Source organism: Thunnus albacares, chromosome 2 (assembly GCF_914725855.1).
Source record: "Thunnus albacares chromosome 2, fThuAlb1.1, whole genome shotgun sequence".
NCBI classification, from domain to species: domain Eukaryota; kingdom Metazoa; phylum Chordata; class Actinopteri; order Scombriformes; family Scombridae; genus Thunnus; species Thunnus albacares.
Window position 1 is genome coordinate 4,249,773 of NC_058107.1, and position 60,948 is coordinate 4,310,720.

Sequence of the window (60,948 nt, forward strand, 5' to 3'; positions counted from 1 at the left end):
TGGCATTACTTGTCAAAAGAGAATAAAATACACACTCCAACAACAACAACAACAACAACAACAACTGACAGGTCTGGGCAGAGACAACACAACCATCCAGAGAGAAATATAAAATATAGATCTCCGTCTGACAGCCTATGAAAATTATCTGAAATAAAGAAAAAGGGAGAAGTTCAATTGTGATGAAGAGTTGTCATGTCTGCCCATGGACTATAGAAATGTAAGTATCTCACACCCAAGCCGATTCAAACCCCAGGCCCAGTAATTCTGCTTCAATCTCTGCTGATTTCAAAGACCATACAGGTGGTCCAAGTAATTCCAGTTTGACAATCCATAAGTGCAGGAACAGAAACAACTCATTTAAATTTAAGAAGACCACAGGAAAAGAGGAGGGAGAATTATGATGAATGTCAGAGACACTCATCAGACAACAGAATGATTGAGGAAATAAATAGAAAGATTGTAAATTAGCAACCATGATTAGCTTTATGAACAACTGGCACCATGGATCTTGGGACCTGAGGGATTTTTGAGCAGAGAGGAATTGTGTTGAATGTATGTGGAATATGCTGAAGATGACCAGCGGCCTAATTATTGGAGAGAAGAGAGACTTTAGCTATGCCTTTTAGAAACTATTTTATTTTAGGGTTACAAAAAAAGACTAGGAAAACTTGTGTCATTGCATCTGGCATTGAACTGAATGCCAGCAACTAGACTGGGTGTATATGGGGCCTTTAAGTTTTTTACATCTTTGCAGGGATAAATGAAAGCACAAACAGTTGAAATGAGGATGAGATGAAGTGGCATGCTGCCTTTCAGTCAGCATGCCACTCCCCCCCCCCCCCCCCCCTTTCTCTCTCAAGGCACTCTCAAGGCAGATGGCTGCTTCTGCTAAAGGTATCTTCCCGTTAAAGGGGAGTTTTTCCTTACCACTGTCACCAAGTGCTTGTTCACGGGGGAACTGTTTGGTCTCTGTAAATTGAAGAGTATGGTCTAGACCTGCTCTATGTGAAAAGTGCCCTGAGATGACTTTTGTTGTGATTTGGTTCTATTTAAATAAAATTGAATTGAATTGAATTGAATTAATATGCCAACCAGCTGGGAAGCATGCCCACTGATTTCATAGGTGACAGTGGCTGAGCAATCAGACACACACACCCTAAACCATACACAACTCAATGCCAAGAATACAATTTCACCTGTAAGTGGCACTACAAAATTTGAAAAAATTGCTGCTGGAGCAGAAACTAGTGGTGGCAGAGTCAGTAGCAGCAACTGGCAGCAGCTGTCAGCAGCAGTGGCAGCATCTTGCAGTTTGCAGCTCTTACACACAATTTCTTTAGAAATTGCAGGATTTTCTAGTTGTGTTGGAGCTGCGAAGCAGCTCACATACTATGTTATCCTCGCTCTTTATTAGGGCCCGAGCACCGACAGTGCGAAGGCCCTATTGGAATTCAAGGAATTATAAGGGCCCGAGCACTGAACAGTGCAAAGGCCCCCTTGTAATTGAAGGAATTATTATTCTCTATTATTATTAGAGCCTGAGCACCCTATTGTATCTGGAGGATTTTTTTATGGCACCACCTAGTGGCAACAGGAAGTTACAGGTGTTGTACGTTTATGACCTGTGCCTAGCAGGTTGAATACATTTCCTTCAAATTTGGTTTGAAAAGCCTTAAGACCTTGATGATGTTATATGATGAATATTGTGAGTTTTCGATGTTTCGCCATTGCAAAACAAACTGTTGTAACTTGACTCCACATGGTCAGATCTTTTCTAAATTTCACATTTCATAAGAGTCCTGGTCTGAACACATGAACAAGCTAATTTTGAATCATAATGATAGTGCCACCTACTGGCAACAGAAAGTAGTAGGCCTCATTCTTTTAATAAATACACCTAGCAGGTTAACCAGATCCACGTAAAATTTGATCAGCTTTGTTGTAAGATGCTGATGATGCTAAATGGCGAAGTTTTTGAGTTTTCATCAAAAGCTGTTGACATGGCAACACATTAAATACATTATTTACATTATTATATATACCCTCAGTCAGCCATTTTGAATTTACTTTGCAATTTTAGCACAGTTTTTGCAGTTTGCAGCCATTGTATTTTAATAATCTCCTCCTAGAAATTGAACTTGACTGACTTCAAATTTGGTCAGTGTCATTAAAGACCTTTATGATGAAAAATTATCAAAATCTTGAGTTTTCATTGAACTTCGTTTCCGTGGTGATGCATTAAACTTCGATGCTTCACGCTGAGGCAGAAAGTTGTTGTAACTTGAATGTACATCGTCCAACCTGCACCAAATTTCTCATGCTTTATAAGAGTCCAGGCCTGAACACATCTAAATGTCAATATTGAGTCATAATCATAGCGCCACCTACTGACAACAGGAAGTCAGCCTTATATGACAAACATCATCCGATTTACATGAAATTAGTAGTAGTAGTAGTAGTAGTAGTATTCCCAAAGCATTTTGGGGGCTAAAGGTGCTAGAAAACTTATGAAACTTTGCATGTTCAGAAGTGGTGAAAAATGTAATATTTTATGGGTCTTGGACATGTGTGTGGCAAAATGGCTCCATAGTGCCATCTACAAAATTTCAAATTGAAGCCCCTCCTTCAAAATCAACTTAGATGAATGAAATTTGGTAAGGCACATGTATCTTCTCCAGACACACAAAAAAGCCTCTTGGAGCCATACCCTAAATTCAGGAATCAGGAAGTCAGTCATTTTTAATTTAATTTCAATTTTTGCACAGATTTTGCCACTTCCAGGCGTTGTATTTTAATGAACTCCTCCTAGAGATTTAACCCCACTAACTTCAAATTTGGTCAGTGTCATCTAAAGAGCTTTGTGAGACTGTGGGAATGTTGTACATAGAGCCACACTCCACAAGTGTGTAACATTTGATATAAATCTACCCACAGGGGGCACTACTGTAAACAAATATAATATATATATATATAATATAGATTGATATTTTTACAATTCTGGTGTCTTTAATGAAAGGAAACTTGGTACACAAGTTCTCCTTGTCAATGTGCACAACATATTGAAACATGGCACCGATAGCCCCACCTTGTGGCAATCAGTGAAACACCACCATACTTACTTTTTAGTTCCATATCTCTTAAATATGATATTCCATGGTATTCCATAAGGAGATATATGCCATTATTTTTCTTTAATGTAACATGTTTCAGTAATTTTATATATTTTTTTAAAGTATTAAAATTTATAATGGATAGTCTATGGGAGAAATGTTTGAAAGTTAATATTATCTCAAAAAGTAGAAGTGCTGAAGTGTTCAACCTTCATAGAAAGGTTTCCCATTTAGAAATGCTTAACATTAAACATGGGGCCAACAGTGCGACCATGTGGTCAGTTTTTACATGATTTATGTTTTGGCTAATAACTCTTGAACCATGAGGTCTATCCAAGTAATATTTGCATAGTTTATTCATTGCATGATGTCAAGTAGACTGATATAGGCCACGCCCATTTCTGCCTAAAGAAATTTCCACCATTTTGAATTTTTTTTATAAACGCATTTTTTGCTTCTTTTGGCACATTTTTCATCCAATCTTAACAGAATTTGGTAAATATCATATTGAGATAATCCTGAACAAAGCTTTTCTGTTCGTTTTTTGGTATCACTTACTGTTTGTCTGTAATTGATTACCAAACTTTTGAAGGTGTGGCCTGATGCACTTAATGGGCCATAACTCTTCAATACTGAGATGGATTGCAACAAAGTTTGGGAATGTTGTACATAAAGTCACACTGCACAAGTGTGTCACATTTGATACAATTCTTATCACAGGGGGCGTTACTGTAATATTATAAATTGATATTTCTGCAATTCTGGCGTATTTAATGAAATGAAACCTCGTACACCAGTTCTCCATGTCAATGTGCATGACATATTGAAACACCCCACCCCACCTCACCCCACCTTGTGGCCATTAGTGAAACACCACCATACTACTTGTTAAGTTCCATTTCTCTTAAATATAATATTCCATGGTGACCAAATCCAGCAAAGTTGCACAGATGGGGATGCTGAACAAGTCTGTGGTATTTGATACAATTTCACATGTAGGCGGCGCTGCAAAGTTTTTAAAAAATTTCTGCCTGAGAAGAAATTGCCATGGCATTAGCAGTAGCAGCAGTTGGCAGTAGTAGGCAGCAGCAGCTTGCAGCTCTCACAATTACTTCAGAAATTGTAGAATTTTCTCGTTATACATTATTAATATTTCACCGTCTTTTGGCATCTAACTACTTCTTTGTAATTTGTCGTATTAACTTCATTTATATATGAAAACGTACATCTCCTTATCTAATATCAGTACTGTATTCAATATTTTTATTTTCTACTTTGTATTACAACTTTACAACATTACAAGTCAGTCATGTGTGCACCTGTCAGTGTGTCTACTGGACAGGAGGATATGGAACATTTAATATGCAAATATGCTAAAAGCACAGTAAGAGGCAGCAGGGGCCAGATATTGATGAATGTCTCTGCTGCTAAACTGATGACAGCCTAACAAACACAGCTGTGGGTCTGTTTTGCCTGACAAATAAATGGAGGGAGTCTGGTCATGGTCGCTGCCCATCCACAACACAACAAGAGACACAATGAGAATGGACAAGCAGTCCTCTTAATCTCTGTCAGTCTCTCTGCTGTGTCTGGGGTCCACTGTAGTAACTCAGACCCAACACAATCTAAACAGACATCAGGCATTAACAACTCCAGTCATTTGTGCCATGTAACCAGTGACCAGAACACATATGGACATGGTGACTGAACTGACACTGCTGATTGGTGACGAAGCTGGAGAGCAGTGTCGCAATGAACTCCTCTGGAAGAAACTTTCAAGTCTGTTGCCCATGATGGGTGTGATCACTTAACAGTGAGGTCATAGTGTACGGACACACCCTGAATACACTTTTACATCACTCAAGTATGATGGATGACAACTTCAACCACAGAAGGTCAGCAAAAACTAGATTTTTAGATGTTAGGTTATTCTTTAAACACTGCATTCATCGTTTCTTTCGCCACTTAGGGGCAGTGCAACAACTTGTAAACATAACCTTGTCCACCTTTACTCTCCTTTAGCTCTAGTTTGGTCTCTACAACAATTTGATGCATTGTTAATATAAAATGTATATTTGTGCAGCTTTAAAGTAACAGTCCTTTCCATTTTGATTTTGCATTTGCATTTCTGGTGTAGTAGCTTGTGTGTTTGCTGTCCCCAGTAGTTGATAGAATTGTTATTTCAAATGGATCTCTGGGAGCAACAGAGGACATTTTACAACTGTCTTAACAGATTGAGTTGTACTAACCATTACTAAACTGACATAATGTATACTTGTAAAAGTGGAGTTCTCCTTCAACAGCAGCTACCTCATGAGATTTTTTTGTTCAAAATTTAATTTAAATGACCAAAAACAGTATCTAATGTTATCAAAGCTAACCCACAATCTATAATTGAGGTGATGCCTTATAACTTATATCAAAGTAATGTAAATCTGCATCTTCCTAAACTTTTGGTGAATGCACATGGTCTAACTTATCTAAATTTGCCCAACACCACAATCTGGAAAGCCTTTATCAAGGAATTATATCCATTTTCATCTAAGAGAAACTCAATTTTACAATATTTTTCCAAAGATGAAGTTGAGAAATTAAGAACAAAATTTTTGAAGTTTCCAATTGCACCAAAATTGAAGGAAGTCCACTTTAAAACTCTTAATGGAACATATGCCTCTGGAGAATTTTTAAGACATCGATTTGGTCTAGATCACAACAACTGCTCATTTTGTGATTAGCACATTGAAACAACATTTATTTTATGAATGTAAATTTGCCAGTGTCTTTTAGAAAGGTTCGCATTACTGGTTATTTCCTAAAGTTGCCAATTTCTCTGAATTAAAAAAAGAAAATGTGATTTTTGACATGTTTATGAAAGATGAAACATATGACTTAGCAATTAACATAATTATTATTGGAAATTATTATTCTTGGAAAATTCTTTTTACATGAGAATAGATTTCTGAAAACGCAACTATCTATATATTTCTATATATTATATATATATATCTATATAATCTATATATTTCACAAGAAACTGTATCAATATTTATTATCACTTAAATTAATGAAAAAGAAGAATGCTTTGAAACTCTGTAACTTAACAGAGGAACTTCAACTTGCAGAGAACCCCTAGGACTCCTCTCCCTTTTTCTTTTCTTTTCTTTTCTTTTCCCTCTTTTGTTTTATATGTTATTGTTATATGATGCTTGTCTGCTGTCTGAAAAGAAGTGTTTAATATTATACCATGCCATTTATGTTTGTAAAGAACATTTCAATAAAGCATAGAATTAAAAACTATGTACAGTCCAGTGGCATCTGGTGACTCAAAAAATTGGGGAGGACAGGAGGAAAACCACCATAGATCTTACAATATCTTACAATAAACCGTATCATACTACATCATTGTCCCCACCCGATGAAATCGGAGGGGTGGGGAAGTTCGAGTCGGCTGTTTCAATCAATGGGATGACAATCAAGTGTGAGTCTGGGAGGCCCTGCCTTATTTAAAGAGAGAAATCTGGGCCTTCACTATCAGAGTCTGAGCTTCACAACACAGGTTTGTGGAATTGTGTCATGGCTCAAACAAAGGAGATTTCTGACAACCTTAGAGGAAGAGTTGTTGATGCTTGCCAGGCTGGAAAGGGTTACAGAACCATTATTAAAGATGGATGACTGTCAGGCAGTTTGTGTACAAATTGAAGACATCCAACACCATTGTTACCCTCCCCAAGAGTGGTCGAACAACAAAAATCACACCAAGAGCAGGCATGTAATACACCAGAAGGCCACAAGAAACCCCAGGGTAACATCTAGGAAACTAAAGGCCTCCTCTTGCAGTGGCTACAGTCAATGTTCATGAGTCCACCATCAGGAGAACATTGAACATCAATGATGTGCAAGGAAAAAAGCCACACTCCAGAAAGAACAATTGTGCCATCTATGTTCGCTCAAGACCATGTGGATAAGCCAGAAGGTGATTGGAAAAATGTTCTGTGGATGGATGAGACCAAAATTGAACTTTTTGGCTTGAATGAGAAGCGTTATCTTTGGCAATGAGCAAACACTGCATTCCAGCATAAGAACCTTAACCCTTCCGTGAAACATGGTGGTGGTAGTATCATGGTTTGGACTGCTTTGCTGCCTCTGAACCAGGACAGCTTGCAATCACTGAAGGAGCTATTAGTTCTGAGTTGTACCAGCACATTCTGTAGGAAAATGTCAAGGTATCCATCTGTGAACTGAAGTTCAACAGAAAGTGTGTCATGCAGTAAGACAACAACACTAAACGCACAAGTCATTCTATCAAAGAATGGTTAGAGCAGAAGAAAGATAATGTTTTGGAATGGCCAAGTCAAAGTCCTGACCTTAATGCTATAGAAATGCTGTGGAAGGACCTGAAGCAGGCAGTTCATGAAAAGAAGCCCACCAACATCCCTGAATTGAGACTGTTCTGTAAGGAGGAATGGGCCAAAATTCCTCAAAGCTGATGTGCAGGGCTGATAAACAGTTACTGGAAATGTTTGGTTGAAGTTATTGCTGCAGAAGGGTGTCACACCAGTTACTGAAAGCAAGGGTTCACATACTTTTGCCTCCCACAAATATGTAAGATTGGATTATTTTCCTCAAGAAATAAATGAAAAAGTTTAGTTTTTTGTCTCATTTGAGAGCCCAGTATTTGTATTTGTATCTGTTTTTGTTGAGGCAGCAAAATTATTTGTATTTGTACTCAAATAAAAGTGGAAAGAGGCTTAAAAATCCTGTTTTTGTTTTTATTAAGCTTTTAATTTTAGAAAATTAAAGTGTTACAATAAGTGTCCATGAATAAACTACCTTAAAAAGGAGGTCCCCATCACAGGGGATTAAATTATAACTTTTAGTTATTCGTTCTGGTTTGTTAGTAAATATCAGATTACTTTGTGTACTGGAGCATTTTGCAATCCTAGTTGGGCCTTTTACTAGTTGTTTCAGTTGGAATTTATCTGTGATCATTTTTAGCTTTTTCCTAAGATTTATCCTCCCAGTTCACATTAAAATCACCCATAAGTAATGATTCTTTCCTTCTACACTTTTTCAAGACTTCTGTGAGTTGATGATAGAAAGTGCCATCTGCAGAAGGGGGCATAGAGACACCTATGATATTAAAAGACATTTGTTGGGATAACATTATTTTTATCCCAACATATTGTAAAGTGTTACCCACACTGTAAACCACACATTGACATTTGATGTTGTCTCCACATAAAAAAGCACCCCTCCTCCTCTTCCATCAGGTCTGTCTCTTCTGAAACATTGGTATCCGGGCACCATGAACACACTCGGAGTTGTTTATTTCAACCATGTTTTAGTCAGACAGAGAAAATCCAGATTTGAGTCAGACAGAAGATGAGTTAGCTGATTGCTCTTTGAAGCAATGCTTCTGATGTCAAAATGTCCACCAAATAGCCCCTTTGGTTTCAGCTTGGGTTCCCATAAGACTTTTGCATGATTGACAGTTTGGAAGGTTTTGAGTAACCCCTGCGTCCTCACAGCAGGGTTTATTGAAATCATCATGACTGGTGTTAACAAAGTTTAGTTTGTTAAGGGGGAAGCCAGGCTCAGAAAGTTGGTGCTCATTCATCACCTGCACTGGAGGAGTCTCAGACACACTTGGGTGCAAATCAGCACCAAAGTTCTGCAGCGCTCCAGGGTTCAATGGTCCAGGATTTAGCTGAGCATCTCCAAAGAGCAGGAGCAGCATGAAGAGTAGAGCTGCTATTCTCCAAAACGGGGTGGCAGATGACCAGTCCACTGGATCAGTGATTCACTCTAGTACCTGGGCTCGTCCGTGCTGCAGGACAGAGGAATAGATTGCAAAATATCCCAGTTAATTGTGATGAAAACTCACTGTAGGAGCTTCATCTGGCCGTGAGCCAGCGTTTGTCCCGCATCCAATTGCTAGGAGTGTGCAGTGGCCCAGCTTAATTGCTCTGGCTAGACAGACACATACAGGCAATGCAGCAGTGAGTATCAACAGTAGTCCAAAAAGCATTCCATGAAACACAGCCAGGCCTTTTTTGCTGATGACAAACTGCTTTGAACTGGACACAGTTTTTGACAGGCATGCTCTGTGGTATGATAAATGGCCTCACGTAACAGTCCTAGGCAGCAATCCCATCCAGGATCCCAGTGGCCTGTAGGTAGAAGCTCATCTTAAGCCCCTCAGCACCAGCCCAGTGCACCCGGAACCTCCTCTTGACCACAGGCCGCCATCCAGGCGGTTAGGATCCCCCAAAGATCCATGTAGCTAGGACCACAGCCGGTGTTAAATCCCTCCATGTTTGCCCTGGTGTTTCCTTCGATGTTGAGGTGCATGTTGAGGTAGTCTTGCTTGTCCATGTGGTTGGGATCTCTGCTGGTGTTTATCCTCCTTTTCCTCGATGTTTACTTTGATGTTTACATTTGAAAACCTCAACCGGCCAGGTAGCAGAGTCGACAGGAGGGTGAGCTGACCATTTCCCTCTCCTGATGAGTGACTCATACTCATATGTTATCACTGTCTAATAAATGTCCAATATTATTCATAAAAAGTTCACAGAAATGCACAAATTTAGCGGAGCTGAAAGAGAGGCAACTGGATAGATCTGTGCCTTCTAGAGTCCAGGGTGCATAGAGAGGCTCCAGCATGCGTTGGTTACATTACCGGCAAGGATCCTATTAGTTTTCTTCTGGTTTTCATAAAATAACTCTTCTGTTAGCTTCTTTAGTGCTGTTTCTCCTTTGGAATATTGGTAACAGCAGGTAGCAGTTAGCAATTGACAGCTAGCTAGTTGTTTTGATTTGAAAAATATATCCAAAGATGATATTATTTCTTCTGTTCTTGCTGATCAATGCTATGACCTCTTCTTTAGAGTCCTTTCTGAAAATTATTGAAGGTTATTATGCAAAATGTTCTACCTTTTTAGGGCCAAGATTGAGATCATTCCCGACTCATTATAAAAAAGCTGTAGTCGAGCGAGCTGGAGAGTGAATGAAGAGAGGGAGAGCTGGTAGCAAGAAAGCCAGTGAATCAGATCAATAAAATGTTATTTTATAATTGTTTCACAGCAGTTACGTTCTAGAGCACAAATAAACATGCCCACCACCCCCCAGCACACCTCCGCTCAAACCTGCGGTGGTGGGACACACAGCCTGATTTGGTCTGAATACGGCCTTAGTCTTGTCACTATACATCAGGAGTCGCGCAGCATAGTAGTGCTCAGAATTTGCTGCCAGAGAGAGTGTAACTCCAGCACATCCTCCGGATCCAGGATTCTGTCGATGCAGTCAGCTGTCACTAACCAGCGGGTAGCACTTGTTGAAAGCATTTTCAGCAGATAGTGAGTAACGGGACTCACCAATGTCCTCTCTGAGCCCCTGCCTGCAATGCAGAACCAGTACTGATTTGATTACATTTATACACTTAGTTATGTGCATTTTAAATGCTCTGGTTTCATCTTGCAGTATATCCGATAAGTCAGTCACAGCATTAATTGAAGTGTGTCAAGCGACATATGTTGCTCTCCTGAGTTCACAGCGTCTCTGCTCGTCATTGGCATGGCAAAAGTCTTGATACTAGGCAAGCAGCAAGACTTGCGCTGTGATTCGTCAAGTCTTTGTGATGGGCCCTCATGTCAGTATTGCAAAATTTGCAATGTGCCTTGGACTCCTCTGTAGCTGGCATTATCCATGCTTTTAGATCAGTGTCCTTTTCCCATTCTTTATGGTAGGTTTTTGTGTAGTTTCCACATTTTGTCATCTTGCAAAAGTAAGTAAGTAAATCACACAAGATACACAATCACACAAAACACACAGTCAGCTAGCTAGGTAACTTATTACCGCCACGGTACACGTCGCCTCAAATGTGTGTGTCCGATACACACACACAAGCTTTTTGCAACATCAACGTAAGCCGTAGGTGGGTGGGCATTTTAATAATGGTAACATCTCCTCTCACCAGAATGAATAAAAAATTATGTAATATCAGATTTGTGCTGAGTGACTGGATGTGGAAAAAATTATTTAGTTGAATTTTTGAATATATATATTTTTTAATATATTATCATTTGTGTAATATAATTAAAAACTCGCCCAACTCATGGAAAACCAGTCCAAATTCTGTATGCTCGACCAAACTCAGTTTTTTCCCACACAATACAATCCAAAATCACCTAATTGGGCGGAAAAAAGTCAGCATATGAAACAGCAGGTGCCACATTCAGTCTCAGCTGAGTATCACACAGCAGCATGTGATGAAGATACTGTGATAAAATTTAATCTTTTTACAGCTTGTATGTGTTGCCTTTTCCATTTGGATTCAGACACAACAAGCCATGTGAAATGTGTTTGTTAGTCTGTATTGTTTACAGTAGTGTTGGTAGGCTACATGTGATATTTTGTTTGCTCAGTCTTGCTGTACAGAGCCATAAATTCAAGTCAGCACACCACCTGATATTAAACTGTTCTTTAAAGGAATATGTGAAGCTGCAGGTGCTAATGTTATTTTTACCAAAATTCCATAGTGCTAGACAAATCCAGCTGTATGGTCTCTTCCATTTTTGCCTAAACACATAACTATTTTTTCACTGAATCTTAATTGGTAACTGGTGCTTTTATAATACAATTTCAGGTTTTTAGTTTTCCTTAATTAGCTTAAAACAATTTCTCTATAAAAGTTTGTTTGTATACTGCAAACACAACAGTTTCAAATAGTCAGGAGTGATTTCCTCTGTTGGATTCTCAGTCAGAATCAGAGTCTGAATTGATTCTTGTAATAGACACTGGCCTACAAACTGTGTGAGTAATGCAATTACAGCTCAGAGCAATACACAGTACACACAAAACACAAAGCAAAACCAAAATTAAAAATATGTACAAAAAGTACAACTACGCCAAAACCCTACACAAATAAAGTAATGAATATAACGTACTGGTTCTTTCCATAATTGTTCATTTAGCAGGAGTGTGTTGAGGACAGGCTGATGGGGTAACAAGACTCCCAGACAGATGTGAGAGCAAAGCTCCCAGAGGACAAGCTCCTCCAGCAGCTGAACACCTAACAAGCCTCCCAGCCACGTCACTGAGAGCAACAGCTGCTGGTTTATTTGACCAATAATTGGGATCTTGCCTCTGTTTGCCATCCACTGCCAGTCAGAACCACGCCACACTTAATAAAGGCTGCCTGTTCCTGCATGTGGTCGTGTGTAAGTTCTGCTTCTTCTATCTTTGTGAGGACATATTTGAGTTGTGCAGAGGCTTTTTTTCTAATTAAAGCCACTAGTGCTGTGCCCATTCAAAACGTGCCTGTTGGAACAGGCTGATTGCTTGGCCTCTGGCAACTACTTCTACACATAGAAAAATAAAACAGTTGATGTGAGGTGTGAATCAGTATATACACTAACAACATGAAAGTATTATACACAGATGTTATAAATAATAAGTACTCTCATAGTAAATAAATGTTTTTTTTCTCATTTCAAGTAAAATAAGGGCTGCATTGAAAAATAAAATAATGTACATCCTAAAATAAAGTGAATTGATCATATTGGACTCTTAGATCATTTCTATTTTCTGTGCCTTCAGTTCGGATTTGAGTGGGTATGTTTGCTCCAAAGATTTGTGCTTTGTCTGTAATGGCGCTTCACAATCACCACGGTCTCGGAGCATATGAGACAAACTGGCTTTGAACAGCCCGTGGAAGTATTTGTTCCACTTTAAGTGTGTACAGTCATTATGTATTGGGCTCTGAGCACTTCCAAAACCTGAACACCTGAACATCCCCTGTATAGTCATATGCTGCTGCTGATCTGCTAAATGTATTGCTAACACTTTCTGTCTAGACACAGGGTAAGAGTGTCCATTCATGATTAAAAGCTCTGTTTTTGCTGTCTATTTTTCTCTTTTTACAGCACTTTTCTCTGACTCTTGTCACGCCTCATCTCTGGTCTCTCCCTGACATGCTGGAGTCAGTTGGCAGAGCCCTGAAGCTCCGCCGTGCCCCTGCACAGAGGAGAGTGGCTTGCTGATCACTGGTTTATTCAAAGTTTATTAATATTAAACATATATTATGTCCAAATTGCACCAAGTTCAACACTACACTCCCTTGGGTCCCCAGCCATACACCCATCAAGTGTGGAGTTGATCGGATGAACAGGTCAAGATGAACAGGTCAGTGGAGAGAGACTTCAAGGCATGATTACATGGACACAGCTACACGGCCATCCTACTTTCTCTCTTCTATAACAAACAACAAACTCCCCCCTTAAAATCACCCTCGAATCTTTTCCATATCAAAATCATATTTCTCTCAGGGGTTTTTCAGTTTTCAACACCCATAACAGGTAACAAATCAAAGAAATACTAAACAAAAAACTTTTAACTCAATACAAAAAATCCCAATGATGTTATAGCCATGAAATCATTGGTGATGTCATGGTTAGACCAGAACTGGATACGGCACTGCTGTTCAGCCTTGCTGCCAATTTTTCCTTGTGATAACTCATGGTAACTAGGTAAGAGGTGTCTATAAAACTGTTTAAAGGACAACTCAAACTGCAAATAAGGTAAATGATGACTCTTTCTATTATGAGTCTTTAATCCATGAGGGTTTTATATTAAACTTTCTCAGAGCCCAGAAAAGCGATTTTAAAGTGTGTCACGTCATCCCAATGTAAAGTCTATGGGAACAGCAGCGGGAACACACAAGCAGCGCCAGGGGGAGAAACACTACTGCGCATACTCAGTGGGACACACATCACAGAAGCTAGAGACTCCAGTTCTCCAATTCTCATTCAACGGATTAGGCACCATCTTTGAGTTTGGTAACCATATCTTATAATACATCCATGTTGCCACCCCATTAACTCTTGGAAGTATGGTGAGTTTGGAACTAAGAAACCTTATATTTAACTGAAGAAAACTAAAGAATATCTTAAATAAACAATAACTGATCAAACAACACTTCTCTGTCCTGAGTGAACCAGAACTTTGGACAAAAAAAAGGTACACTTGGGGCTAAAGACTACAAGTTTGATAATAAAATACTGATTGTATTGAAATATTGATAATAAAAATGTGGGGGTGCAGAGTTAGAAAGAAGTGAGGTTACCAGACCTCCTGTAGCTCGTTCCTCGCTGCTGGGGGCTAGCAGCTCCAGCCTACATTAGCCACTGGTAGCATAACACATCCTAGCCCCAGTTTGTGCCTTATATTATCATCATTATTATTATTATTATTATTATTATTATTATCATATTAACTGATGTTTACCTCTGTGACCTGAATGCATGCTACTGCTAATATATGAGAGGAACATAATTAAACAGGAACACAACTTAACATCTGAATCTGTACAGGCAAGTGAAACTGGTCATGTTGCATTGTGGATAATGTACGTGCCAGGTTTTGACAAGGAAGAACAATGCATGGAATAAAAAAGACAATATCTCTGGTTCTGCTACATTAACGTTTTCACTAAATTTGTTATGAGTGCAGTGCTAAATTGGTGGAGTGCTCTTTTAGGACATTTCACTCAAATCCACAAATGTCAACATCATGGTGTTGTTAGAAGAAAAGTCAGTACATCAACAAAGTCAGTAAGATACATTGTTTCCCTCACAGATTTGATTCTCTGAGTAAAAGTATCACAACCATAGTCCAGATCATCAGAGGACAGTACATCATCCCAGTTCAAGCTTTTAATTTCACTGACAAAGTCTTCTTGCTTAGCTCTGGGTATGCATTGAAGGATCATTGGCTTAGTTGCTGTGGCCCTAAATCTATTTTTAGTCAGTTTTCTCACACATAGGGTTAGGTTATGATCTGATAAACCAGTGAATAAATTATAAATTTTAGTTATTCTTTCTGGTTTGTTAGTAAGTATCAGATTACTTTGTGTACTGGAGCATTTTGCAATCCTAGTTGGGCCTTTTACTAGTTGTTTTAGTTGGAATTTCTCTGTGATCATTTTTATTTTTTTCTATTTAGATTTGTCCTCCCAGTTCACATTAAAATCAGCCATAAGTAATAATTCTTTGTTTAGGTTGCACTCTTTCAAGACTTCTGTGAGTTGATCATAGAAAGTGTCATCTGCAGAAGGCGGCCTATACACACCTATGATGTTAAAAGACATTTGTTGGGACAAGATTATTTGTATCCCAACATATTCTAACGTGTTACCTGCATTATAAACTACACATTCACATTTGATGTTGTTTCTCCACATAAAAAAGCACCCCTCCTTCTCTTCCATCAGGTCTGTCTCTTCTAAAACATTGATACTGGGCACCGTGAACACACTCGCAGGAGCTGTTTGTTTCAACCATGATTCAGTCAGACAGAGAAAGTCCAGATTTTGGTCAGACAGAAGATAAGTTAGCTGATTGCTCTTTGCTGCTGTACTGAGTGAGCTCGCTCGTGGGTGTTGCCCCATCTGGTAATCATCCTGATTGAGAACAGGTGACACTTGTTTACTTCCTGGTTTAACAGTCCCTTTAAAAGGAGTTGTGGGGCTAGGGGGGAGGTTTTGCCTCACATTTTCCTGACCTTGTTATTGCTGTTGAGGGTGATGAACATCAGATTAAGGGATGCGCCTTAGCCATTTTCTTTGTAAATGTTATCTGTACATGTTTCAAGTATCACCCTGGCATTCTTGCAGGCATTGTTTGCAGTCAGACTGGAGCTAGCTGGAGTTAGCGTTAGCTGTACATGAAGAATACTGTGTGTGTGCCAGATGATCACACAAGGGCTGGCTGTTCAATCACTGTAACTTGCAGCTCTAAGGTATGCCATTCTCTGATTCTTTTGTTTCTAATCATAGTTGTTCTCATATGTGGGTAGTAATGTACACCTCTCATAACAGGAATGAGGAGCATGTTGTTGGCTTCCTTTATGACCTAGTTTGCTGTACTTGGTGAAGGTAATGTAGTATAGTCGCCTAGTTTGTGTCTCCTCACAGTTATAAATATTAAGTTTTTAATATTATTCTTTTGCCCTATTAGGAGGCTAGCAAGAGATAATTATTTAATTATGAAAATCAATAGAATTATTAATATGAATTAACAATTACGGAGCACCACCCAGAAACCAGGACCAATAACCAAACAAGGTAGTCTCATAAAAGAGTTCACCTAGAATGTTAATATCTGAGAGATATCAACATTCAAAGGTGAACAAAGAAGGTAGAATTCGAGCTCTGACTCCTTCAATCAGCCACTTTTCACAATATGTTAAACACAATAATGACAAAAGAACTCTAAGATATAACAGTATTTATTAAGCTTAGTAAAATTAACAAAGTTAACAAATGCTTCATTCAATAGACTACTATTCTAAAATCTAAGTCTACCTAAACAAACACAAACAACTATGTACAAGGTGAGCACATGCAAGTGAATGCGTGTGTGTGTGTGTGTGTGTGCGCGCCAAGATGGAGACTTGGTCTGACGTGATGACGTCCTGGGTCTGGGACACGGACGTGCCTATGGGAGGAAGTCTCGCGCGAGAACTGAATGGCGGAAGTATGGCGGTATCTTGGTTAGACAATAGCAAGATGGCGCCGCCTGGTGGTCGGTGTCTTGCACTCACCCAATTCCGTGAAAAACACACATGTCTGATGGCAGATAAGGAAAGATAGAGCAGCGCTGTATCTAACGCCATCTGACCATCAGATGTGTAAAAAGATGTCGGTGTGTGTATGTGTGTGTGTGCGTGCGTGTGTGGGTTAGTCGAAAGACAGGGAAGAAGAAGAGAAAGCAATCGTGAGAGGAAAAGAAGCGGTTCCTTGGTCCACAAAGAACACATGTACAGACGGCAGTCTGTAACGCATGTTGTCTGGTTTCTGATCGACAAAGCAACTTACTTTCTTACTCACGGTGGCACAAACACAGCAGTAGTCCTGAGCGGGACAAACACAGAAACAGCCTAGCGTGGTAAACACAACTAAACAGGCAGCAAACTTAAAATACTCAAAAACACGTGCATGGTGTTGCCTCTGTTAGTCAAGCTGACTCGCAGGGGGACAGAAGTTCCCCCTAATTCAGTTCAACATGGAGTGTGTATTTTTCAGGGTGTCCTCTGATTTTAAAGGGGCGGTGATGTCATGGCTGTGTCATCATGACGCTCCGCTGTGCAGGAACGTCTCCGCCAATGTGAGACTGTATGTTGACTGTTTCCTGTCAAGGTGTGAAATTTGCAAAGCTGGAAATGGAGTTTGAAATGGACTCACATTGTCTGTGGGCAGCGTTTTTGGTGCTGTTCCTTTTTCTCAGGGGGAACAAAGGAAAGGAGGCACCTCGTGGTCAGGCCTCAGCTCTTGACTCTTTTAAAATCTAAATACAGTTATTCTGTCTCTGCTCCTTTTCTTTATCAAAGAACGTGTATCTGTCGGGTATTCTCCGGGTGAAATTCCCAGAGTTGCGTTGTTGGGCTCTTATGATCTGGGTGCTTTCCTAAGGGTCCTGGTTGCACAGTAATGCTTCGGATGTTAAAATGTCCACCAAATAGTCCCCTTGGTTTCAGCTTGGGGTCCCATACGACTTTTGCATGATTGACAATTTGGAAGGTTTTGAGTAACCCCTGCCTCCTCACAGCAGGATTATGATACAGTGGTGCCAACAGCAGATTTTGTGAGACATTTGTGAGACAACGTGTTTATTGAGACATCATGACTGGTGGTAACAAAGTTTTGTCTGTTAAGGGAAAGCCAGGCTCAGAAAGTTGATGCTCATTCATCACCAGCACTGAAGTCCCAGACACACTTGGGTGCAAATCAGCACCAAAGTTCTGCAGCACTCCAGGGGTCACTGGTCCAGGATTTGGTTGAACATATCCAGAGAGCAGGAGCAGCATGAAGAGACCTGCTATTCTCTGAAACGGGGTGGCAGATGACCAGTCCCTCCAGTACCTGAGCTTGTAGTACTCAGGACAGAGGAAATGACTGCAAAATGTCCCAGTAAATTGTGATAACTCTCTGTAGGAGCTTCAACTGACCATGAGCCAGCATTTGTTCTAAGCCCAATTGGTAAGAGTTCTTGGTGGCCCAGCTGTTTTCCATCAGTGCTGATTGCTCTGGCTAGACAGACACGTACAAACAATACAGCAGTGAGTATCAACAGTAGTCCAAAAAGCATTCCATGAAACACAGCCCAGGTCTTTTTGCTGGTGAAAAACTGCTTTGAACTGGACACAGTTCTTGACAGGCATGTTCTATGGTATGATAAATGGCCTCACGGACAGTCCTAGGCAGCAATCCCATTCAGGATCCCAGTGGCCCAAGAGTAGAAGCTCCTCTTAAGCCCCTCAGCACCAGCCCAGTGCACCCGGAACCTCCACTCAACCACAGCTGAGAGAAAAGGCCGCCATTCGGGTGGTTGGGATCCCCAGAAGATCCTTGTGGCCAGGACTGCAGCCAGTGTTTAATCCCTCCACATCTACCCTGGTGTTTCCTTCAATGTTGAGATGGATGTAGAGGTGGTCTTGCTTGTCCATGTGGTTTGGAATGCCGCTAGTGTTTATCCTCTCCACCTTTTTCCTTGATGTTTACTCAAATGTTTCCATTTGAAACCCTCAGCCAGCCAGGAAGCAGTCAGCTGGATGCAGCATGTTCAAATATTCTAGACCAAAGTGGTGGACTGATCGACTGGACCGCAAACCTGCGACCAGTGCAGCGTACTGGTTGGTCTGGTGTGCTATATGGGAACTGTGCTTGATGGGCACAAAACAAAATACATGTTTTAAAGGATTTTTTTTTTTAACAACCTAGGCCCTGTTTTTGTAGTGCCACTTGTTTGACATCCAGCAAAAAACACCCAGGGATGGCATTGACCTTAACTTAACCTCAACCTTCACTGAGTTTATGTCTGATAGTCCAGTGTGATTTCCCAAGTTGAATTTCCCCCATTTCGCTTCTGCTTTCACCATATTTTCCCTCTGCCTCTGCTCTCTGTCATCTGACATGGCAAGTTGAGTGTACAATGATTAATTGGGGCTCATGGCCCCTGACCATTTCAAAGATGAAAAACAACCTTTCCCTACAGTCAACAGTGGGTCATTGTGGAGATATTGCAGTGTTGGCCTTGCTTAATTTAAGAAGAGCCATGTTTTAGAGCTGAGAATCATGATTGCTGATTATTTTCTTCAAATAAATTTGACCTGAAACAAAGAAAATTAAGTCTGCTTTCCTTTGTATGAAAACTTCCTCAAAGCTACTATGAGTATTTTTATAATAAATGTATCAAATAACAGTATGTAATGTGTTGGGCATGGCATGTAGTGATGAATAGGGATGTGCAGAGAGCACAGTGTTTGTATCTGTATTTTTTGAGGCAGCAAAATTATTTGTATTTGTATTCGAATAAAAGTGGAAAGACCCCTAAAAATACTGTTTTTGTTTTATCCCACTTTTTATTTTAGAAAATTAGTGTTACAATAGGTATTCATGAATAAACTTTACTTTACGAAGGAGATCCCCACACCGGGTCTCAGACTGGAGTCTCCCAGATCATAGATGACTGCACTGAGTACTGAGCTAAAACTTTACTCATCGCCTCATTGCAGACAGACCTCTGTCTATTTATACACCTTTAAGACAGACAGCACAGCATGTAACATATAGGGAAGAACTGCTGATTTCTGCTGCCTATTTTTTACAAGGGGAACAACAGGTTATGGAGAGTTCCTTGAGAGCACTTTGTGTGTGTCAGTAGCTCAGCTTTATCTCTGGGGAACATCCCCAACTCCAGGACTGATGTCCAAATAAGAAAATGTGCGTCATGTAGCAGGTGGATGTGACTCCCCTTGTTGAGACCTGCTGATAGACGTAACAGCGGAGCAGAGGACAGAGACTGAGATAGTGATGTAACCGACCTGCGCGTTGGTAGTCGACATGTTTTTTTTCTTCCTGAAAACAAATAATTTTTAAAATATTTGTATAAAACAAATATTCGTTAAAAAAAATAAAAACAACAACACTATTTGTGCTTTGCCGAATAACATTTGTATTCGGGCACACCCCTAGTAATGAACCTACAGAGAATTATCAGTGACTGCAGCTCCCCTTGGCTTTACAGAGCTTTATCAGTTTATATTGGTTCACTCTCAGAGCTCTCATAGCGTTGTTTTTGGCCACAGCAGGCACCAGGCAGAGAAAAAGCTCTGAAAAGCCACTGTGCAATACCTCCACAGCACCAAACAGCAAACAGACAGTTAGCAAGTAGCTGGTGAACAGGAGTTGGTAGAGACCAAAAACAGAGAGAGTGAATATTGGACATATATTAGCCAGATGACCAGAAACAAGACTCGTAATAATGGATAATGTAATAGATGTGTAATGTCTATTAATTTCACTAGTTACAGTAACAGAACTTTGGCAACAATAAAAACAGAAATGATGATAGATTGCCTAACTCAATGAGCTGTAAGTGACACATCTTGAAATCAGTGCAGCCCAATCACATACAGTCCAACATGGCTTGGCATCTCTACATAACCAGAATAAACTGCTAGGGGCAATAATGAGTTGGTAGGCCCCTATTAACCCTCCATTCTTCCATCTTTCTGTGAAATATCTGGTCACAGGTTTGCTGTGTGGTAATTCAATCAAATAGAAATACATTCAGGAATATGCAACATGTAAGTGCAAAATTGAAATAATGAAAAAAAAAAGATTTTGACACAAGAAGACAGGAAACAAAGCACAACGCACCATATGTCCTTTGGTTGATACTGCACTTTAATGGTGCACACTGCAAAACACTCTCTTAGCACACACTAGTTGACACATAGTAAGGCTGGAGCTCTGAGACGTTGGGGCGCTTTGCCTGGTTGGTAATCTGGCCTTGACCGTTTCCCAATTCATGAATCTGGTTCAAAAATGAACAAAGAAAATACAGTTACCATGCACTTTATTAAGAACACCTGTGCAATCTAATCCAATCCAATACAACAGCTCTGCCATACATTCTACTTTTATGAAGCTTATACATTTTATCTTATTGTTGACACTGTCAGAAAGGTGATATTTCACTTTATGTTTATTATTGAGGTCGTAGTGGGAGGTGGTGGTGTACTGGAGTGCATTACATTGATAAGTGTTCCTAATATTTTGTCCAGGGGGGGCAAAAATAGTATGTATAATGCTGCTCAATGAAGACTGCTGATGTGTTTGAAAGCTCATTTTGTTAGACAAGAACACATGCATTTGTAACGTGTGCATGTGATTACTGTCATGGCCAGAATAACAGACATACACACGCCGTCCTGTTTTTCTAGTGTGAAAGTTTGAAGCAACAGCAGCCAGCAAATATCAGCCCAGTTAGAAGCTGTGTTCATTCAGTCACGTGTGGTAAGAGTTCATGTTGATGTCAAAGTGAAGCAGAGAACTGTCAATCATCTGTTGTACAGCTTATGTTGAAGCAATTTACTTTACTGGTCCATCCATGGCTCTGTCACACCACACTGAGAGAGCTGTCATAGGTAGACTTTCACTAAGTACTGAAATGAATGAAAACAACTGGCTGACTGGAAAGAAAAACATTACAAAAAATATTACCGGATGACATTTTTTATAATACAGCATGTCTGGCTGGTGGCCAAAACACACACTTCACCTGATGCACTTGTGTTGGTTCGTTGTAGTCTGTGTCCTGATTGAGGTTGTACTGCCCTCTTGTGGAATATGACAGGAGCCTTTTTTTTTCTTCCCTTCCCATGAATGAAAATGATGATGTAAATACACTTGACATTCTGAAAAAGAACTGGAAGTAAAGGTAGCTGTTCCTTTAATATCTCTGGTTGTAGAATAATTAAAGAGATCATCAGAACCCTCTGATTTAACTAAAAAGACAATTTGATAGAAAGCTTTTACAGTACTTGTCCATTGACAAGTTAAACAGCAGACTAGAAAGAAACTTAGGATGATCAAAAGATCCCCTCCAGACATGTATTAAGACATTTGAAAATACTCTGCTTGGAACAATAATGGGTGTTGGATATGGTTTTTTCCACACAAATAAAACCCCAGTATAATTACCATGTTAAAAGCATTAAAATGGCATACTGTGTACTCCTTCTCCATCATTAAAAATTCCAGAATCTATAAATAAGAATAAGAAATTTAAATGCTGGGCACAAGATGTCCCCTATTTTTTGAGAAAATATTTTTATCAATAAATATGGTGCATAAAAAGACGTCAGCTTAACAGTGAGAATCACAGTTGAAACAGCAACAAAATAATAGTATAATCACAGTACTTTGCATCTCAATGGATCAAAAGAAAAACACGCCAAAAGTTCGTAAGTTCAAGCCCACTAAAACAAAATAAGAGACAATAAATAAATAAATAAAAATAAAAACAATTGCTCCAGGAAAGGAGATGAGCAACCAACCCATTTGTATGGGAAAGAGAATGAAAAAAAAAGTTAACTAATTAATTAAAACAACAACAAAACAAATAAAAAGGGAAAGAAAAAGAAAGGGGGCAGGGGGTGTCTGTCAATCAGGGGACAGGGACTGAAGAGGGGTTTAAGAATATTAAAAAAGATTGCCATTTATTAGAACTTATCAGACTTCCCTCTCACTGAATATTTAACCTCTAGCTTTGGAAAGGACATAATATCCCTTAGCCACTGACTGCTGGAGGGAGCTTTAGTAGACTTCCAGTGAAGAGGAACATGGTGTCTCACCAGTAAGGAAGTGAAAGCTAGAATATCTAATTGCTTGGAGGTGTATCAGTTGTAGTCTTCTGGAAACCCAAATATGGCAATATAGGGAGAGACATTTATAGTTACTGAAAGTATTTTTGACATAGCATCAAAGTAGTTCTGCCAAAAGCAGAATAAAAATGGACAAGAATATAACATATAGGATAGGTTGCAGGATGATGCATGACATTTGTCACAGCTGTTGGTGATATTAGGATACATTGGTGACAATCAAGCTTTGTAAAAATGAATCCTAAACAGTACCTTGAACTGTATGAATGTGACATGAGTACAAGTTGAGCTTGTGTGAATTTTGTTAAGCGCAACGTCCCATCAGTTATCCTCCAGGACCAACTGCAGTTCATGCTCCCAGACTTTGGTAGCTGGTGAACTGTCATAGGACAGTTATAAAGTTGTTATAAACCTTTGAAATGAATGACTTTTGAAAGGGGTCAGAACTTAGAAACTCGTCCCACAGTTCACTCAGAGATGAGGAAGGAAAAGTTGACAACAAAGATTTTATTGCTGTGTCTAATTTGAAATATCAAAAGAGATGACAGGGTCAAGTCAGTTTTAAATATAGCGCCAAATCACTCCAGAAGTTATCTCATGACACTTATCACACAGAGCAGGTCAAGACCGTACTCTTTAATTTACAGGAACCCAACATGCCCCCATGAGCAAGCATTTGGCAACAACTGCAAGGAAAAACTCCCCTTTAACAGGAAGAAACCTTGAGCAGAATCGGAGGGGGGAGAGACAGAGAGAGAGAGAAAGAGATGCACAGCAATAACAATAATAACAACAACAACAATAATAATAATAAAAATATGACTACTGATAATAATTATAGCAGTGGGTGTGAAGCAGGACCATAGGGGCAGCAGATGACCCGAAACCACAGATACAGGTTCTACAGCTCCAGAGGCAGAAATACCTGTAAAAAGCGACAGGAGGAGAGAGGAGAGAGACGAGAAAGCAGAAAACTACGGGAGAGTGAAGATACTGAGTTAGTAACATGCATTCATGGGACATGAATATGTATAGATGGAGGGGAGAGGAGGATAGAAGAGCTCAGTGCATCATGGGAAGTCCCCCAGCAGTCTAGGCCTATGGCAGTATAACTAGGGGCTGATCCAAGGCAAGAAGAAGTTACCACTTTGTTATTTGTAAAGCCAGAGAGGTTGGCTGGAATAGAAGAGGTGAGTAAGAGCTATTAGAAAAGATGAGACGCATGACTGTGCCTCTAACTTGCACCACGATGGATCCATTGATTTAGACCAAAACCAAATTCTGTGGATGTGTGCCATCCAATATTACAGCTAGAAATTTGGCAGAGAAAATCCACCATTGAATTTGCATCTCTGAAGCATTCTGGGTGCCTCTCCAAAACATAAAAAAACAAGAAATAGCTTGATCAATTGTTTTAAAAAACATTTTGGCAGGAATAAGGGGAGACAATGCAACAGAAACAAGAATTTGGGCAAGATGTTCATTTTGACTGTGTTAATTCTTCCAATCAATGAGAGAAGTAAACTCCAGTCATCTCAGATTTAATTTTAGATACTAAAGGGGAGAAAATGGCAGAAAAAAGGGACGGTTACATTGATCACCAGGTGTTTAAAGCCAGTGTGACTCAATTTAAAATGGATATCAGACTGTTTAAGTTGTAATGCTGGAGTATTGATAGGATAGCATTCACTCCTTGAAATATTTACTTTATACCCCCGGAATGAGCCGAATCTGAAGGATGGATAGAATTGCTGGTATACAATGGTTTAGGTCTGAGACATACAATAATAAATAAATAAATTCCATACCCAATTGTGATATCTCAGTAAAAATGGGAGAGGACCTCAGATAGGTGGACAAGGGCTCTATGGCCACTGCAAACAATAGGGGGGATAAGAAACATCCATATCAGGTGCCTTGAGAAAAAGTGAAAAAACTGGATTGGATTCCTCTAGTAAAGATAGTAGCTTGTGGAGATGTATAAAGGAGGTGTATCTACGAAATTAATACATTTCCCAGTCCAAATGTGCTTAATACTGTGAACAAGTAGTCATATTCAACCCTGTCAAATGCTTTTTCAGCATCAACTGAGATCACGACTTCAGGGGTTGCTGTGCTTTTAGTGATTCCCACATCAGTGAGCAAGAGACAGATTCAGTCTTGTTCTGATGAATATCAATAAAGTTGTCAATTGAGGCTGAAATAAGTGAATATATTATTAAACAAAAGCAAAATATTGAACCTCCATAATGCTGAGCACTGGGGTTGTGGTGAAGAGGTAACAATAGGATGGTATTTAACAGTGTGCACTTTGGAAATTATTTTGGCATCAATGAAGTAATAATCAATCCAAGAGAAAGACTGATGCATCTGTGAGAATAAGGAATATTCCTTGATATGGGGGTTATAGAATCTCCAAGGATCAATGCAACCATTCTTAGACATGAAATCAGAGGATGTCTACTATGTCACTGTCTAGTCCATTCTCAGTGTAAGTTTCCACATCACACTTGTGTAAGTGGAATATTGCACCATGATTGGCTTCCAAACTAGTTGTGATATCACAAATCATGTTCGTAGACCCATGCCTAAAAATCAGATTTTTAATGAGCGGAGAGAAACTTTCCACTTTCAGCAGATAAATGTGAAAACAGCCACCAAGTGCCAAACTCTGCACATACATCATTCTGCACAGTGAAGCCATGGACTGTGCAGTATATAAAGATGGATGTAGCAAGTTCTGACATCAACCATTGGTTTGCATTAGAGCTGGTTTGAAGCCCAGAGTTGCAGTTTATGGTTGGCGCCATCTTTCATTTGAAGCCAGGGCCTTCCAAATAAGGAGTGAGGGGTGTTGCCTTTCATGCTCAGTGAGCGCTGAACACTTGGGCTAACATTAGCTACTACAACTAAATTATCCTAACAGGACAGGTAAGTTATCAAGTAACATCCATGAACAGGAGGAATGAGTAAGGCAAGAAAAACCTGTTTCGGCGTTCTTATGGGCCCCTGACTGTTGCTTTAAGACTTGAAAAATGGACTTCCGGCGGGATACCAACATGGCAGCGGCATAAAAAGTGAGCTCCCCGACATTGATATTAAATAAGCCCTACAAACCTATCAGTTAGAGAAAGGGATGATAAATTTGAAAGTGTTTTAAAGGGCGATGGATAAGACCAGAGGGAAAAATCGAAAGTCGAATAAAAACGCTGATATGAACTTTGAGCAGGACAACGAGCCAGCTAAGCTAACACGCGAGCCACGCGGGTTGGCTGGAGAGCTAGCAGAGTCTACAACTGAAAGAGTGAATGCCAAGCTAGCAGCGCAACCGAGCCGAGAGGGAGGAGAGATACAGCCACCCGCTAAAAGTATGGCAGACCTGGAAACAATCTTACAAGAGATAAGAGAGTTTCGCCGGGAGAACTTCGAAAATCTCAAAGAAATCAGAGATGATATCAGAAAGACGAATAATAGGATTGATGACGCCGAAAAGCGGATTGTGGAAACAGAGGAGCGCATTTGCAACCTGGAGGAAGCCGCGTTGGAACTCGCTGAGCTGCAGAGGCGGGTTGAGACCAGAATGACGGACTTGGAGGGCCGCGAGAGGAGGGAAAATGTCCGCATCCATGGGGTGAAGGAAGGTGCGGAGAGTAATGCTCAATCAATGATTACGTTCATCGAAAACCTCCTCAGGGAGAAGCTGGATTTACCCCCATCACTTGAGTTAAAGATTGAAAGAGCCCATCGGGCTTTAGTCTCCCAACCTCCCAAAGACTCCCCTCCAAGATCCATCGTGATGAAGTTGCAAAGTTTCCGCAGTAAGGAAGAACTTATCAAGATTGCGTGGCAGAAAAAGGGTTTCATATATGAGGGGAGGAAGGTGTTTCTAGACCACGACTATGCACCAGAGGTCCTGAGAAAACGCAAGGAATACACGGAGGCAAAAAAGGTACTGAGAGAAAAGAAAATACGTTTTCAGACACCTTTCCCAGCAAAACTCCGGGTGTTTTACGAGGGGGAGACATGCCTCTATAATACAGCGGAGGAGGCGACGAAGGACATGCTGTCCCGAGGGCTCCAGGTGGAGGTGGTGACACCGGAGGAAAACTGGACGGAGCGGATTAAACGACTAATGTGGTCGTCGGGTAGTGCGAAGACGGGCCGCGGGACAACGGAGACACGGCCGGGATACAAACAGAAACTGCAAGCCTTCAGGAGAGACCGGGATTCCCGATGAAACAACACAATAAAAGGTTAAGATTTGACTGTTCCCAGGAAATAACATTAGCCTACGAGGTGAGAGCTGTGTATACTCAATTTTGATAAGACTACAGCGTTTTATACGGATTTTAGTCGCTAAATTCATAACCTCACAAGCCAAGGACGTCGGGGAAGCCCTAAATGCGGTTGCGAACTTATGAACGATGCTGTTTTCAGCAGCGAGGGCCCTCTGCCCCTAGGGAGCAGTGCTCATCCCTCAGAGCGGACTGAACACCAGAGCTCAGAGAAGGTCAATAGACAGACCTCACCAAAGGAAGTTCTTTTAGTATTCTGTTTAAAGGTACTTAAGTTAATCCTTTGTTACAAGTTGTTTAATGTTCATTACTGTTTCAGTAGCTACAGGGGGGTAAATATGACGGAGAGGATAGGAGAGAGACACAAATCAGGTGGAACAGAGATCGATGACAACATCCAAGAACTGCATTAAAGTAGCCTCATATAATGTAAATGGTGTACTTAACCCAATCAAAAGGAGTAAGATAATTAGTAAGATGAAAAAAGAAGGCGTAGGGGTAATTTTATTACAAGAAACTCATCTGACAGAGAAGGAACATGCAAAGTTGACAAGAAATGGCTACAACCAGATATTCTCTGCCTCCTACAAATCAGGACGCCGGCGAGGGGTGGCTATTTTGATTTCAGGGAAGATCTCATTTGAAAAGATATCTGTGACAGGGGACAAAGAGGGTAGATACATCATGGTTAAGGGGAAACTTGAGGGGGAGGTGGTAACTTTTTTTAACATCTATGCCCCACCAGGCTCGGATTGGAAGTTTTATAGACAGATGTTTGATTTGATGACACTAGAGGCAGAGGGTATTTTGATTGCGGGAGGTGATTTGAACCAGAGGCTAAACCCACAGCTGGATGCCTCAAGAGGTGGGATACAAAAAAGTGCAATCAGTAAAAAGATTAAGATGATGATGTCTGAACTGGGAATTGTAGACATTTGGAGAGATCTGAATCCCACAAGTAAGGATTACACCTACTATTCACCACCACACAACATACACACAAGGATTGATTATTTCCTGATGTATAACAAAGATAGATGTAGGGTAGAAAAATGTGATATAGGAGTGAGGGATCTATCAGACCATAGCCCTCTTTACTTAACACTACGTCTGGCGAGCGAGAAAAAAACAACAATCTGGAGATTAAACTCAAACATGTTAAGAGGACACACAAAGGAGGAAATAGTGAAGGAACTTCAGACATATATAGAGGATAATGACAATGGTGAAGTGTCTCCGTCTGTACTGTGGGATGCATGTAAGGCCGTGATGAGAGGGAATCTAATAGCCAAATCAGCATACTTAAAAAAGATGAGACAGCAACAACTTGACACATTAAAATCAGATCTAAAAAGGCTAGAAAGAGAACATAAAGATAAATTGGAAGAGGACATATATCAGGAAATAAAAAGAAAGAGGGCAGAGATAAATGAGATTTACACACAGGAGATCAAAAAAAAACTGTTATTTACAAAACAAAGATATTATGAAGTGGGGGGTAAGTCAACAAAATTGCTAGCATATAAACTGAATAAACAGCAGGCAAAAAATAACATTTACAAAATAAGAGATCCGCATACAAGATCAACAGTGGATAAAACAGAGGAAATACAAAGATGCTTTGAAACTTATTATAAAAACCTATATGCTCAACCGAAAGCTAGTGATAAAACCCAGATGGATCAATTAAATTTACCAAATGTAACAGAAGAACAGAATGAGGCTCTAACTGCTGAAATTACAGAAGAGGAAGTTAATAAAGCAATCTCAAATCTTAAGGCCAACAAGTCCCCGGGTGCAGACGGATATACGGCAGAATGGTACAAAATATTTAAGGTAACATTAATCCCACTTCTGCGGAAGGCATTTAACTGGGTGTTGAAGGAGGGGGAAATTCCTCACTCATGGAGAGAAGCCATCATCTCTGTAATTCTGAAGGAGGGAAAGGATGAGCAGGAATGCTCCAGTTATAGGCCTATTAGCGTCCTCAACCAAGATTATAGATTGTTTACAGCCATTTTAGCCCGACGACTAGAAAAAATTCTGCCAGAAATAATACATTTAGACCAGACGGGATTCATAAAACAAAGACAGACGCAAGACAATATCAGGCGCACCCTACACGTTATGCAACATGTAATCAAAAATAAAATAGAGACAGTAGTGGTGGGAATAGATGCAGAAAAAGCTTTTGATTCGGTGGGGTGGGACTTCCTATATAAAGTGCTGGATCGGTTCAGTTTTCATAAGACATTTATTAAAGTCATAAAGGCCCTGTATAATAAACCAACAGCTAGGATCAGGATCAATGGGAGTCTTTCAAAGTTTTTTACACTAGAACGAGGCTGTCGTCAAGGTTGCTCAGCGAGTCCTCTTCTCTTTGCTATATTTTTGGAACCTCTAAGCAATTGGATAAAACACAATAAAAATATTACAAGGGTAGATATAGGGGGAGGGGTACAAAAGATAGCTCTATTTGCAGATGACATACTAATGTATTTAACAAGCCCAGATACGTCCTTCCCTGCACTTATGACAACCCTCACAAACTATGGTCATTTATCAGGCTATAAAATAAATATACAAAAAACTCAGGTTATTACTTTCAACTATAGACCAGGCCAAGCGATTAGGGATAATTACAAAATTAATTGGGAATCAAAATCATTAAAATATTTGGGAGTTAATCTACCTCAAGACTTGGGACAATTGAAGTCCATCAACTATGATCCATTGCTTAGTAGAATTAAAACAGATATTAACAGGTGGAACCTGATACCATATATGAGCATTACACAAAAAGTGGAGGTGATAAAAATTAATGTACTGCCGAGGATTTTATACCTGTTCCAGAGTCTACCAGTGGAGTTAAAAGAAGACGAATTTAGGGAATGGAATAAAATGATCTCTAGATACATTTGGCAGGGGAAAAGACCGAGGATTAGGTACAGAACGCTGCAGTTACCCAAAAACAAAGGAGGGTTAGGACTTCCATGCCTGAAGAGCTTTTACCAAGCTGCACAAATAAAAACATTGTTGAATATATACAATCCTTACTACTCGGCGAGATGGAAAGAGATAGAGGCCGGCACAACAGATGGGGTCCCAATACAGGCTATAATAGGGGATAGTAACCTGAGAAAGCATATTAGAGAAGGGGCAAACCCATGGATGGATATATCATTGAAGATCTGGTTCAAATTAATTGTGGAAAATTATTTGATAACTCAAAGTAGATTATTAAGATGGATTGGGTATGATTCTGAATTCATGCCAAATAGACTAGATAAGAGTTTTAAAAATTGGAAAAGGGGACCCACAATATTCCTGGAGCTCTTAAGTAAGAAGAAAATCAAAAGTTTTCAGGAGCTAAAAGACCAATATCACCTAACAAATTCGGATCAATATAGGTATTTGCAATTACGGAACTATCTGGAGCAAACAATGAGGGGGGGTCATAAGCGGGAGGAGGACAGAAATTATTGAGATATTTACTGCAACATATGAATCAAAATTGGGAACGAAGCTTATCTCTAGACTATATAAGGCAGTGGAGGACTTAAAGGGAACAGACACAGTGTATATAAAAGAGAGGTGGGAGAGGGATGCAAATATTGTTATATCAATGGATGAATGGGAAGAGATAAATGAACAGCAATGGAGAACAACCTGTTCTTTATCTTGGAGAGAACATGGGTGGAAGAATATTATAAGATTTTTTAGAACACCAGCACAGTCAAAGTATCACGATACAAAGTGCTGGAGATTGTGTGGAGCTGAGAAAGCTGACCACTTCCATGTGTTCTGGAGTTGTCCCTCCATTCGCACCTACTGGCAGGAGCTTAAAAAGTGTATGGATAAAGTATTGAAGGTAAATCTTCCACTTACATTTGAGGTGTTATACTTGGGGATATTGGGCATAGATTTAACAAGATTTGGGGACAAATATATTTACAGAACAATGCTGATTGCAAGTAAAAAAGCGATTACCAGAAAGTGGTTGAAGAATGAGGTACCTAAGGTCGAGGACTGGGTTGAGGTTATGCACAATATATATGGGATGGAAAAGTTAACTTTCTCTGTGAGACTGGAGAGGGACAGATTTGAAAGAATTTGGGAAAATTGGATAGAGTACATAAAACCAACTAGATCAGATTTTATTTGAGATGTACATCATAGGAACAAAGACCCCTAGTTCTTATTTCATAGCAACAGATGTTGAAAGGTTCTGTTTTCTTTTATGGTTCGTTTGGTTTTTTTTTTCTAAAATTTTATTCTATTTCACAATATCTGCATAATCGATCACATGGTAGAACTCTGTTAATTCAACTGGACATGAGGTATGGAAGATTGTGAATAACTGCTGTGCTTTGGACATGTGTATATGTATCCATGTGTGGCTATATAGCCAGAGGTATAAGAATAATATATTCTATATTTTATTTTATTTTACTTTTCCTCTTGATAGGTATGAGTAGGCACAGTTGTTCTCTATCTGGATCCAAAGTAGAAAACTAAGGAAGACTGTCATGTTTAAATGAATAATATTATAATATTAGGAATGGAGAAAAGAATACGTCATTGTGTACCAGTTGTAAGCAGAATGTATGTGAAAACGGCAAATAAAAAGAAAATTAAAAAAAAAAAAAAAAAGACTTGAAAAATTGTAAACCTGTCCTTTGATATTTATAATTCAAAACAAGGTTGTGTTTGCAGACTACTTGCAGCTTCTTGTAAGTTATCTCCAAACACATTTGAAAGGGTGTTACAAAGCTTTTCACAACTTTTTTTCTAATTCTTCCTGGGTGTAAACATGAATAAAGCTGCTGTCGATTTTGTTTCCACTCACTTTCCATGCAATGTCAATATACACTTGCACTTGTAATTGTGTTATTAAATTCTCCTATTTGTATTATTTCTCTGATCTACCAGGAGCAGAATTTCTTTCCTGCTCCAGTTTAGTTGTCTTTGTCTTTCCACTGCAGCCAGTTCGTTATTTCAACACTAGTGAACTGTTGTTCATCTCACTGGCGATATTAAAGATATCACACAAATCAAATCAAATCAAATCTAATTTGGTTAAATTACATCACAGAGAAAAAGTAAGGATGTCTTTATAAGAGTGAACAATGGGGCAGTTAAAGGTTAAATCCTTGTCTGGCTATATAGTATATGTGTTTTATCATGTAGTCAGTCATGGTTATGATGAGTTGCTTATAATGAGTCTTACTCTTCACTTTTAGTGAGGAACTTTGTTGGCTCTTTCGAGCATTCTTAAGTGTAATGAGTTTGATAAATATGGGCCAAGACTTTGTATGTTTGATGTCAGCACAGTCTGTCCACTCAGGCAAATCTGACACACTAGCACACCATCATCTCCTGGGAATAATGAAACTGTTTGATTATTTTCCAAAGGCAACATCTTTTAACTGAATTTTTAAAAAGAAGTTACTTTAATAATAAAAAACACCCACAGATGGTACCACAACTCAAAATGCTGAAATTTTACAGATTCAGGAAAACAAAGACAATTTTGTTTTTTAGCATGGTGTCAAAAGAAAAAATATCCAAGTGATATGGATTATGTCCATAAAGAAGATGAAGAGTATAAAATCCCCCTCCTCCCCTTGAAGAAGAATGTTTTGGGTTTTTCTGAAAGGGTGAACTGACCCTTTAAGTAAGCAAAGCCTTACAATGTGAACTGGACTTGTAACTGTTAACATTCATTGGCATAATGTTTGAAAAAAAGCAGATACACTGACCTAATAAGCTTATACATTAGCCTATCTTGTACACTACCATCTGTATTTCACTTGTAAATGCTGACAGTGTTTCTGTGTTTGAAGCCCAGAAAGTGGAGTGTAGATCCCTGAGATTGAGCTCCTGATGGCCTGGAGTCCACATACACAGCAAGCAATCCCCATAATGTAGTTATGATACAGTAGCTGCCCTGTTTGTCGGTCTTCATGTTGTTGCTTGCTGTCAAGTGTGTCAAAGTGGGCTAACTTTTTATAGTATGATACTCAGCAAATTTTCATGTCACTTTCATCCATTAACATACAGCAAAATACAAAAATAGCGGAGAGGTCATACTGAAGGAGAGAAGATCAGGCTTTTGGCAGCATTAACTTATCTGAAGTTTTACACCAACATAGATGGAATTAAACTCAGATTATCTCAAAATCCAATGAAGTGTTACACACCTGTAAAAGCTGATGCACGCAGTTAAAAAAAAAAAATTAAAGGGGACATATCATGCTTTTGTGATTTTCTGTTGTTTATGTACTATTATGATGTCGGATGTTAAATATGGTCAAAGTTCCAAATTTTGAAGTGAATGTTTGTATGTTGTTGCTAAGATGTTTCTATGTGTTGTTCACGTTGTCCACTGTTTCAGACCATATTTCAGTTCCAACATGTATGGATGGATTTGAGAAGTTGACAATTCAGATAGTGGCTGAACTGAGGGGCTGTATAGGGCCAGTATGAGTGAAAGGCATTCTACTAGAGCCTTCGGGCAATGTGCATAATATGTCCCCTTTAAAGGAGGAGTTGAACATTTCGGAAATATACTTATATACTTCCTTTCAGTGAGAGAGATGAGCATGTCAGTTGATGTCAGTGTCGTGCCTGTGTAAATACTGGAAGCGCGGGGGGGTAGAGGGGGGTGGGGGGGTGATCTGATAATGATCTTCTCATCTCACTCTCAGAAAGACAGCAAATGAGTGTATTTCTTTAAATGTTGAACCATTGCAAGTGTATTTATCTAACAAAACATGCATGTTCACAATTTATATTAGGCAATAAATTGAACATACACAAAGGAAAGGAATTCCATTTGGGAGGCAGATTGGCAAGGAACAGCTAGAATCATTTACTGAATATCTGAACTACATTTACAACTATGTTAAACCTAACAGTATTTAAATTATTATTGCTCTGACTAATTACAAAGAACAAAGGAACATTTTATATTTGTATGACAAGAAAGCTGCCTTGTAACAAATCTCATCAAGGTATTGACTGACAGCTGTTATAAACAATGAAAACATCTGAATTATTGACCTGCCTTCCATGTTTCCGTATCCGTAGTATGAATGAAAACAGGATTTTAGAAAGCCAGCACAGATACAGTAAAAACAGACAGAAACAGCCCCGTTAACGGTGTGTGAGGAGGCCAGACACCTCCACGGTCAACAGTCTGTTCATCATCCCAGGGATTGTTCACAGAGAGGCTTCAAACTTCCAACTGTTCGTTCACATACATTGCTGTGTTGTGAAACAACGTCTTGCTGAGAGCAGTAAGTCCAAGCTCTACTTCCATTTGCCTGGATCTGTTTCATGCTAATGAGGCACACACTCAGGTAAAACAGGCCAGAAACAGCCCAAATTGGTATATACGGTGTATTCGGAAAGTATTCAGACCCCTTTAAATTTGTCACATTCTTTATGTTGCAGCCTTACGCTAAAATTGTTTAAATTCATTTTTTCCCTCATCAATCTACACTCAATACCGCATAATGACAAACTGAAAACAGAATTTAAAAAAAATTTTGCTATGACACTTGAAATTTAGCTCAGGTGACTTTCATGTCTCTTGATCATCTTTGAGATGTTTCAACACCTTGATTAGAGTCCACCTGTGGTAAATTCAACTGATTAGACATGATTTGGAAAGGCACAAACCTGTCTATATAAGGTCTCACAGTTGACAATGTATATGAGAGCAAATACCAAGCCGTGATGTTGAAGGAACTGCCTGCAGAGCTCAGAGACAGGATTGTGTTGAGGCGCAGATCTGGGGAAGGCTATGGAAACATTTCTGCTGCATTGAGGGTTCCTAAGAGCACAGTGGCCTCCATAATTCTTAAATGGAAGAAGTCTGGAACAATCAGGACTCTTCCTAGAGCTGGTCGCCCAGCCAAACTGGGCAGTAGGGGGAGAAGGGCCTTGGTAAGAGAGGTGACCAAGAACCCGATAGTCACTCTGGCTGAGCTCCAGAGATCCTGTGTGGATATGGGAGAAACCATCACTGCAACACTCCACCTATCTGGGCTTTATGGCAGAGTGGCCACACGGAAGCCTCTCCTCAGTGAAAGACACAGCAAAGCCTGCTTGGAGTTTGCGCCTAAGCACCTAAATGACTCTCAGACTGTGAGAAACAAGATTCTCTGGTCTGATGAGGATTGAGCTGGGAAAGATTGAAATGTTTGGCCTCAATGTTAAGCGTCATGTCTGGAGGAAAGCAGGCACGACTCATCACCTGCCCAATACAATCCCAACGGTGAAGCATGGTGGTGGCAGCATCTTGCAGTGGGGGTGTTTTTCAGCAGCAGGGTCAGGGTTGAGGGAAAGCTGAACGGAGCAAAGTACAGAGATATCCTCAATGAAAACCTGGTTCAGAGCACTCAGGACCTCAGACTGGGCCAAAGGTTAACCTTACCCCAATACCTTGGGGTATTAAGTGTAAATTGATGAGGGAAAAGTTAATTTTAACATGAGGCTGCAACATATCAATGTGAAAAAAGTGAAGGGATGTGAATACTTTCTGAATGCACTGTATGATGACTTCAATGTCCTAAATATTTCCTCCATTGGAGCTACACCCATGAATATTGGACTACACCAAGGCTAAAACAACATCACCAACAAACAGGTGGCCAGAATGAAGACTCAAACGGGATTCCCATGTTGCTCAGTAGGCAACTTTTTGTTAACAAATTAGCATAAAATCTTATCATATTGAAATGATATGTTTCATGAAGTTTGTCTGGGGGTCTTTCTGCCCTCTTGTGATTTAAAAAAAAATAAAGGAACACTTAAACATTTTGGAAATTGTGTTTGTTTGCCCTTTTATCCATGAGTCAGATAAAATGATAAATCAATTTCATTTCATCTGGTACAATGATTTAGGCTGTCTGAAATCACCCCTTTTTGTTTTGATCTTCTAATGTGATTTACAGTATGACGGCAGGCAAGAATATTTCCCCAAACGTTGGAGTGTTCATTCAAGAGAACTGGCAATTCACTATGACAAACATTAGGGAAATTGTCCTCAGTTAATGTTGTCCTTGGCCATCGAACCATTTGTGATCCTATCATAGCAGATAGGATAAAGAACCCATTTTCTAAAAGGGCAAAAAGAAAAATGCATCCATGGTCAAATAATACCGATTTTAACATTGTGCAAAATGTTAGGCCACCAAAGTGCACACGTATACCAATTTAGGTGCTTCTGTGTAAATTTCAACAGGTCAGGTTTATGCAGTTCAGACAGAAAGGCCACAGAACAGGCCTGAATAGGTCCAGTGAGAGATGTGGCTCAGTCTAGTGAAATAATATCTGATATGCTGCTGTCAGTTCCTCCTCCAGCGCCCCCTCCTCCCCCTGTGATTACCCGGGTCTCGTGGATGGAGCTAGTTGCATGGCTGCTGTCATCATAGTGGCTGCTGGAGGAGGAGACCAGGGCTGAGCTGGTGCTGGCAGAAGCTGCATTCTGCATGCTGCTCGTCAGGTTGTCCAGGAACATCTGAGGCCGGTAATGCTGAGCAGGAAGAACAACGAGAACAGGTTCGACATTAGTGAAGTCCACTGAAAAGTCAGAACCCTCTAGTATGTATGAATTCATTTCAAAAACTGTTTTGTTTGTTTTAAAACTTATTTTGCCATTGAAATCTTAATGACCATCGCTCTCTATCACTCCTCACAGTGAAACCAGTAAAACAACAGTGAATTCTGCTGCCTGTTTTGTAAAGTCTGACATGCATAAGACTTGAATGGCGGGACTTTAAGTCGGGCCTCTGGTTTAAGTCCTATAATCACATACTCTATGTAAAGCATTTGGATCTTCATTTATTCATCCGTTAGGTTGGCATGAATTAAAATGTATGAAATGAATGTTAAGTATAGAGAGAGTGCTGGTTACATTATTATAGTGGTTTCATGAGGTTTTTAACCTCTTTTGTCCTGGTCACACTGTAAGTGGGAAATACTTTGTAAAGACTCCGCTGATATAAGAAGAATCTCAACAACTTAAATTTGAATTTTTCACAGCAGTTCGTGTTAAATGAATTTGATTTTGTCTATGCAGAAGAGATGAAAATAGAGAAAACATTTATTACAGTGATATTAGAGGGAGCAACAAGATGCACATTTCTCTCTCTGCATGCCTTGTGCTGCTGTGGTCTTTACTTTAATCTGACGGCATTCAGTTAAAAGTGATGCTGATATGTTATATGTCCGAGTTCATGACTTTTACTTAAAAGTGACTCATGTGCTCATTCAGACATGAGACGGACTTGTTAATTTGCCATCTGATTAATGTTGAGGGCAGCATGTCTGAAAGGGGCTAATATCTACCTCAGTGCACTGCTTCTGGGCAGTCAGGATCCACATGATTGACCACACTGAACTTCCAGTAAGTGTGACACTTCTAGACATTTTTGTTTGTTCCCCTCCTCCTAAGTGGAGGTTTCAGCCTACTTCTGGAAGTTAAAATACAGTTTTTGACAAAGTCAACAGGGAAACCTGGCTGTTCTTGCCCTGGCCATTTTGTGATGCTATGGATATCAAAAGAAGGACAAATGCACAAAAAAAGTCAGTGAGTCAAGGTTTGCCTGGACAAAGTACATGATCCCTGCTGTTCAGCACATAGTATAAATTTCCCTCTTTAATTTGCAGTTGCCAGCCCTGTCCTACCAATATCCACACGCTCTAGAATACAGTTTGGACAGAAAGGAGGAGTCTACAGCATCTAAGTAGCACTGGGAGGCTATTCTCTGTTAATGCTTTAATTCTTGACTAAGACTGATAAGATGATCTAGAAATACATAGAGCAGCTTTACACTGAAGAGGACTGTAACAAACATACCTGAGGATCTGCTTGAATTAAGGAAAACAAATCCAGACCTGAAAGTAAGAGATAGAAACATCTGATTATTTACAGTCCCACAGAGCTGTGATAGTGCTAACAGCCATTCTATCCAGCCGACTCACTCTGCATGTCTGTGGGGATGGTAGCCAGAGTAGATGGGTGGAAGGGGACTGCATAGTCAGCAAGCGTAGAGGTCAGATATGATGGGTCCAGGCCCTGGACGTTTGGCATGCGCACAGTGGAAGGCTGGTAGGTCAACACTCTGAGGGAACACAGCAAACATTTTACACTGAAAACAATTCTGCTGTCCATTGATGTCAATACATGTCAGTGGATGGCTATAGGTATACAGGGCACTGACAGGTATTGTAGATACTGTTGACTAATGTGACTAATAAATGCAAAATGAGATTTAAATTGATGGTGTTTTTTTAAAATTCATGAACAAGGTTGGCACATGCAGCCTTGTCTATGGTTTAACACTCACCCCTTCGCATGCATCTCCTCATTCTTGGAAATGTAAACACAACGCTTCTTCAGTGGAGGGTCTGTGTCCTCCTCATCATCGTCATCAGAGGACGAGCTTTCAAGGGTCAGATCAATGACATCAGCCTTCTTGGTGGAGCTAGGCTCAGTAGAATGTGGAACCACTGAAGACTGGCGCAAAGGAGCTGAGGCTAAAAGACAAAGGTTAAAGTACAAGTCTGGTGTTATTCTAGATTTTTCATTGTCATTAAATCCCATGGAAAGACCAAAACCAACAATTAACACATTGTCTATCTCACATTACTTTCTGACTTTCCTACTCTGCTCTAAGCCCTAAACCCATTGTTTCCTACTGAAGATGTGAATCTTTAAAAACAGCTCAAAAATATAGTTTCATTTTTTTTAAAAAGGCTCAGTCCTTTCTGGTCACTGTAGTTTCTAACAAACAGAAAAAAATAGTGCATTTGGGGACTATTTTCAGTGGCAGATTAGTCAATATTTGGTCAATCTGAATTTAATCTAGTGAGCATTTCTGGCAGCAGGTGTGTGGGATTGAATCAGAATAAACTGCAGTGTTAATGGTAATGAAGGAACATGTCACCCAGTGCAACAGTGGGGCTCACTGATGTGTTTTTAATAGTTTTTCATATTTTAGGCTCATATACAGACAACACTTGTTAGTAGATCGATTCAAACCTTGCCCAGGTATCAAGAAGATGCACTCACTCTCAATTTTTGGAATTGGCTGAGAGGGGACCTTGACAGACTCTTTCTTTGGTCTCATTGGACACCAAGTTCCATCTTCCTGGAACTTGATTTCATCCACATCTGAGCAGTCGTTCAGGATCTCCAAAAATAAACTGAACAAGAGGAAAAAAATGCTTTAATGGCTGGTTTACATAAACTATTAACTAACTCCTCTTCATGACTGAGCGCACAAGCAGACTTAAACCACTGTAGAAGTTATTTTTGTGACATGGCCTAATGAAGTGAACTGACCCATCAATGATGAGACTCTCATATGCAGCCTTCTTGTCACACACAGGACAGATCCAGGTAGGTTTCTTTTCATTCATCTGCAGGTAAAGGGCAGCATCAAAACACTGCAGGTGACAGCAGGTCACCGCCCGGCATGGCACTGTCAGTCGCATCTTACCCAGCTGGAATTCAAAATAAATGAATAAAGAATATATGTGGTTTCTTGCACAAGAACAAAATTAAATTCACTCAATTCCATAATAAAACTGTGTTGATGTATTTCAGTGATGGAAATTATTGATGTAATGGACATAATAATGATGTGATAACCATGATGTTTGGACTGAGCATGCAGTTATTCATTTTCATGCAGTTATTCATTTTGGACAAAAGAATGGTCAGTGCTCTCCAGTGTTGGTGCCTCTTAAATATGTAGGTACATGTATTTGAAATTCTCAGACTTTGGTGACCCCCAGTAGCAATGTCAAAAAAGAAACTGTGGCAGACAGTAAAGCACCCTGACCCTATCCACTACCAGCACCTGATCCACAGACACAACACATAAGACTACAAATTGTCTAATTGCTCTTAAAACAATAATTTGCAGCATCACAATCATTTGAAAGTTGCTATAATCAACATTCTACACAGGTGCTTCATTTACCGGGCACATGAGTGAGACTCGAAGGCTTGTTGTAGCAATCTCACTGTCTGGATCTGCTGTCAGCTTCTCTTTAACTGGAACACAGACGGCAGGGCAGAGAGTACAGAGAAAAGAAAAGATGAATTACATAAAAGGTTATGAGCCATCACACCAAAACCAAATTTTAAAGAGAAATATTACTCTTCCAGCTCGACCCAGCCAACAGGGCACAGACAGCAGCAGCCAGACCTGACATGGGTGTCAGAGTCACCCTTGAGCCTTTTCACTGGACCTTCCACTGGCTCATTTTAGCATGGTTTAGCTGTGGTGTGCTGAGTCATGATCACAGTTACACATCTTGATTCTATGCATGTTGTTTTTCAAGAGTGTGATATCTTCCTTAGTTAAGGTTCTTTCTCTGCTCTTCATCACATCTTACCCAGAATGAAAAACTCTATCTTCTAAAATAAGCAAGCAGTGATTCCCATACAGCAGAGGATGAGGCAGACTTAATATTATTCTCTAAAAAAATGTTATTGATTTTTGTATAAACTGATTAAATTCAGATTTATTCAGTAGATAAGGTCTGAATCTCTTGAGGGTTAGTCATGTCATAGCGTCATTGTAATTTTAAGGGGTAGTGGTCTGATAGGGTAGTAGCTAAATATGTACACTGGGGCACTTATGTCTCAGTGTGGTATTAATGACAAATAAATCTAATATCTCTTATGAATATGTGAGTAAAATGAATAATCTCTGTTGATTGATCTATATGTATCTATGAGACCTAAATCCTTTAGAACATTAGCAGTGGATATGAAATGTAAACGGGTTCTGGAAGTACAGCCTTACTCACCAAGGATAACTTAACTCCTAATAAATAATAACCATGCCCACTTTGATGACTGTAGTTTCAGGATTCTAATCAATGGGAAATTTGGCAGGGAGTCAGTGCATTTACATGCTCTGAAGTAAGCAGGACAGCTGTGTGTAGTAATCTGATTTCTTAAATGTCATGCATACAATAAACCCTGTCTCTCTAATTGGGGTAGAGCATTACAGAAACCTGGCTTTCCCAGCTGGAAGCAGCATACTACAGTACAGTACTGCTCAAAAGTTTGTGAACCCTAGATCTACTCAATATTTTTGGAAAAACCCAATTCATAATACTGACATTCCAAATAATGGACTCAAAATAAAATTATAAATTTCCATTGTTTATTTAACAAAAGTGGCTGATTTAACAAAAACTCGGATTTCATGGGTGCAAAAATATGTGAACATCTTCAGTTAATAGGGTATTGTACCTCCTTTCTCAGCAATAACCTCAACCAAGTGGTTTCTGTAACGACTAATCAGTCTCTCATATCTGCTTTGGGGGATATTTCCACATTACTCCTTGCAGCACACAGCCAGTTGAGTGAGGTTGGATGGATGTCTGACATCCAGGTCCCACCACAGCATTTCTATTGGATTCAGGTCTGAACTTTGAATGGGCCATTCCTTGGTTGTTTTGCTGGAATTCTTTGGATGATTATCATGTTGCATGATCCATTTTCGGTCAAGCTTTGCCTTCACAACTGATGGCTTGAGGTTATGTTCCAGGATTTTACAGTATTCCTCAGAATTCATGATTCTCTGGACTATGGGGAGTTGTCCTGGTCCCGAGGATGAAAATAAGGCCCATATCTTAACGTTCCCACCACCATGCTTCACTATTGGGAGAACGTTCTTTTGGTGGTATGCAGTGTTGACTTTTCGCCAAACATGGCGGTTTTAGTTAGTTGGCGGCTGCGGCTCAGGAGGTAGAGCGGGTCGTCCACTAATTGGAAGATCAGCGGTTCGATTCCCAGCTCCTCCAGTCCACATGCCAATGTGTCCTTGGGCAAGACACTTAATCCCAAATTGCTCCTGATGGCTGTGCCATCAGTGTATGAATGTGTGTGAATGGTTAGCTTCCTCTGATGGGTAGGTTGGGACCTTGCATGGTAGCCCCTGTACCCATTCAGTGTATGAATGTGTGTGAATGGGTGAATGTGATTCGTAGTGTAAAAAGCGCTTTGAGTGGTCGGAAGACTAGAAAGGCGCTATACAAGTACAGTCCATTTATGACCAAACGGTTCAATTTTGGACTCATCTGTCCACAGAATGGACTTCCAGAAAGCTTCAGGTTCCTCCAGGTGCTCTCTGGCAAAGTTGAGATGGGCAGGTTTGTTCTTTTTTGAAAGCAGAGGCTTATTCCTGGCAACCCTCCCATGCAAGCCATGTTAATTGAGTTTTCTTCCTAATGTGGAAGCATGCACATGTGTCCCAGATGCAGCAAGAGAAGTCTGCATATCCCTAGATGTTATGTTTGGGTTGGCTTTTACCTGAGTTATCATTTTTCTTGCGTCTCTTCTGGATATTTGAGAAGGTCGTCCACTTCTAGGCAGAGTTGCAGTCATTTTCAGTAATCTGTAGATGATCTGCCTCCAATTTAGCCACCAATATTGTCCTACCTGATTGTATTTACCTGCTCGTTTTAAGCAATAAAGCTCAGGGTTCACTAATTTTTGCACCTACAAAAGTTTACAAACACGTATTTTTAATTTAGTCTTTTCACTACACAATTGGTTTCTTCAAAAAAAGTATATGGAATTAATAAACATACACCTGTTATTTCATATAAAAAAATACTGGTTCTGATTAAATTAAGAAATAGTGGTAAAACAACCGAAAACTCCAAGATGCTCAAAAGGTTCACATACTTTCAAGCAGCACTGTACATCACTACAGTGACACACTACACTCCAGTTAAAATAAGTTAGTGTTGCTTTCAAAATAAGGCTAGTGTAGGGGAGAAATCTGATTACCTGCTGCATATGTATGCAGATTTTCAGTAACCACATTGCTACAGTGTATGTAAATTATATGATTACCTGGGTAATCAGATTTTTCTGAGTAACCTGATTACGGTGCATGTGAACATACAGATGGATGCTTTTCAGGTCAGGTAAATATTTTGTATTTGTGAAGACCTCTAAGTGTGACTATCTCAAAGTAAAACTGCTGCTGTGTGACTTCCAGTAAGAAGTGTTGTCATTACAGTGTGTTGTATAGTTACTTAGAGCTCTGGAGTGGTCTGGGTTTCTGATGCCCTTCATCCTCAGCCTCTGCAGGAGCAGCGGTGATGTCAGCTGCCTCACCAGGTACACAGACATGGAGTAGGTCTGCAAAACATCACGATCAAGTCACTATTACTGTCTCCCATCAAGATGACCAACTCAGGCACACTAGTGAGGAAAAACAAGGAACAAGTTGAAAAGAGTTCCAATGATGTTCCTGTTCTTACCTTTCCAATTTCAGGCGCCCATGTCACTGAAATCTGATTGGGCACTGCAGAGGAGAGTCGGACCAGTGAGGTAATGTTTAGAGGTCTTCCTGGTCTCTTCTGTTCCACACCATTTTTGGGGGGTGGTGCATAACCCTACAGAAAGAAAATGCTTTTGCAGTAGTTGCATTTTTATTGGAACTTTTCTGGAGTAAAACAAACACTTACTGGTAAAGGAAAAAGTTTCCCATTGACCTTTATACAGAGACTGTTTGGGTAATTGTCTTCTTGAGGGCAACTTGTCTCTGACAAGCAAAACCTGACAACACAAAGAAAAATTTAAGAGCCAGCCAATGAAATGGACTTTTTCACTGATACATGTGTGATACTGAACTGTACATTACTCCGTAGTGACACAAGTTCAGCAAAACAACAATGATGCATTTGGACTACTATGTGGTGATGGCAAAAGATGTTGCCACATTCATGACGTATGATTAGGAGTCATCAAGAAAACAATAAAATGATTTAATGATTTCAGAAGTTTTGATTCATAACATTCTGCTGACTTCATACTCAGAAAATCAGATGTTTGTTCAAAATGGTTCTGTTCAGATTCTAAGCTGCTGAGGATCTATGAATTAGTCAGAAAATGAAATTTCTCACCTCAGTTGAATTTGAACCATATAGTCTCTTCTGCCACCTGGTAGAAAGTCCCTGTAAACAGACAAAGTGAAACATACTTTATCTTTTCCATCACAGACACAGGTGTGTTTTTCTCAGTAAACATGGAATAAGTGAGCTATGAATAGTCCTACCTGGATATGCATACTTCTCTAACTTGCTGGGGTGTCAAGGCAAAGATAAAATATTTTTCTTGGTGGTATCTCTGCGCGGTGCTTGCTCCTGAAAACACAAAGGATGACAGTAAGTTACAAAGTGCTTCAGACAACTGTAGATTGTAGTGCAGCTGAATTGTCCAGAATTATGCTGAGGTGTTTCTAATATTTTGTCCACCCCTTTTTTTTATTTATGAGGGCAGATCAAATATTAGAAACACTTCTCAGTATAAGGCAACACATAGAATAGATCAGTGGTTTGCAATTTCTTTTTTTAATCTTTTTAGGAACTGTTTATACAATTCTACGGTTATATTATTTTTTACATTTTTAACAACCATACGTACTTAACAGGCTTCTTTTTAAAACATTCAATGTTTTCCTCTTCCTGACATTTGGCAATTTTTCAATTAGATATTTGGTTGTTTTAACTGAATATGCCTAAGTCTTATAGGTAGAGTAAACACTGACTTCCACCTGGGATGAAGTTATTTATTCATTGAGACCATGTACAGTGTTAAACATAAATGTTACCATTTGATGTACTGCACCAGAGTTAGCTTATAGCTCATTTTCATCTGCAGTCCCTTCGGCAGGTCACAATTAAAACATATAAAAGCACAATAACAAACAGTACAAAGCAAAAAACATACAGGACACATAATACAAAACACAAAGCTACACACATTAACATATCACATACACCTACAATGTCAACTAGAAATTAATAATGTGAGTTTGTCAAATTAAAAGCAGGATTATTTGCGTTCATGAGAAGACCATGAGATAAAATTCTCAAAGCTCAGTAAACTGTCCATTGGCTTTTTGTCTAGAGTTTTTAGAGTTTGTATTAGGACTCAAGAGGTATTATGGCTGTTACTCCAGCCTGCCCCCAACATGTGATGCAATAAGACATATGGGAAAGAATCATAGCATGTATAAATATCTTGGCTGCATCCAAAGAGAGACAGAGTCTAATATGTCTAAATTTTGCTAAGTTGTGCTTTATGGTTTTAACTGTTTAACATGTTTCTTAAAGTTCAGATTTGGATCCAGTGTCACACCAAGATATTTGAAATCAGTGACTATGTCAGTCCTTTCACCTTTGATGAGAATATCAGTGTTCGGAGGTTGTACAACGGTTTTAGAGAAAAACAACATAGTCTTGTTTACATTTAGACTCAGACATGATTGATGAAGCCAATGTGTGATGCTTTCCAATGCAATTGTTAGCTTAGCAGCTGCTAACTCAGCTGTTTTTGAATGTGTGTACACATCAGTGTCATCTGCATACATCTGCAGTTGAGGGAGTTCATTAATATGTAGGCTAAATAACAGGGGACCTAACACTGACCCTTGTGGAACAAACAAAACAAAACACCAGCACTCACTGATCCATCTTGTGTTTTTTTTTAAATTTTTTTTATTGTGGACAGAAATGACAGAAACAGATGCTTTTCAGCATGAAGCCATCATCAGCGTGATGCTGATGATGAAGAAAAAACATAAGATGGATTAGTGAGTGCCAGTGTTTTGTTTTGTTTGTTTCATCTTCACCCCAACCGTGCACCCAATACTCTCTTAAGATTTGGAGCTGTGCGCACCGCTGCTTTGTACCTTTGTGGAACGCCCATTGTGCACTTCATGTTGTTGGACAGTGCATCACACACTTTAACACATTGTATCCTATTAGATAAATATAAAGAAATCCATGCTAGTGCTCTAGATGAGCAGTTAAATTTATTTTATTTATTTATTAAAACATCACAATTGACTATGTCAAATGCTTTATGAAGATCTAAAAATACAGCACCAATTAAAGCTGCAAGCAGCGTTGGTCGGGACCTTGCACTCTGGCCCGTCGGGATCATTTTGCTGAGTCATTCATCATTTTTGATGAGTTTGTGTGTAAAACAAATTAATTTCTTAATTTTCATCAAGTCTATTTTTAGAAAAGTAAAGACTTTTAACCCACATGACCTGGTGAAAGTTTGATTGAAATGTGTACTGTCAAGTGTGTAGAGACAATAAGTAATGATAATACTCATACATTTGAATGGAGAATGTGAGCGAACCCACACCTTTTTGAACATTTACTGCTTCCACGTAGATTTAGATACAGATTTCATTTGAACTTTAAATGAGTCATGAGACTTTGACCTACAAATCATGAATTTACATGTTTTTTCTATCTTTTACTGTTTTTGAGATATTAGAGTCTGAGTTTTAAAGTCTTTTCTTGCTCCAAACATTGCGAAATGTTTCACAGCACTGAGGGAGTGACATCACCAGGAGCAGTTGAAGAGGAGGATTTTAGAGAACACTTCTTGTGAAATGTACTCATAAATCCCACGACTTTGGCCAAATCTTACATTAAAAATCATATTTTTTAGTGGGAAATTTCGTGGCAAATCCATTGATACAGATTTGAAAGTGGTCAGACTTATAGTTTAGACATCAGAAGCCTCTGTTTGACACAAAGTTCATGCCCATAGATTGCCTCCCCATTGTTTTACATTGTAAGGTGTGATGTGGCACTGCAACTTTTATAAAATCCAAATCGTTTGAGTTATTACAAAGTTTTTAACAACTTTTTTTTCAGCATAGTGTCATAAGTCATCTATTAAAAATTGAAGCCGATGACATTAATGCCCTCAGAGGAGATAGCGTTTGTTTGGGGGCCAAAATTGGGGCAAAGTCTTATTTTGAAAGGCTAATTGCGGACTTCCTATTGGATTTAGGTCAGGGGTGTCAGTGTGGTGTCAGGTGTGAGACGAATAATTGGTTTGATCTCTCTATGACATTCCTACGGGCTGTGGCTGTTTTACAGTAGTCCTCTGCCTTTTGGGCTCAGTCCCTAACTACTCCTCCTTTATCAAGTCTTGATTTAATTTGCTCTATTAAGTGCAAGGTAGCAGTTTCGTTGGAGTGATTTGCTCTAAAGCCAAATTGCATACAATGTAGACCAAAACTGCTTGTATTAAGAAATGTTGTCAGTTGCTCAATGACAACTTTCTCAGCAACTTTTGAGCACTGGCAGTATACTTATTGGTCTGTAGTTACTGGCTTCAAGGCAGTCTCCAGATTTAAAAAATAAGCGTGAGAATGGCACATTTCCAGTCATCAGGAAAGGAGTGGTGTTAAAAAGACAAGTTAAATTTTCAACTACTGAAAGCTGGCACTGAATGCTTGGTCAGATTTTTAGTCTCTGTTTTATCAGGTATTGTAATTGCAGCAGTACCATGAAATTTCATACAATACCCAAGTAATCATGACAAAACCTAGAGTTACATGGCTCAGATTTAAACCAGAACAAAAAAAAAAACATCACAGACCTAGGCTTGAAGGCTTGATTAGGACATCCAGCACATCATAGAAGGGCAGAGGCTTCATCTGCACATCAGGGTGGACAGGGGGGATTAGGGGGGCTGGCTGCTGGAGATTCATGCTGGTTTTGGTGTCGTTCCACTCGGCTGCCTCACCAGTCAATAGAATGAAGTGTGTGTTACAGGACTGACTCCTGCTAAAAGAGAGGTCAGTGTTCACTACAGTTACCTCTCTCTCAGCAGAGAGCAACAGTGACTTTATGGTGGCTAAATCAGAGATAGAGGTGTCTATGATCCTGGAGTAATGCTGGTGATTTGATTTGCTGGACTGCAGCCCGTCTTCAGCAGCTCTCAGGAGAAGCTCATGTTTTTGACCACTTTTGTTGTGCCCAGAAAAGCCCAGTAACACTTGAAGCTCAGACAATCTCAAACTTGACACCGTGCTCTGGAATACAATGGAAGAAATAGATACACCGAGACATGAAGTACACGCCAAGCACTGGTGGGGAGTGGGGGTGGGGTGGGATTTAGCCCTTTATAAAAAGTGTGTATTTCAATGAAGAGTGTAGGTTTTTTGTACAGTGGAAACCACTTATAGTGATCACGTCTCTCTGGGTCAAATTGATCACTATAAGAGGATGATTATAACTTTTTGCTTTTTTTGCTTTTTCTTTGTCATGCAGATTACCATCTAATTGACATTTGTACATTCATTACACGAATATAAGGTAATGAAATAGTCAGCTTCACTATTTACTGAATTTATTGACTGTTTCAAAATATAGTACAGGTGTTAAAAATGCTTGTTGTTTCGCTGCTGAATCTCACTGCAGTTTCACTGCTGCATCTTGTTGACTTGTTTTTGGCAGTGTGTCATAAGCTTTGTGAGAGGACAATACGTTTTTCATTGAGAGAAAATGACTTTTTTCCTGTCATGATTTCAATGTGCACACAGCACCAACCTCAGGTAACCAGCCAGAAGCAGATGGGTTACCACAAGGCAATAATGGTGCAGCAGCTGCTAAGTACATATCAAACATGTATCATGGGAGTAAAGTAGAAAAAACAGAATTACTGTAGTTTTAAATTTTTTTTCCATATGTTGTCATGTATGAAAAGACCCAAAATGAAGACTGTAAGCAGACTACTTGATTACTTTAAGTAAATTATTTAAACAGCATTTGTTTAGGAATGATTCTGTTCCAAGCTGTTTGACCCATATAAGCGGTTGATCACTATAAGTGGTTTCCACTGTATTATACATTTTATTCTAATGACATTTCAGTGACACATAACAGGATGCCAATGACATGTTTCTTGGAAAAAAACAGTTAAAAAGTACAATCATCCACAGATTTTCAAGTAAGCTGCCACCACTGTAATGTTAACTTGTTAACTTCCATCTAAAACCTGGATTACCAAGTCCACACAATTTTTTTTGGCAATTCAGAGCCACCACTTCAGCTAACGTACATGTTTATGGACTTTGGGAGGAAACCAGAGCAAATACCCCAGCAAGGCCCTGGCTAGCCAGTTTAAAATGCAGGCCCTTCTTCCTATGAGGCAACAGCACTAACCACTGCACCACTCTGTCACAGTTGGAGATCTATTGTCTCCATGGAAATTTGTTGCTATTCTTTGTTTTCCCACCGATAAAACCAGTCTCAAAGCAAACATTGTGATGGCATAGATTTGTGGAACCTGCAGGTTATGAATTAAAAACTCTGTCACCCACAGAAATGTATTAAAAGCTGTCCAGGGATTTTGCTCTCTGATATTTTCTGTCATTGTGGATATCATTAATTGAAACTGTTTATAACTGATAATAATATAGTTCAATCATGATCATGATCTCCATACTGAGCTAAATAACTGTGGTTATAATTTTAAGCATTATTGTGCAGCCCTAAAAAACCCACAAAATGCAACAGCTGTTTCTGCAGAATTCTAAGATTAAAACACTGATCAAGTACACATTCAATTCTTCAGGATATCCTTAAGCAAAAAAAACACACACACACATATATATATATATTATATACACATATACACATACACACACACACACACACACACACACACACACACACACACACACTTTTGACTTACAAACATTTGCAAACAAATGTCTTCAACTTCAACATCTGCCCAATAAGAAATCCCACAGAAAAATAATAAAAAATGAAAGAACCCCTCTGACCTTTCAATATATGCTCCATGCTGGATTGTTCTCATGCGCATATCTTTCCTCCTTACAGTTCCTCAACATATGTGGGCTTTATGCATCTAAAATATTGAGAATAATTTCAAGAATTATTAGATTAAAAACATGGACAGCATGACAAAGTACATGATACCAAATAGTTATGGTTAGTGACAAGCAAAACAAACAAAATAACAGCAAATTACATGAAATTAGAAAGGTCTGAAACGAACACCCTGAGTTGTCGTTTTGTGTTTTCTGGTTAATAACTCTGATTATGAGGAAATGATATGCAATAATGTAAAGTTGTTGAAAGAGAAATGCACAAGTGGCTTCTTCCTACACAGCAATTAACTCTGCATGCTGGTTGTAAAAGAAATGTGTGACTTTGACAGGACAGAGCTCACAAACAGCTTGTGTTTTGAAGTGTGGAATCCAAAGTATCACCAGAATTTGGATTCAACCTGGGATAAGGCAGCTTAAACTTATATCTCTCCTGGTGCATCACTGTGTGACTGGTTAGCCCTGCACTTTTAGAGTCAGTTCACATGCTTTGACACAATAAAAAAAAACAATTGAGCTGGATGATAAGGCCAAATATTCGAATCATTTTTTAGCTCACGTTAGCTACCTGGCAAGTAGAGACAAACCGAACAACTTGGAATCTGGAAACTGTTCAGTCGACTCCCAGTTCTTTAACTCTGTAACCAGAATTGATACCTCATCAACTAACACAAACTGAGAGAACAGATCAGTGTGCAGAGTGTTTTTCAGTCTGTCCTTCTTTTAGATGTGACCGTTAAATTCACAATGAGATATCCAGAGACAGCTCACCACCTGGAGTCACCACAGTCCTGTAAACTGCAGCAGGCCAACATGAAGTGTAACTTACCATGTGATAAGTTACACTTCATGTTCGCAGTCCACAGTTACAGTAACTAAAGACAACTAATGTTGCAGCTGCCATTTACATTACTTTTTACACAAAACAAACTTTTTGTGCATATTTTACAAATTTACACAACAAAAATTCTAATTAATCATATTAATTTGACACTTAACTATCCTGGATTTCTACAGCCCACTCTTGTTGGTCTGTTTGTGACTACAAACATACAAAAGTGACACTGTGCAATGACATTTTCCAGGATTAAACCAGCAAAAAGACACAGAGTTATGCAGTACAGTATGTGCCTGCAGTGAAGTAAGAGTGGTTGAATGAAAAAATGAGAGTTTAATGAAGAAAAGGGGGGGGGGGGGGGGGGGGGGGGTGTCACTGGAGTTGGCTGGGTACTGACAAGCCCACAAAGACTGCACCTGATGGGGCAGGAGCAAATGCTACATGAAGGCTTATATGTGTCAGAGTCTGAAAAAAAAGGTATGACACATTGCGTCTGTGTTTAATGCAGATGTTTTCTGCAATGAGGTTTCAGGGGCAGCAAGTGGAATTTGCCACAGTTTTTGGTGGACTAAAGGGTTAATTTCAGACCCTGCATATATGGAATGTTTATAGGTAATCAGTAAATGACTATCACCATAAACAGAGAGGCCATTAAAAGAACACGACCGGGAAGTGAAGTATGTTTTTCTGCAGTCTTACCAGGAGTTAGATGAGAGGACTGATAATCATTTAATTTCTGTAAGATTGGTAAAAAAAAATTTGTTTAGTCTACAATGACTGGAAGAAACAATGCTTTTTCACCTTTACAAGGAAAGTCTTCAAAGATGAGGATGGAAATGTGAAAAACGCATTTTGGCAAATGTATTTCAGTAAAACTTCTTCATCACCGTGTGCTCAAGAGTCCTGTCTGCTTAGTAAGCATCGATTCATCGATAAAATAATCTGTTGATTAAACAAGCACTGAAAATAATGGATCAAAAGCCAATGAAATGGCACCACTGTATAATTCTGCAAAAGTACAAGTTGCTTAGTTATGACAGTTTTATCAAGTTTTCTTTCATCAAACTGATTTTTAAATGTTTGAATAATCTTGCCCCAGCTATACTTTGTCCATATGTAACAAAAATAAACAATAGAATAACCACAAGGGGATCAGCAAATGGCAACTGCAGGATGGCACAGCACAAAACTACTTTCGGTCAGTCATCTTTTTCAGTAAAAGGGATACATCTTTGGAATGCCCTACCAACAGAAATAAAAATACAAACTGATCTGAAAACATTTAATGAAAAGGTGAAACATTGGCTGAAACAAAACCAAACCTGCGATCACTGATCTGTGATCTGTCTCCATGTGCATGTACACATAGATAGACGAACAGATACATACAGATAAACATACATGCACTGATACAGATTATGCATGTATGTACACGGACACATACACCGATAAATATTATGCACATAGACACATCATTGCCATGAATTAGGGAACATACATGTATACATATGCAACACATGTAAATTGATTGTTATATGATGTAAATACTGTTGTTATTGAGAATGTCACTATTTATTATGAGCTTTATTTAGTTAATGTATTTCTGGTAGTGACATGTTACGACTATTTTAAGTAGAAAACCCTAACCAGGGACAGGCATTCAGGTTAACCGTTTACATAGGATGTGATCTAATTAGTTCTGGTGTTCACATGCACCATCGCATTTTATCGGAACAGCTGTGTGACATGCACAAAAGTGATGAATACATCATGCATTTGTCTTCCTCAATGGCTACCTTTCAGCACCAACCCATTCAGCAGTATCTCTTTGGCATGTATTCGATCAGCTCCTTGAAGATGGATATCTATCGTCTGTTCCGTGCAGTAGTTGCTGTTATTGTGTTGCTATTAATCATACGACAGTTTAATAACAACACATGCTGATGAAGGTCTGCAGCAAAGACTGGTGGGAGAGTTGTACTTTTGGAATTTTCCGATCTTGAACGGAAGTAAAACTTTCGGATGACGCGCCAATCATTCATGAAGTTGTTACATATTTTAGTGTACTGTTTGCCTGTAATTTGAGAAAGTTTGTGACACGGCTGCCATCTGGGAAATGGACATGGAGGACACGGAGGGACTCACGTGCACTAACATGCATGCATGGCCTGTGTGGCTACCAAAAGAAAGAACAGAGAAGCTCAAATAACAACACACATAGAGGGAGTGTGACTTCATTCACTGCTCAAGTCACCATTACTCCACAATATCTTTACATCGCAAACAGTTGTTTACTGACATCCAGTGAGGCTTAATGTCATTTATTGGACCTTTAACTTCATTATCTAGATGAAAACACAACTCAGAACATAAAGGCACATGTTTAATGAAATTCAAAAATTTTCAGACATTTAAATAAGGAACAAAAAGTGCTACTGCAGAATAAAATACTCTTTGGGCAAAGCAGTTTCTAATAAAAGTTTTGTTCAAGTGGGTACAAACAAACAGTGCAGTCTTTTAATACGGACCTTTTAAACCTTGAAGATTTTTGTGTAAACATAAGTTTGATTTCCTCTAGGGAGAACTTAAACAAGCCTGTTCAACATAAAACAATCTGTTAATTTTCTGTCTAATGACCTAGGTTAAGACATTTCTGAACAATCTTTCCTTATAACAGTTAACTCAAACTACTGACAAACAACTTTTGAGCTTTTTTTTTTGTTTTGATAATCTGATCTAGGCCATGTAGGGTGTAGTCGGAGTCATGGTGATCGGGCTGGGGCTGTTGGGGCTGAGGATATGGGTGCTAGGAATGTGGATATGGATGCTGAGGATGAGGATGCTGGAATGGAGTTAGCCATTGTTTATCTGGAGCTGCCTGGGAGGAACAGCTGCCCTATGACACATTCATTTGAGCAGGAGTTTTCCTCAAGAAACCTTGAAAAAAGCCTCTCTTCCTGTTGTCGTTGTCTTTCCTGCTGTTGCTCGATCCGCTTGGTCTGGGGTGCTTGCATCTCCTCCATGAAGGACTGCTCAGCCAACCAAGTGCACAAAGCTCTCCCATAGCTAGATGTGGACTTTGGTTTTGTTCCTGTAAAAGTAGTGTTTCAACATTTAGTCTTTTGACAGTGTAATTGTTCACATTCTGTAACAAAGAATTTCAACCAAAAAAAAAGGTCCTTTCAGAGTCTTTCAGCAGACAGACCAATAGAAAAAAGCAGCCAATATGTCCATCATTTAACCATGCACTTTGCAACCCTTTACACAATCAAATCAAGGATCTGGGAACTGCTGTCTTCACCGGTTTCTGTGCTCTGTAGAGAGCCATCATGTTTGCCCCCTACATGCTGCAGTGCTCATCATCTTAAGAACGTTATGGGAAAAAAAAACAACTTAATATCATAGTAGGTGGCAAGACCTTTGTAAGACTATAAAAACAATTTATGCCCAATATTTCAACGCAACCTGCTGATGTGGCTCATAATGAACAAGTAACTTAGTCTATCCAACTGGTATTAGTTTGGCTAATGTTACCTAACGCTAGTTAGCAAGGCTGTGTTGTAGGGTTAACTTACCAGAAATGCTAGCTTCAACATCATCTGAATTAACATTAAAAGCAGAAGTCTCCCCATTACACACTTTACCCACATTGACGTTATGGTCAGCAACATTTGCCAGTGGTCATCATCCCATTACTTTGTCCATGCTGTCGTAATATGGGAAGCTAGTGGGTCAGATCCACTTTTATTGTTGTTGTAATAAGCGGTTTTCAAAGTTTTCCAGCGGTTTTTAATTGTTCAATGCTTTGGTCTATTCAGGCTTTGTTAATGTTTTCATGGACTTGTTTGGATTGGTTATTTCTTATTGTCCTACTGTCTAGGCATCCAATAATGTTCAGTTCTTTAACCCCTTAAAACCCACCAGGTTGCCGGCGCCCCGCTTAAGCCAGTCTCAAGCGTCTTAGCGTCACACATTAAGATATAAATATTTAAACTTTTGTCATTATGGACATGTTATATATTATTAGATCGGTAAGATTCCCCACCAAAGTGTAATTCATTCAGATTTACCAGCAAGAGAGACAAAAAAAAGTGGTGATTCCCTACCTTTGAAGCGGTCATTAAGTCCGAATATGTGTCCATTCCTCGATTATTTACATTCCTTCGGTCTGTAAGGATCCACAGATCAAAAAACTCGAAAGGGTTTTTCATAAAATTAATCCAAGTTGTGAATATTGCTGTGTGAAGTCCATTGATAACTGTTAGTGGTGCAACGAATCGTAGTTGATCCGTGATCCATACGGATCGCCCCACATGGTTCGGCATGTATGTGAACCGCGGATAAATTGCAAAATTTAATATCTCATTTAAAATGACAAAGTAAACAAACTGCTGTAAGTACAAATCATAGACAGACAGTGTGTCGCTAACAGGGATTTTGAAGAGCAACAACCAAACCAGCATTTAACGGGTCCGCAGTGACATCTGCAGGTATGTTTACACGCTGTTTAATGTGCTGCAGCTGAGCAGCTAATTAGCTATGCAGCTGCTAAGTGACGTTAGCGGTGCACTTTTCCCCACTGAATGTTTGTTTGGTGGCTCGTTCAACAAGCTAAACTGCAGGACAAGACGTGTGTTCATGTTTGTAAGTTATGAAGTTTTGACGATGTGGACACAGGCTGTTGTTTCATTCACTACCATGTTTAAAAGAGGAAGGTATCAGGCCTCATAGTGCAATTTAATTTAACAACTGAGCACTGAATATTTTATATATTTTAAGATTTTATTTAAACATTGGACATCTTGAATGTTGTTTTCATTTAAAGAGCATGGGCGAAAGTTCCTTGCTGTAAGTGTTCTACAGAATATATGGAAAGCAAAGTTTTTTACAGTGAATATGGAAAAAGGAAAGAAATGTTTGCTGAAGGCCGCAACACCATTTTAAATCAGTGAGTAATGATCTTTTACTTTTTAATGGTGATTTGTCTAGCCATGAATGAAATTTGAATGACAGCCAGGGTGTGTCTGCTTGTTTCCTGCTTATTTAGCAGCAATTTAGCGATTGCTGATTGCTAAGGCCTGAAGACTTGAAGGGTGCGATATAATTCACCATCTTTCTTTGAGGCATATCTTTGTGCACCTGGTTCCCTTAGTTTCAGTTTCTCTTTCTGTATATGTGACATCAAATATAGTTAAAGTTGATTTTGTGCATCTATTTCACTGGAAAAAAATTTTTTTATCAAGCTTGTGAACAAATTTATCTGGATTTTTTACTGAATTGAGATTACATCACACTTTTGATTGAAATAATAAATTCTGGGGATATGGGCGATATTTTGCGAACAACTGTGCATTACATTGTGTTTTGTAGGTCATCTACTGAAGATAGTGGTTCCGATTGGCCAAAGTGGCAATGCTCCTCTTCTGCAGCCACCAGTACCATCTCCCTTGCTGGATAAGGGGATGCTGCTTCCAACACACCCACTGCTGGACTCTCATGTTCCTGTGCTGCCAGGGGTGCTCAGGGTAGAGGCAGGACCATCAGCCTCTCCCATGCCTCCCACACAGCAGAACAGCAGTGCCATACTGTGGATAAAGAGGATGTTGAACCTGCTCCACTGGTCTTAATGCCAGTAAGACAGCCTGGACTACAGCAGGGGACCAGGATTGCTCACAGTCCACTGCAATTCTTTAGACTGTTTTTACAGATACTGTGCTTGGGACTTTGTTGGCAAACACCAATGCTTATGGTGCAAAGAAACAAGAAAGGAAGAGAGTAGCATGGTGCAACATCACCATCAATGACATGTTCTCCTTCCTTGCTTTGGTGATTTACATGGTCTTGGTGACATGCTCTATGCTGGTGGACTTCTGGAAAGGATCTCAACTCTACAGTCTCCAATTCCCCTCCTCTGTCACGTCATGGAACAAATTCTTCACCATTGCCATGCTCTGCAAGTGACTTCAAAGCTGATGAGGAGATTGATGCCAAGAGAGGGACACCCGAATATGACCGTCTTGGCAAAATAAAGCCCCTCTACAACCAAATTGTTGAATCATGCAAGTCACATTTCCAACCTTGTCAGCACATGTCAATTGACAAACAAATGGTGGCATCAAAGGCGAGGATCTCAATCAGACAGTACATCCTGGCCAAGCCTACTAAGTGGGGGTTCAAGCTGTTTGTACTGGCTGATTCCAATTGGAATCAGCACATGAAACTTCGATGTATATGAGGGCAAGTCATATGGCTCTGGGAATGGACTGACTTATGACTCGGTGATGTCCGTCATGGACTTTGTCAGTCTCAGCACAGATTATCATCTTTATGTTGACAACTTTTACACCAGTTCTCAATTTTTCTTGGACCTGTTGAAAAAAACGTTTGGGGCTTGTGGTACTGTTCGTTCCAACAGAGTTGGTTTCCCTAAAACCAAGGCCAACGATTTCACCAGGGTTACTCCTCGGGGCACCATACAGTGGATCAGGGACAGTGAAGTGCTCTCTGTGAAGTGGATGGACATCCAAGAGGTCGTCATGTGTTTCACCATCCAAAAGGCCTTCAATGGTGATACAGTCCGAAGGAGAGTGAAGACAGCTGGGAAGTGGGTGCAGACTGATGTCCTTGTTCCAGCCGCAGTCAAAGACTACAATCAGCACATGGGGGGGCTACGCACATATTATGTATTAATTAATTATTACGTACATAAAAAGGAGCTACGCTACCAAGAGTTTTCCAGGCAACAACACAGTTTCAGCAGGTTTTGGAACAGGGCTGCACAAAGTCTCCCAAACGCTACTGACTTCTGAATTAATGGATATTTGGTTTTGTTTTTTGGCATAAAAAAAATATTTTTTTGTCCGGGGGGCCACCAAGCTTGTGCAAGTATAGCGGAAATACTGGTATTACAGTGTCATCCACAAGACCAGGAAGTGGTACCGGATTTTCTTCTTCCACTTTGTGGACATTCCTGTGGTGAACGCCCACATTCTCCACCAACAAACCAAGAGGGAATCTGCTATCGATCAAGAGATACACTGCACCTCCTAACCCAGCAGCTTTGCACAAGCTGCAGTAGTTTGCAGAGGGATGTGATGTGCCTAAATGGAACACAGGCACTGCAGGCAGAAGGAACTGCACACTCTGCCACCGGAAAACACCAGTTGGCTGCATGTCATGTCATGTGTCCTTGTGCTTAGTGGCACGGAAGGACTGTTTTAACACCTGGCACACACTGAAGGGACTTTTGGAACCCTCTGTACATTTTTTTCTATAGTCACTCCCTTCCTTTACACATTTTTAGATATTTTTGCTGTATAAGTACCCCATATCTAATTTTTTATAGTTTTTTGTATATAATTCAGCATTGTGCAATTTGTGTATTGGCATGGTGCACTTCATTTGAAATTTTAAAAAATATTTGTTTTGAATTCAGCTCAACATAGTTTGTTATTTTTGTATCATATGTATTAGCATTCTATAGTGTTTTGTCACATACACAAAAGATGAGTCAATATGGCCACCTAGAAATGTGTGGGGACCTCTCAAGCCAGCCATTAAATGTATGTGTTGAGTGAGAAATGATGACCAGCAGTGTTGTGAATGATGGTAAAAGGTTTTATAGTAACATATAGTTTTATAGTAGCATGTCCTCATTATTGTCATTTAAATATGATTTAGTATAGCAAGAACCTACAAAAACTTTTTTGAGCCATATTTGAACTGATGCAGTTTAGGTTTTCAGCCACATGCTAAAAAAGGATATTTCCAGAAGATGTTACCTTTCAAATGATGCATGATACATGCATTTTGGCCATACAGTTCTTCTGTTATAAGTTTTTCCATTTTGGTAGGCAAAATAGGCGTAAATTCCGTGGGAAAAAGGTGGATGTTTAGGGGTTAAGAGTTTGTATCAAAATCAAACTCTCTGCAGTGGTCCAGTTCAGCTTGGAAGCCACTATTTGTTTGGAAGCGGAGAAATGTACAACCCCACGCATTTATGTCAAGACAGAGGTCATGCACTCAAAGAACACAGCCAGAAAATAATCAAATTAAATCCAGTGTTTCCCCTAGGTTGACTGTTTTGGAGCGTCACTTGTGTGACACTGGAAAACATACTGCAGCATTTATTAACTGACACACAGCCTGTACTGTACATTTACTGCCAGATTTACAACTTACTGCTAAACTTTTCCTCTGCTCCGCTCGCGTTCACGTCATATTTCTGCCGCTCGCCCTCTGCGCTCGCGCAACTACACACGCACATTTACACACACACATACACACGCACGCGCACTGCCTTATTCCTAGACGGAGCAACGCTACTCTTGCAAAAACACGTAGATGTCCTTTGAAGAATGAAGAGAGTGAGGATGACTAAAAAAATCAGCAATAACGTATGGTGTTGCACAGTGTGCGAGAGAAAATCATTAATGATCGTCTGAAATTTTAGCAGCGGCGCTCATAATTTTGCAGCGGCGGTGCGCCAGTACATGTAGCGATACAACACTGCAGCCCTGTGTTTCGAGTGTTAATTTAAGTATGAACATAGCCAAACTCTATGGGGTCTTTTCCATTGAAGGAGTCTTCCATCAGAGAAGCTGATTCGTGTTCCTGGGGGTTTCTGTCTATAACTCGAAGCCAAGCAGATATCCACTCTGCGAAAATCACCACCTGATGAGGTGACCACATCTAACTAGCCAGTACAGTGGTAGATATCCATTTAGCTTACAATGTGGAGAGAAAACCCCAGGAGCTAGCTTCAGGTGTTTAGAAAGACTGATGGAGGAAAACCATTTATGAAACAAGCCATTGATTTCCAGCTGCTGGAAGAACAGAGAGCAACCAGGACCTCCGCTCATCGCATTCACAACTCTTATTCCTGAAGTACACAAACAGACAATCTCATACGTAACAACGTAAAACACTTATGTAGTTAGACAATGATAACGTGACTACAGGCAGTTATGGCAAAAATACAAACCAGTATGGTTTCAGCTATCTAGCTACTTGCAAAGAGCTAGTCAGGGACTTATAAGCAACTTGCTAATCATAAACTGTTAGCATTAAAGCTAATTACCGACTCTGCAAACGATCTGTTCGAGAAATGCACATTCCTGCCTGGCAGTATACGAACCTATTAGCCCATCAACTCGGGGCGTTATGCAACGACCAGTTTATTCGTTACAAGTTATCGTTACATGGTGTAGCGTTGACAGAAGTAAGTCACAATCAGTGTTGTTCTTTTCGCTTACCCGAAACTCCTCATACTTCGCCATTTTGTTGTTCCGGTCATCCCGCCCAGCGTAACTACTTCCAGGTGACGCCACGGCGGGGCAATATACAGGATGGGAAGCCAAATTTATTTTCTTAGGAAGGCGAAGTCATGACCCGCCCTTTTCTGCCTCTGATTGGCTAGTACTCGTTGCCTTCGTTGGTTGGGTTGGTTAGAGTTAGTCATGAGGAATAACATTGGTTAGGGTTAGGATAAGAATATCAGGGTAAGCCAATCAGAAGCAGAGTAGGGTGGGTCATGACTTCGCTCTCCTGAGAAAAACATATCGCGGACGGGACCCCCAATATCATGGATATATTCAAGTCATAGCCATGCCCTGTATGGTGTGTTACTGCTTTTGCCACAAATCCACAATTTTGGATTATTATCGTCAATGACATGGTGGACATCTGTCGCCTAAATCTGTGCTTAAACAGCCAACAAAAGTTGGAAACAATACATTATTCATGTTTGCAAAATTCTGCTTATAAATTAAGTTACAGCATTACAATATTATCACACAAATTAGCCTACATTCCAACTTGAAAATGAATTGAATGTCCACTTGGTCAGTTCAGGTTTAGGCTAACCAATTAACACACTTGTTTGCTCATTATATCAATTTTGAATAAAACAAGATCACCATTCAACAAAGGATTATATTGACAAAAATAATGCACTGAAGTGAACGAATCCATCTACCTACCACATCCATCTTACAGTGGTGCAACCCAAGACAATTCATGGGTTGAATACTTAACTATAAATCAGTTGCTTTCTACAATGACTATTGCATTGCCACTAGAAAACATTAACAAACAAGTATAATTTGGCCATACTACAGCAATCATCTATTGCAGTAACAGCATCACAACTGCATTTCAGTTTGGGATAGCTTCAGAACTGAGTAGAGAGTATTAAGTATTATGTGTGTTTCAATATGAAACTGATATTAATGCAAAAAGTTTGTCACTTGTCCAGT

General features: G+C 39.6%; 1 protein-coding gene across 5 annotated transcripts; it reads right to left on the reverse strand.

Annotated features, from left to right (window-relative positions):
* Positions 1-31,397: 31,397 nt before the first annotated feature.
* On the reverse strand, positions 31,398-60,131 carry pias2 (protein inhibitor of activated STAT, 2). Of its 5 annotated transcripts, none has more exons than XM_044363696.1 (17): positions 59,947-60,131; positions 50,414-50,492; positions 49,789-49,874; positions 47,598-47,785; positions 44,242-44,329; positions 44,090-44,140; positions 43,652-43,742; positions 43,445-43,579; positions 43,217-43,322; positions 40,135-40,208; positions 39,492-39,652; positions 39,219-39,352; positions 38,494-38,683; positions 38,129-38,268; positions 38,004-38,041; positions 36,531-36,677; positions 31,398-35,488 (listed from the first exon to the last, which is right to left on the reverse strand). In XM_044363696.1, exons 3-17 carry the CDS (start codon positions 49,827-49,829, stop codon positions 35,393-35,395), a joined length of 1,680 nt encoding a protein of 559 aa, XP_044219631.1. In that variant the 5' UTR covers positions 49,830-49,874; positions 50,414-50,492; positions 59,947-60,131; the 3' UTR covers positions 31,398-35,392. The 5 variants fall into 5 exon arrangements, with proteins under 5 accessions (XP_044219631.1, XP_044219624.1, XP_044219616.1 ...); XM_044363689.1 differs by having other exon boundaries at positions 50,423-50,492; positions 59,947-60,130; XM_044363681.1 differs by lacking the exon at positions 50,414-50,492 and having other exon boundaries at positions 59,947-60,130.
* Positions 60,132-60,948: the final 817 nt, after the last annotated feature.

Excerpts from the sequence above, each read along its gene's own strand:
- pias2 (XM_044363696.1), bottom strand. The coding sequence starts at position 49,829 with ATGCGCATGAGAACAATCCAGCATGGAGCATATATTGAAAG. Across the intron at positions 43,323-43,444 it reads GGGCGCCTGAAATTGGAAAG|ACCTACTCCATGTCTGTGTA; the intron begins GTAAGAACAGGA and ends GATGTTTTGCAG. Across the intron at positions 38,042-38,128 it reads CATCCCCACAGACATGCAGA|GTCTGGATTTGTTTTCCTTA; the intron begins GTGAGTCGGCTG and ends TCTTACTTTCAG.